The sequence below is a fragment of the Sabethes cyaneus genome, chromosome 3, assembly GCF_943734655.1.
Source record: "Sabethes cyaneus chromosome 3, idSabCyanKW18_F2, whole genome shotgun sequence".
Taxonomy (NCBI): Eukaryota; Metazoa; Arthropoda; class Insecta; order Diptera; family Culicidae; genus Sabethes; species Sabethes cyaneus.
The window spans coordinates 82,152,277-82,224,365 of NC_071355.1; the positions used below are offsets into that span (position 1 = coordinate 82,152,277).

The 72,089-nt window shown below is 39.5% G+C and overlaps 2 protein-coding genes across 3 annotated transcripts in view; both read right to left on the reverse strand.

Moving 5' to 3' along the window:
- Nucleotides 1-7,297: 7,297 nt before the first annotated feature.
- Nucleotides 7,298-55,055, reverse strand: LOC128744593 (fructose-bisphosphate aldolase). Of its 2 annotated transcripts, none has more exons than XM_053841723.1 (6): nt 54,948-55,055; nt 51,958-52,117; nt 44,821-45,064; nt 34,533-34,723; nt 34,022-34,450; nt 7,298-7,994 (listed from the first exon to the last, which is right to left on the reverse strand). In XM_053841723.1, the coding sequence occupies exons 2-6, from the start codon at nt 52,090-52,092 to the stop codon at nt 7,902-7,904; spliced, it is 1,092 nt and encodes a 363-aa protein (XP_053697698.1). In that variant the 5' UTR covers nt 52,093-52,117; nt 54,948-55,055; the 3' UTR covers nt 7,298-7,901. The 2 variants fall into 2 exon arrangements, with proteins under 2 accessions (XP_053697698.1, XP_053697696.1); XM_053841721.1 differs by lacking the exon at nt 7,298-7,994 and adding an exon at nt 31,260-32,134.
- Nucleotides 55,056-69,092: 14,037 nt separating this feature from the next.
- LOC128743876 (ras-like protein family member 10B) overlaps nt 69,093-72,089 on the reverse strand; it is a 5,329-nt gene continuing 2,332 nt past the window's right edge. Inside the window, exons 2-5 of the mRNA XM_053840562.1 lie at nt 69,709-69,945; nt 69,518-69,631; nt 69,270-69,337; nt 69,093-69,213 (exon numbers count right to left, since the gene is read on the reverse strand). Of these exons, the coding sequence (XP_053696537.1) occupies nt 69,093-69,213; nt 69,270-69,337; nt 69,518-69,631; nt 69,709-69,945 (540 nt within the window). The remainder of the gene's footprint in view (nt 69,214-69,269; nt 69,338-69,517; nt 69,632-69,708; nt 69,946-72,089) is intronic.

Sequence of the window (72,089 nt, forward strand, 5' to 3'; positions counted from 1 at the left end):
CTTCAGGCGGTTGGCTCAGTGTGGACCACTCTGTAGTAGCTGTTACGCTGTTAGTGAATTCACGTCGTAACAAGAGCCAATTTTCTCACGTTCTTTTCACCTGTTCCTGTATAATTTCCACGATAGCATCTAATACGCAGGTAGCATGTTGGTAAATGGGAAGAAAATTTTCTTACACCCCAATTCCTATTAGGTGGAAGACCAAGAGAAAACTCGAGCAATGCCGGTAAAACTCGTGAATAACGGCCATGACGTGTATTGCACTTTCAAAATTGTGCTTGCAAATTAGATTTTCATTGAGATTGGTGAAGAATAAATTAGCGAATCTTTTCGCTGTAACGAGAATTTGTAACGATTTGCTGAATGAATCAGATACATAATTTAAGTAGTATAGATATAAGAAGGTTACGAGGTTCTTTTCAGAAATTCCTGCAGATTCAATATTTTTATACCTAATCTGTTATTCACATATTTTGTTTAACTGCTATTTTAAAATTCAGGTACGTTTTTGTTACTTTTAGCTAATAATGATTCTCTGCCATTGCTATCGGTGCCAATTGCATGCATCTGTCTGTCACCTGTCCATCACCTAATTTTAGTTTGGTGCGACCTAGACAAGGCGTCGCGTCACTGACGGCTTGTAGGATTTCAATGAGTAAAACAGTAAGGCAGTGTAAATTGGTTAAAGTCTCGATGGTTGATGGTGGTTTTCTAAGCTGAGACTACAGAAAAGTATTTAGTTCGAAAAGTTTAATTTGGATTGAGCGAAATTCATTATTAGCATATCTGGGGTTTTTAACAGTACGTAGCTGTACATTAGCTCCTTAACTATCTGTTGTATATATGAAGGTTACTGTGCATATCTGTTGTGAATTTGGTTTGCATTTGAATAGCATTGGTAATGTTTATTGGTTACTTGGGTAACCGAGACAAGTCTGATCAAAGAGTAGAATACATGCACATAGATCTGCATTTGACTTTAATGAATAAACAAACGCGTTGTTGCTACTGACATACCCAGCAAACACCAACTCGTATATCAATGTCCGAAAAGGATCGTAAATATAGCCTAATGAGATGCACATAAGTTTATATTCTGTCGTATTGGACGATAGCAAGTGATTGACCTACGACTTCCAGTACAGAATTGTATAGCATTGTAAAACTAATCGCTTTGAGTCGGATCTTATCGCATACAAAGTCTTACAAAGTTGAATTGTTAACGTATATTTTAAAGTACGTATATGGCCTCCAAATTAGTATGCATATGTTTGTTTTGTGCATCAGATACGATTTTTCAGGGTATATATAGGTACATATAACTCATTTATTGCTCTGATATGCATATGAAAATGTTTACTGGGTAACTGGTAAGTGATCAGTTTATCTTGGACTTGGAATGTCAATCTTGTCATGTCAACTATGACTTTTTTACATTCGTTCTCTTTGAACAGACCGGATCCGGAAAGTTTTAGTTCAGTTTCACTCAGTGCGCCTAATCCACTGAGAATCCTGAGGAGAAAAAGCCTATCTCGAATAATTTGAATGTCAAGCCTCTAAGTTACAACCTGGTGCAACTGCCAGAGAACCGGACCGGCGTTAAGAGCGCCTTAGTTACAAGTAGAAATTTTCAAAACCCTCGGCAAAGTGCACTGCGGCCGAAGCGAATGGATTTCGGATGAAACTTGGTAGACGATCGACGAGTGGAGAGAAGCGAAAGTCGGCATTGTGTGAGCGTCACCAGAACGGCTAGGACAGCTGCCTGTCAACGATACGCCCAAATGGATTGAGCTATTAAGTAAGCTTTCGCAATTCTTTCGAGCTTTAAATGTCATAAAATTTTTCGGAAAAGAATAATCGACATACACACTTGAAAAAAGTACCGAGTTCGGTAAATTACCGTAAATTTTACCGAACTCTGAGCAGCAGAACGTTTGGTAAAAAATTTTTATGATGCCAAACATTATTAATGATCCATAAACGTCGATTGGCACCATCGAATTTTACCGATCGTTCGGCTGCTTAGAGTTCGGTAAAAAAAAAATTAAGTGTGTAGGCCTGGGCGAACAAAATAAACAAAAAATTTCAAAACTCGCTAGTTGGAATGTTAGTTCTATACTCAAAACTCAGGTGCAGAAGGTAAATGCGAAGATTACAATCTAATCTTGATTACCGATCAATCGAAGGTGATTTGACCTTGAAAATTACGTACTGTTGAAAAGTATAGAAAATGGAACATTTAAAGAAACATAAAAAACATGACAGACTAGTTGTGAACCCACCAGTCTTGGATGAGATGTAGAAAGCAAGCCGAGAGCACTGCTGTGCAATATATTGAATCACCCTAAGGGTATGTGAGACGAGTAACAGGCAGATTGATCATATACTCTCTTCATAAGAAACCTATCACTTCCCAGTTGACCTCGGTGTACAACACTGGCCCAACAATCCAGTCGCGGTATGTTAGAATTTTGGCTGGGAGAAGCTGTCAGCTTGCAGACGCACCATCTGTTTCAAGGCAGCGTATGATTCAGTCAAGTGAAAAGAGTCCAGTGCGTTGTCTCCGCTGAGACGGACCACGTTTCGCAGGCATACAGTAGTACGCATTTAACGTTTGAGTTAAAAATTCAGGTTTTCGTATGAAGAGTGATCTGTTTTGAACGCCAAATGTTTCACAGACTTGTAAAGGCACCCCTAGCCTTTATGATCTGTGTGGCTATATCAGCCTTGATACCACCATCTGGCGTTATCTGGCTACCAAGATATTGTAAAGCATCTACGTGCTCAACTTGTTGTCCCGCTCCTGTGAAGTTGGTGGAATTGTCAGTGTTCATTACCATAGACTTAGTTTTTGCTACATTGACTGTGAGACCTGCTGCTTGGGAGCGCTCAGAGTGGTCATCTAACTTGCTCTGCATATCGTTTCGGCGTTGTGCGAGCAAGACAATGTCGTCGGTTAAGTCGAGGTCATTTAGCTGCTCCACCGTTAGAGAATTCCGAAGCAATTTTCGATTTGGTTTACTGCCAATCGCTCCAACTAATATCTCATCCATAACAAGAAGAAACAGCAGGTGATGAAATGCAGCCCTGTCTCACGCTAGCAGTAACCCTTATAGGGTCGTACAAGATGCCGTTGTGCTATACCTTGCACGAGTCTTGTACTGAGCCTCGATGAGATGGACTAGCTTATCTGGAACTCCTCTACGCCCAAGTGCGCCTCAGATGTTTTCGTGGTTGAGTCGGTCTAACGCTTTTTCCAAGTCAACGAGTACTGGCAGATGAGAGTCCTGGAATTCGTTGATCTGCTCCAATATAATGCGGAGCGTTGTGATATGGTCTACACATGATCGGCTAGCACGGAATCCAGCTTTCCGCCACCGGAAAGTAGAGTCGATCTCAGTCAGTAGCTGATCAGCTCTGTCCTTTAGCGGCATTTTTGTATTCATCCTGGCACCCCTAAAGGGGCGTTAAATATCGTACAACAAAAGGATATCACCATTGGCGGCGCCGGCGGCAGCTTCCCCTTGTTCGGCTAGAGAGTTAGTCCAGGCTTTCTTGTGCCGCCTACAAGTTCGTTTAACAGCCCTCTCCAGTTTAGCGCACCGCTGACGGGCAGCTGTCTCAGCCGATCTGCATCGTGCTCCCTCAATGCAGACTTTCGCTTTTCTCCGCTCATTGATCTTCTTCCAAGTTTCATCCAAAATCCACTATCTTCGCCCGTTGCGCGCTTTGCCAAGAGTTTCGTCACTGGTCGTGATGAAGGCGTTCTTGATGCCGTTCCATTACTCTTTCACGGTTCCACCAGACGGCAACTCCGAGGCTCGGAACTCAAGTTGTTCGACAAAGGCCTTTTTCACTTCAGGACTGTCCAGATGTTATGGAATGCACATGTTCACCCTTCGCAAGCCACCAAACCCCGTGCCAATAATCACCGACTTGATCGCGAAGGACCACACGGTTAGCATCTCGGTCGGAAACGAAACCCCAGAAACCAAATGGTAGGAGTGTCCAGCAGAATTCGTGAATAAAAGGGAAAGTTAAAGCACAAGGTCTACAGGTGTTTTCTTGACAATAAGTTACGAACGTTGTTTTGGGGGGTCTCGTAAGTGCTAGGCTGTTACGACTCCGTTAGTTACAGTCCAATGCACACAGTGTTAAGTCCGTCACATGAATATGCTTGTTCGTCTAAGGTTTCTGTCAATAAATCAATTGCGGCAGGTGCGGTGTGGCATGTTGCATCGTCTCGTTGAAAATACAGATTCACCACTTTACGGGCACCCAATTTTGGGACGAATCGTCTGTGAGTGACCGTGTCCCGGTAGTGGTCGGCATTATCTATTACGCTTCCACTGGCCCAGAAAGTGTACCAAATAGTGACTTTTTTGAGGATGCAACGTTCTGAGGTTATCTACCAAATGTATGGTGTGTCCAGTGGTAGTGAGTCTTCAATTCTTGCACGAGTTCAATTTTATAAACCTGTTAACCCATTTCTTTTCGCAACAACTTTCACAAAGAGGATAGATACAGCTCCATTTGTTTAGCATGATGTCGAACGGACTCATTTGGGTCTTCCACAATACTATTTGTTGTCAGAAAAAGTTCATTTGTTTACATTATAAGGTCATCGAAAGAGGCGCGCTGTTCGAGACGATATAGTTCGATTCGGTAAACTGTATTTTTCGATAGGTCACTGAACCTAGGATGGATGAAGGGTACTTCGAATTGTTTTTCGTAACAATAGGGATACAGTAAATTGTCGACACAACACTTTTAATATTCGAAACATTAGATTAATCGGAATAATGCAATTTATTCGAAACACTTCTCGGAACAGAAATAACAGATTGGTTTGATTAATTTTGTACTTGTACTTATCTTTGTAATGGTCAAGTTGTAAAAGGAGACTATGACTACCCAACAAACATGTCTGTTGAATAACAGTTAATCAAGCGCTTGTTCCCCGGTAATTAGCTGTACGGTTGAATAATCTCCTATTCCAGAAAAATGTTTGTTGGGTAGATAATGCTTTGGTTTTTATAGAAAAGTTTAACTATAGGTTTTTACACATATTTACACAAATCGTCTCATCTCAATAATTTGCGATGTTTTTACTATGGGTCGTCCATAAATATCGTTGTATTGAATATCGTTGAACTCGATGCTTAACTGCTTTGGCACGAACACGCGCCGTGCACCGATTCTGTGGGAACATTCCCGACTATCCGCTCGTGAGTTGACTGAACTGAAGTCTAACAGTGTCGAATCCGTGATTTGTCCTATTCTAAATTTATGTAGAGGAATGTCCCCGGTTGTGAAACAAATTTTGTTTTTTAACCAGTGCATTTGATCGGATTTTCCAATTTTGAATCCTTTTAAAGCATTTGAAAGATTGGAGACTTACTTATCTTTTTGCTAAAGACAGGATATGTTGCTCATTTGAATAAAACGAACAGATTTTAATCGAGCAAAAAAATATATGGTTTTTTGAAATTTTTACTTGAAGTTTAAACGTGAAAACCAAATATATTCTTGCTTTTAAAATATACGTTATTATTTTCCACGCAAAAATCTACAAAAAGAAAAACAAGAACGAAAGAAAAATTTTTGGCTGATTTTCGGAAATTCCATTGTTTGAATTTCCATTTTTGTTTCGTGCTAGAAACGTTAACTCAACTCGTACACTCATTTTTCGAGTTTTTCAGACTGTAGAGCCCACATACAATTGATTTTGGGCCCTATTCTCACAGTCACCTAACCTAAATTTTTAGGTGAGGTGACAATTTGCGATTCTCGCAGTCACCCGCTGGGTGACTGTACAAATCAAACGGGGAGCCGTTAGGTGAGATGAGGCGGATGACTATGAGAATAGGGCGCGTGAGAGAAATAAGGTGAAGTGAGGTGACTGTGAGAATAGCGCCCTTTATAAATAAAATTTAACTCATATCCTTCAAATGATTTTTTTGTCCCCCATTTTTCCAGCCTATTTCCAGGGGGGGGGGGTGACAAAAACTTTAAAAATAATCTGCAATGGCCTCATTTTACTTAAAATTTTACGTTACGTCTGTCGAAAACTAAGGTTATATGCATTATACTGCCCTTTTATATTCTATTTGTTATACAAAAAAATCAATCCCAAAACACACAAAAACCTTTTTCGGGAATTTTTTTCGAACACATTTCCAACACCACATTTTATACGCTGTATTTTGATTGCTGTTTGCTCAAAAGCCTGAATACAATGAGGCAATAAGTCGTTGGTAGTAACTTGGTAGTGCTAGTTTAATAAACACGTCAAAAATGGTGGATGTTTCACAACCGACGACAATACTCTACTAAAAGGCAAAGGCTTACCATAGCGCATTAAATTTTGTTCGTATCTACTACCATTATGGAACATAAAATGAAAATTTTATTGTTACATATTCTTAGTTAAATCAATCAATAATTTCTGAGCATTGAATCTGATTTTGTTTTTTTTTTTAATATTTCATTCGACTGTAAATGGTCACAAAAATAAGGCGCTTACATAAATTTTATTTTGAGTTATTTCGCTTAAAGTAAATCCAAACACTGGTCTTAAATTAGTCCAATTCAAATCTTTCTCGCTTTACTTTAATTGCCAATCGCAATCGTTGTTGAAAAGCGCTACAGCTGGCACGCACGACATCCTGAGGCATTTTATCCCAAATCTTTTCCAAACGTTGCTTGCAAGTATAGCATGTAACCCTAAGCGTAGAAGGCGAGAGGATTCAAATCAGGCGAAGTGTCAGGTTACTCTTTCGAAGAAATATAATTCAGAAAATTGTCTTCACTTCAAGCTGGTGTAGCTTTTGCCTGGTGAGACAGTGCAGAACCACGTTGAAAGCAGTATGGTGCATTTTAGTAGTGTTTTTGACGCTGGGAAGTAAATGGTAAGTTCTTCAAATCATTATCGATGTAATATTTAGTGTTGATTTTAACACCAGCAACGGAACCTTTAAATTTTTGGATAAACAGCCCCACTTCATCACCCTCGAAACATTCTGGAAAAAGTTCAAAACAAACTTAAAGGCTATGTTGACATTTGAAAACATTCTAAACGAAAAAGATACAGACACATCTGTGTTTAACCCATTTTTAATTAAACACTGACAGTCATACTACTCACCCTGTAAATACTGAAAAGCACTTACCTTGACGCCGCCTTCGATGAAATTGACAGAATTCGGAATCTATCGATCAAATGAAACAAATTTCTTTTATATTCTACATGAAATAATTTCGGATAACCAAAGTTATTAAGCATAACGAGTTGTTTATAACATTATACTTTATTTGTGTTGTTTCCTCATATAGTTATTGACTGTCTGTCTTGTAATAACGGTTGATTTTAAATACATAAAAACTAACGATTATAAAAATTAAAATCTAATAATCATATTTTTTTGACTTCTTCCTTACGTGTTTGTGTGTAGTCTTTGATACAGTTTGCTTGAGACATTCATAAAACAAGGAGTAATTTTTCCGAATATTTCACAAAAACCAAAAGTTATGACACGACTCTGTTGAATTCTAGCGTACGCTGAAAAAGCTATCCATGCAATGGGCTATCAGTATTTGTATTGTATCTGCTACCTGCGTCTTCGCTGCTGGCTAATTATTTGTTTTTGTTTGTGATGATCATCTATGCCAATATTGCATGCACGAGTGTACGATCTCTCAACACAGGTTTTCCTTATTTAACTGTCTCATACGAAGATGCGGTGCAAAACATTGTTTCTAATAGATATTATTCAATATGCTGAGGTTATTAGGTTTGCCATCAGTGCCCGTAGATTGGCAGGACCAAATATCGTTGATTACTCTTACCGTGTCTGTCTGTACTGGCCTGCCGTCTATACTACTGTGCTACTGTAGCGACTTTAATAGGCGTGGTTAGCAACGAATAAGCTGCCAGCTCCGGCGGCTCCGACAATACCACCACCGTACTTGCCTTGGGAAGCATCACCGTTGGCCTGTAACGGAAAATAAGGGTAGAAGGAAGTTTTAATTTTCTTGTCCGTTTTCGTACCATGTTTGTTAATGAATTGGGATGATGAAGGTGTAAAAATTGTAACAAACAAGTGTTTCATGGTCTAACTGAGGTCGAAATTCTAATTACATTTTCCGAATAATGACATAAGACTTAAGACTTTTCAACAATGCTCGCAACAACGAACAGCTCGGCAAGGGAATAGCCTTCTAGAATAATTGTATGGTTCTTCCGTGTCAGGAAGCCGAAACCTTTGCAAATAGCTGTGCATTACTTTCAAATAACAGAAAATCCTATTTCAAACAAAATGCTCGAAATATAATACGCGCTTCTCCCGTTGCGGTAATCCAACAGAAAGGTGAATGAATTTGAACCGACAAGGAAGGTCTTCCTAGCAGAGCACAAACGTCGACAAATCAATGCGGAATTGATTGAAGTGAGAGATTAGAATTTTAATTGCCAATTTGGTATCCTTTGTCTATTTCTGGTGAATCCGACCAATAAGGGCATTGAAATTCGCCATGTAGCAGCGGGAAGAAGGAGCATCCTTTCGCATTGCATGCGCCCACGAGGGTGGTGGTTTGAACTCCGGTGCACAATAATCGAAAATTCAATCTGATAATGCGCTACTGGGGTTTCAGGAAAAATTTTAAATCGAACCGGTCATGAATTATGTCTACTTTTGTGGCTTTGCATTTTGCTATAAATAACGTGTATCGATAAAACATGTTTCATTTGAAATATGTATTCCTCTCTTCGTAGCTGGACCATGTTCGGAGTACATAGTGTGAAAATGTACCCACAAGGCTTTCGCTGATTACTACCGGAAAGCGACAACACTCGAAAAGGACAGAGCCATGCATTGGCCTTTCACTAGCCCGGACATAGAAAACATTGATAGGTAAAGCACGTCGTTCTGGTGGCCAAACACTATTAGCTACGCTTGCTTGCCTCGCAGTCTGATGGTGCCATTCGGATTCGTTGACGATAGGTCCTTCGTATACTTTTGGCGAGTAAAAAAAAATGCTTGTGGTAATTCAATTATATGTAGGAAAGTGACTTTGGGTCGTAAATTTTAGCCGGCAAGTTGGCCGTGTGTTAGCTAAACTTTAGTTGGAACGGTGAAATCTCTCCATTTCGAATTTAATCTATGTTGGGAAAGTTGCCATGTATTCTATAAATTTTAAATGAAAGAAATAAATAAAATTGTGGCTTTACTTTGTAGATAAAACAGCCAAGGTTTCAATAATGCTTTTCCAACTTTGATCTTCATAACAATATTTATGAGACGCGTTATCATCAAGAACATTTCATTTTCTGAACGAATTTTGCTCGACTTCTGAAACGTGCCACTAATCATTAATGTCTTGAGTAATCCAGTAAATTTTCAATTGTTGGCGTCTTTCGCAATCTATGTGAGCTACACATTTTTTCGTAATTTTATCGCACGATAAACTAAAATTGTATGGCTGCTCTTTGGAACCTTTCTGCCATACTCCCATCTCATAACTGCAACATTACAGCTTCAGCATAATATGTCGCATTCGTTCTGCTAGGATCAACCGGGTGACGCAATCCGAGCATTTCGAATGAGGCGCGGAACCGGAGAACATCCGAGCGACCACAATACGCGTAATAATGTGTCACCCTGCTGGTAGCGGCGGAACCCGACGCAAACAGCGCCAGCTGTTGACCTTGAAGATGGCGAATCCAGTTCCTGTGGTTGCTGTTTCAAGCAAGTCCTTTTAATGGCGGAGCCGGATGTGATGTAATTACAAACTTGTGCCATCGTGGTATGCAATCATTGCCTTCTTCTTTCTGCTCACCCACATCGGGGCCCTGTCCCGCTACTTACTCCCGCGACGGAAAGTAATTGCCACTAGTGGCAAACTATCGGCGAATCCAATGGGTTTGTGGGTGTTGAACCCGGACAAGTGGGACAAGAAAACAAGTTTACGACTTGAACCGCGTATACAACAGTTGATGCTCGAAAATAAGACGACTGCACAAACGGCAAGGTCGAAATGCGGAAGAAAAACAAAAACAGTTTAGATTTAGCACTGCATTGTAGGGGTACCTAAAAGGATGACTAGAAAAGTTTTATGGCTTCGCCTCTGCTGGAAGGGTAACAAAATCAGCGAAGCATATGGATGTTAAGATAAATACTGCAGCTAATGGGAAAAAAGTTTTTCAATTTCGTGAATAGGAGAATGCGTTCCGCTTTCCGCTTTGCAACAAGGAGAGGCAAGCATCAAATTAACCACCCGTGCGAGCATGTATGAAAAAATCCTTATACCTCACACCCCAACAATTCGCTCACGAAGTGGTTGAATCGGTAGCTGTTATCGCTCAAGGATCAAAACCGTTGTTGAGAGCGTCAATGGTACCATTAGTGTGTCAATGAAATGAGAAAAAGTTTCCCAAATTAAATCAGCACTAACGTCGTTCGTAAGTGAACGGAATAGTTAGAAGATAAGCTCAATACAAGTAAAACAAGTAACATGTTTCTGTTGCTTTGACGTTCACATTGTTTGATTATCCTTTTCCGTCTCTTGAATTAGAACAAGCAGAACAGTAATTTTTGGTGCCCGATTAGGGGTTGTCTTTCATTTTCTTCAAGATAATTGTCCAGTACGTACAGAAGTAAAATCCACTGCTTTTGGCACAATTTGATTATTTTTTGTTAATTATCATTTCTTTCAAAAACAAATAATTTGGCACCTGAATGAATAACCAATTGACTATTTCAATTATTTAAATCGTACTGAAATCGAACTGTTTCGATATTACTTCTGAGGTGCCTCAAAGCAGCATTTTAGGACCATGCAATTTGTGCCTTCAATAATGGTAGAAAAGTACATGTATCGAAATAACTCGAAGCATAGAAATACAACAATTTTTTTTGCGTGGCTTCCAGTGCATTAAGCAATTCATATAACGAATGAACGGAAGTAAGGTTGAAGTTTGACGATCAGTTTATGTCCCGCTTAGCTCCATTTGACGGAACGCTTCGGATTTCAGTGGCATCTATTTTAAATCTTTAAAAAACCTCGACTGTTTTTTTTAATTTACAACATTCTGGAATATAAAGCACCCCTGCGGGCGTCGTTTTCACGGGACAGATTAATAAATTAAAAGCTTCCAACGTTTTTTCGTTCGCTTTGCTCTGCATCATTTTCCAAAGGCGGGACCCTTTACGCCTCCCAGGTTATATCGAATAAAAGGAACATTTCAGAGATTAATCATTTACAACCTGTTAATGGGAATAATCGAAAGCAGCCTAATTTATTGGAAGAAATTAACATGCATATGCCCTGTCAATTTTTCCGGAATGGATTCATCTGGACTCCAGCTCACCGAACGCAATATGCTCGAAAAAATGTTTAAAATTTGTGCTGTACCATGTAGTAAATGAAGTAAATCATAAAACTCTAAATTTAACTACATACCTATTTTAAGTGAGAATAAGGCTATGGTACCTTGTACCGAAGTTTGCAGAACATTAATTTTTGACTAAAACTAATTTTGCTGTCATTTTCATTGATTTACAATGATTCACATTGCAGAGAACATAAAACTTGCAATTTTAATCTTAGATTTCAAGCGTTAGAAAAGAGAAAGCAGTTCATGTTTTAAACGCATGGGAAGGTATTAAATTTATATAGGTAAGAGTATTTTATTAGTGCAGACCTTTTTTAAACGAGATGAAAATTACAGGTCGTGACTAAACATTTCTCAAATGGATATTGGCCTTCTAATTAGTCCTGTTTTACCATCCCACACCAGTATTGCAATTAGCCCAACTTAAATAGATAGAGTTAGCGATATTAAATGGACAGTAAAAATGAAATCTTCGACAACCTTTCGACAACCGATATAAAACTAACGTTCCCTACGAATGGTTCACTCTCCATCGAGAATAGCGATAAATCTGTTTAAAAACAGCAAGTCAATAAATAATAACAATAACAGCAAATCGATACATGTTTAATTGCTCGAAAGTAACCACGATAAATTGTCAACGAGAAATTAGTGATCATCTTTTAATAATGGTTACGAGGGTATAAAATGGGAAAGGCAAATGAGGAAGCGTCCAACATAACTCCAGCCATCCCAAGCCCCTACCTAGCGCCTCCACGTGGCCTTACCCGGTAATGCTCTATTGAGTAGCCAAGCTGGAGGTGCGATTGAGTGGTAGTAGGATAGTGAGTAGTAGCTCTATTGAGTAGCCATGCGGGTACGATGATGGGTGGTTCCCGGCTGCCTGATCTCAAAACTGCGGATTTGGATGACGCCTGAGCCACACGACCTTGTTTGTAGGTAAGCTTAACATAAGTTATTTTAATTATTTATTGCTTGCTCATGAAGCAAGCACCTCCTACTGTACACTGAAAACTCGGGCCGAAGAAAGTTTAAATAATGCTCATGGATACCAGAAGAAAAAATTAAATTAATAATGGAAGCACTCGTGTAAACTCAAATGATGCAACTCTATTCCATTCGAAGGACTGCTGGTGAGATTGTTCTATTTTTGTCCATATATCTTCATATAATGTATATTCATATAACACCTATTTTATTACATTGCCATATACCATCATTATAGTTAAGGGAAAGGAGTATCAGGGCATCGAATGAATCGAAGACCGGATGCGGGATATGGTAACTAGCCCAAGTCATATAAGGTCGGAGAGGATTCTGACGCGCCCTTCTAGCACATAAATCATCACGCAAGATAAGCTTGCACGGCGAAGTTATGTATCTAGAAACCGAAAGTTTATGCTGGAAGGAGTGTCTTATATTTCCATGGAATCATATAAACGACATTGCTTATAGATCCACCCAACCCCTTTTGGCCCTTCATGAACAGCATTGACATGAAAGTTGCTACATACATACATACATCATTTTTTATAATTATTACGATGATTGCTATTAGTAAGTCCAACTTCATAGCGCTTTAACAGCAATTTTTTAAGTACAGTCAGCAACGTCCACCGCGACCACCGAACTTTCACTGAAAAATTAATGTTTAAGAAGCTTGTGCATGTGTTAATCGATTTCAAAACGACAAAGAGATGAGAAAAAGACAACAAATACGAAAAAAGGTAACAGTGATATGAGAAAGATGGGTAAGGCATAATTTTTCCATTTTTTCCTGTGTGGACTCAACACTGCGACCAGTATTGTTGATCTATTGTGATTTCGCCCGGGCGTTTGCTGTATAACCTGCACTGTATTTCTTTTTGCTATAATCGCTATTGAATGAGCGAAATGCTTATTGAATTTTATAGCCGTGCTTGTGTATATTGGGGTTTACCCTTTCTTCAAAGCTTGATCTACTTTACCCACTTATTCCTCGCTGCCAGTACTGTCCCATATTATAGCCGTCCCTGGCGAGGACTCAATTCGTGCCTCTGACCAGTACACTTAACTATAGGAGGGACTTTTGCACTGTCAAGAGGCTTCAGTGGATGAATATAGAATTCTGCATGAAGGAAGACTTATGAGGAGCCTGAGAATAAACCCATGCTAAAGTCACTTGACATCGAGTGGCTTAATTCTACTAAGATTCAAACCCACGACCACTGGCTTGTCAAGGCAGACTCAGTAGCCTTGCAGCTTGTGTAGTTTAGAATGTTTCTGTAAACTATTGCTCTAACGTTGATTAACAATAACTGTTAATATTCGGCAGGGCAGTCTTCGGATAAATGTATCAAGACTGAAGTTTAACGTTTTCCCGACGTTTCGACACTTTGTTGGTGTCTTTTTCAAGGGGTAATATCATTTAGTCTTTTGTTCTGTTCTTAGGATTGTACATATTACGGTCAAGGAGGGTAGTAGTTGGTACATGGGTTGGAATATTTAAAAATTCAAATTGTTTTTCTTGCTTTGAACTGTACTGCGGAATATTAAACGCTTCTTTTCTGACGCTTGTGATGTGCGTTCAGTTGGCTTATGTTTCCGCGGTCTAATGCAAACTAATCCAGTGCCAAATAAGATTAATCACTTCCTAAATCTGGCACTAACTAACGATGTTGCTGTACAACTTTGCTCAATTGCCGAGGTGACCGCAGGACGGATTTTTCAAGAACCTTTCCTCAGCAATTGCTCAAGTCGAAACGCTATCTCTGCAAGAGTTTTTGCTCTGCACTAATTTCAAGCCAGCAAGCAACTCAATTCGTGCAAATCCTGACTTTAGGTAATTTCGAGCAGAAGATATATTCTACTATTACATGGAAATCTATGCAGGAATCCGAAGAAGTTCTATTCTTTTGTAAGCCAAAAACAAAAAGAAGATGGTTTGCCTAAAGATTTGTTTTCGAATGATCGGTGTGCCTGGTAAATAAAACTTCTTCGCCGTAAACTTCAAGCAGGTCTTCAATCGTGCTTCTGCATTCACGGCACAAGTTGCCTCTGCGGTTAGAAACACAACGACGTCTTCAACATCAATGTTATTTTTTCAAAACGGCTCATCATCTACGAAGCCGACCTGGTTGATTTCGTTTCCTTCTGCCTACGGAACATAAACGTAGGACTGTAAATTGATGCGGTGTTTAATTGTGTTGACCACAGTATTGCCTCCTTGCGAACCCATGCTGCTACGTCTTCGGTGTAGCGCAGAGAAGTAATCTTGGACCGTTACTTTTCTCACTGTTTTGTAAATGGACTGTCAGTTCTTCTGTAATCTGGCTAATCAGCATGGATTTTGACGATATAGTACACCAAAGGCAGACAGACTGATTCAAAAAAAGATGTTCGAGCAACATGCTTAACATCAGTTATATCGTTCGAAGTGCTTCATCACGTCCACCGAAAAAATAAAACCGTCACACAATTGTAACAATATCTAACGCAATTGTAATCTCAGCGTTGTTCTTGTTAGTGTACTAACTTTTCACATATAGTACAACAATTTTATCTTCAGATCCAATAGACAAACTGGATTCGTTTTTAAAACCGCCTAGGAGGAGCGCCCCCTACTATGTTATTTACTGATACGATCTATAGTGGAATTCAGTGCTCGAGATCTGGTGTTCCTATCAACAGTATTGGGTATCAACGCTCGAAGCAGATCAGCAAAAATGCTCACGCCGTGCTCTTTGATAGCTTTTCGTAGAGTGGTGCAACTGGTTGTCATATAAGGCACGTTGCCGTTTGATTATTTTGGTGACACTTTAATTCTTTCTTTGAAATCACCTTGCTGCCCAAACGGTGATGACAATTTCACACACCATTTGGTTTGTCAGGTTTAACCTAGGCCCGTTTCATAAGAAAGAAAGCGAAAGAATGTGTGATTGCTCTTTGACCTGTGAGTTTTGGCCCATAGGTTAACGTAGCATCTAATTTTTTACAGTACCTTTAGATCCTATAGCAGACATTCGCGATGATATCAGGCGTTCTGGAGAGTACAGTGGGATCCAATGGGTAATATTGGATTCACTGGCATTGAGAAGAGGCGAATCAGCCTATAGGCAGAATATTTTTTGCTACTGCCGTCTCAGAGAAAATGAAACCGAATTTTAATACATGTTTTCCATTAAACCCCATTCAAATGTGATTCTTTCCAGATTTGTTGACCAAAAATCGTTCAAAAGGCAACAGAGATCGAGACAATAGGCCGTATGAATAAAACAGTTTACTTTGCTTTTCCTGTTTAAATCGTATGGGAGCATTTGCTCTAAATTTTTTATTCATACGGCCTAATAGCATCTACGGCCTAATCATTTGCTCTAATTTTCGAGGACGGAGGCATAACAAAAAATAATACCTATTACATCGAAGCAAGCCCATCATCAGTCATCAGTCATTTAAGAAGTGTCATCATGTATCGCAAGTCTACACCTTTCAAGCCGGTTCGTAGCAAGGAAGAGCTTGAAGGAAAATACACTTTCAAGCGCCAAATGTCTTCTTGTACTGCCAAAGAGGTAAGCCCTTCGACAGATTGCTCTTTACTGGCTATATTGGTATCATCTTTCCTTTACCCCAGAAGCAGCGCGATGAAACTGTTCGCCCGAAAACTGCCGGTCACAACTGTTACCGTCCATTGAACCAAAATGGCCTGCAAAGACCATGGTCCAGCAGCTCACTGGTGGACCATAAGCGAATGCCTAATTCCAGAGAATTGCCGAAATTTACGTCATTACGTCCACTTGGATTTCGTCCGTCATACTTGACGCAAAATAAAACACGCCAAGTTAAAAAAATAATCGATACGATCGAATCCAACCCAAAAATCGAAGATGAAAAGCCACCATTTCTGGTTGATAGCCAGGTTACTTTATCGGATGAAGGAACGGAAATTGAACGAAGTGAAGTATCGCGACAAACACAGCTGGGACCGAACAGCGAAGAACCTGATTTGGAATCAACTTTGATTTGGAAGCCAAAGTCACTACCGCGGCAGACGGGGCTGTTGGAATTGGGACAGGTAAGTCATGTGCTTTGCTGAAGCATACACTTTCCATAATATTCGACATTTACAGAGTAACGGAAACAACAAACCAATGCAAGCAAGTTCGGAATCTCATCCGATCGGCGTCCATTGCACAGGATGCGAACAATTGAAGGCTGTAGTCGCGCGTCTGCAGCACAACTTAGACAAATACCGTTATGCTCGCGCCAAGCTTCGAGACACGATTAATGGGTTGAATGAGGAGAATCAACGGCTGCGATCGGCGAAGTAAGTTTCAAGTGTTTAGATGACTTTGCTTTCTATTGAATGGATTTCTTTTAGTAAAAGCATCCAAAATAAATATGACGACAAATTGGAACAACCGGACGAGAGCATTGAAAAAGGAGGAGAAGACGCAATGACTGGTCGTGAGAATTTACGAAACCAAAAACGAGCTCGACAGAGGGCGATTGTTGTTAGACGGTACGAAGTGTAAACTAGGTCTACAGAATCTATTTGATACAGTACCTACTAGTGTTCGATACTATTTTAAAAATTTCAAACTATGTTTTTCTCAAAATTAATTCAATGAAATGGCTGCTAACATGCTTATGTCAATAAATGCTGCTTGAAGAAATGGTGTTTGTTTATTGTTATTATTATAGTGTTATTATAGTCGCTTTAACAGCTTGGGTGTCGGTTTTCGGCAGGTGTCGGCAACTGAAGCAAGATTCAAAATCATTTCAAAAAACGACAGAGCAACGGCAAAAGTGACGAATACCTGAGCGATCAGCTCATAGCAGAGGTTGGAAAACTCGCAAAATGAATAGATACGCCGAGCATCGGCAAACGGTTTTTATCATGATAAAACAGCTACGCGAGTGGTTCAATTCGCCTATAACAATGAGCAACATACACTCACGCTTCGTAGCATCGCTGAATATACGAATATCGTGAGCAACGCAAAGCAAAGTGCGATGCTTTTTGCTGCTTGTAAAGCCACTAACACTACTTTAAACTATTCCCTGTACGTGGTAATATTATTTTGAATAATTTCCGACGTCCCCGGGCATTCTGTATCCAAAAAATCGAACACACTCAATGTTCAATATTCAATTTTTGAACGAATTCTGATGTTCACATTGAGGTTCTGTTCGTGATAAAATTCAAAGCTGATGCGTGCATTATCGGCGAGGCAGGCGAATAGTGTATGTTCATGAGGGATGTTCATCGATTCAAATGATCACTTTTTCGCGAATTCTCCAATCACTGGCTCATAGTATTCGTCGGGTGGAGGAGAGTAATACATATTCACCGTTTTCAAATGAGGATTGAGAAGATGAAAGTTCGATTTGATAAACAAACGGTATTTCATAATGCTACTAAGCTCAGTCAAACGGAATAGCGATGCGCCGGTATGGCTGTAGCCCGCTGAAGTTTATTTATCAATTCTGAGGCTCCCAGAACTTTATAAAGGAGATTGCTGCAAAAGAAAAAGTTCAATTCCTGTTGCTTTAAAGGGAAAGTGAAGCTTACGAAGTACATGGGTTTATATTGATGGAAATGGTCTACAATATTCCACCACTTTGGCCTCTCTTTTGTTGAATGACCCAACAAATCTACACCACAAGAACTTTAGAAAGTATACTCGATCATATAACTGCCTTGCACCGGTTGCTTGAATGGGTGCCCAGATTTCCGATCCTCCTAGTAGTGTACCGTACTTGTTTAGAATCTATCGAACGACTCACCTTCATCCATCCGAATGATTATCGAAAAAATCTGCACAACTCTTCCAATTGACAGCATTCAGGCGCTGAAGAAAAGAATGAAGGACCCAACCCTGAAGTGTTTGACGCCATTGATCTTTTTCATCGTAAAAATAGTAGACTTGCCACTTCATGTAGGGGCACCTGGGGTAATAAGCACCGTCGAGGCAAAATGCACCCCCTTTGTTTCTAAGCCAAAACACAATTTAAAAATAAAAAAGTAATTCTGCCAGTTAAATCGATGTTTGCTTTGGCTACTAAGTGAATTTGGCAGTTCTATCTAACAAGGAAAGGTAAATAATAATAAAAATATGTTTTCTATAAACAACCTGTAACCTTTCGCTTCGCTTCACTAGCACTTTTTAACTGATCCGACCAGATTAATCGATTCTAAATATTATAATTCGATTAATTGTGGTATCCGGAAGAACAAAACACAAATTTTCAGCAGTTTCCGTAGTTGTGCTGCATATGCGCAATAAATTTTATCGTGTATATTGGATTAACCTGAGATGTGTAGGGAGGAGGGAGGGAATCTAATCGCAAATGACTGTAAGATGGTCAACGGGTGAAAACAGTTCTTCTCTGAAATGAGCCTTTGGGCAGATAGCTGAAACAATTCCCTACAGATTGGTATACAAACTAATTGCTATTCGATATTCGAATTTTTCATCAGACGGTTTTTAACCTAAAATCCGTTATATCCTATTTATTAATACCGATAAAGCAAAACAGACTTTAGCAAAAATATGCCTCTTTTATGTGCAAAATGTTTTCTAGAACATCAGATTGAGTTATCTGTTGAAATAAACATGTTACAAGTAGAAATATGATTTGAGGGGTCGTTTATAAACAAAGGTCTATTGCTGAAAATGGGTAAAAGGTAGAAGTTTGACAAGTTCAGAAAAAATACTTGAAATTGGTTTATCTTTAATATTTTGAAACCAAAAAAATGAAAACAAATTTACTCAAAAAGTTATTACTTAAATTGTTGTTAAGATAACACCTATATATTGGACGACCTCTTCAAAAGATGCATCATATTTTCATTCAAAAAGTTTCCGAAGACCACATTGAACTGAGACATGCCGGTAAACCGCTAATATTTTTGTCCCGAAATTTTGATTACTGGCCCATAGTGCGCTGGTAAGGACTGCCTACCATGGTCGAGATAAGCTGGCAACGGCTCTACACTGGAATATTTCCAAGATTCGGCTCGACTACTGCAATTAACACGTCATAATGCTAGTAAACGCCGCCTGCAAGCTAATCTCCCAGATCCTGTTACGCCGGCTGTCACCGATAGTACAGAGTTTCCTAGGGAATTACCAGGTGGACTTCATGGTAGCTCGCGCAACTATGGATAAGGTTTTTACCTTCCGACGAGGGGCTCCGTAGCCGCAAGGTTACCGAGTCTGCTTAGAGAAGCGAGTGGTTGTGTATTCGAATCTTAGTAGAACCAAGCTATTCGATGTCAAGTGACTTTAGCATGGGTTTATTCTCCGGCTCCTCACTACTCTTCCTTCGTGCTGAATTCTTTATTTATCCACTGAAGCCTCTTGACAGTGCAAAAGTCCCTCTTATAGTTAAGTGTACTGGTCAGAGGCACGAATTGAGTCCTCGCCAGGGACGGCTATAATATGGGATAGTGCTGGCAGTGAAGAATAAGTGGGTAAAGTAGATCAAGCTTTGAAGGAAGGGTAAACCCCAATACACACAAGCACGCATAAAATTTAATAAGCATATCGCTCACTCAATAGCGATTATAGCAAAAAGAGATGCAGTGCAGGTCATACAGCAAACACCCGGACAACGTGCCTGTCTTTATTAATTTCAAAGCAGTATGCGATACAATCGATTGAGACTAGCTATGGCAGATAGTGCACGAACACGGTTTGCCGGATAAACTGACGCAACTGTTCAGAGCCACAATGGATCAAGTCATGTGTTTCGTGTACATCTCGGGGATACACAAGGTTCTCGGATTGAGACAAGGTGACGGCTTATCCTGCATGCTGTTCAACATCGCTCTTGAGGAGGTCATCCGACAAGCGATCATCGAAACGAGAGGCACGATTTTTACCAAAGGTAACCAACTTCTAAGCTTAGCAGATGACTTAGACAGGAGCTTTGTGATGGCGAAAGCAAGCTATGCGAGGCTGAAAGTGGAGCCTAAGAGTATTGGGCTAAAAATAATTGCGTCGAAGACCAAATAAAGCAAAGCCTAGGTGCTACATTCCGTTACCGAAACTTGACCTTCTTGTCATAAAAATATATGACAGTCTTCGCAGCTAGTTGTTAGAGTACAGGACAATTGCAGAGCCAGTTGCTACGATCTTATGGACTCTATCAGCCTCTCCGGGATTCGAATATACGACGACTGGCTTATTAGGCCAGCATCATACGTCGAGGCCAACTGGGAGGCGAAGACCAAATACATGAAAGAAAGAAGCTCATAGATGTTGAGATGAACCTATAATGGTTAATGAGTTCAAGAATGTGGGATCGCCGGTGGTCTCGGACAATAACACAGGACACAATACAACAAGAGATTCAGTGGCGCATTCAAGTGGAAAATCCGGCCTACTTAGCCTTTCGCAAAATGCAACTATCAAAAAACATACACCGCCGTACGTAGCTGACGATGTACAAAAGCCTTATTACTTCGGTTGTTCTTTATGGACTCGAAGCCGTGACGCTGCTCACGGAGGACATACACGCCCTTGTCGTGTTCGAGTGGACGGTACTGCAGACGATATATTGCGGAGTGCAAACTGAAAGCAGAGAGTTACGGAGGAGTATGAATCACGAGCTAGTGGTACTATCCCGTCATATATCTGGCGAAAGTTGGTAAGCTACGGTTAGCCGGACATGTCGTCAGGATGCCAAACGACAGTTCGACGAAATCAGTTCTCTTTAACTACACCACCGGCATTCGCGACTTCTTCGGGGTTGGGATTTGAACCTGGGTCCTCGGCGTGAGAGGCGTGAATGCTAACCACTCCGCCGCGACTGACCCCTGAAAAATTCTTCATATAGGTCATACACACAAGTATTTTGTTTTATTACCCATCACCGGAAACCGTTGCACATGTTCGGCTAAGAAACAATCAAAATTGTAAAAAATTAACCATGTAAGTAATTTGCAGATTCAGGAGAGACTATTGAAGACTTTTTATTTAACTCCAACCAACTATCTTTGAAAACTTGTAAATGAAATATGAACATATTTCGTTATGAATTATGTGCAAAACGTGCCCCTCTGTTCATATCTCGGAAAACATTTCTAAGAAACATCTGGTGAAACAAAAAGCTTCCTCAATTTGTCAAGCGGTATTTAACTTAAAACTCAATTTCATTAAGCAAACAAATCGCCGAAAACGGTTTTGTGAGTAAACTCAGCCACAGGACGCTCTCGAAGCCCACATGGACGCTTCGCCCAATTAGTGCAAAGCGAGAAAGATCAACATTTGCAAAAAAAAGTACTCCAACAAACAAGCAGCGGCTCGATATGGGACTTGTCAGCTTGTAAGAACGCCTTCAGAGCTTCTGTTCTCCGCAGAATATCTTGTTCGCACCTGAGCACCATCCAGTTCGAAAAGATCTAACGATATTCATCCACACGGTGCAGTGTGTTCGCGTTGTTGAATCGGAACTCACCTATTGGCGAATATAGTCAACAAAGTCATTAACAACTCGACACAGCCGTTCCACCAACGGCGGCCCAGCCGCACCGCTAATTTCCTCTCACCAGCATCAGCCTTTCGCACAAGCTAAACTGTGCTAATCAGCTGACTTGGCGATGTTTGTCCCCGCGTTCACCTCCGCTGATTACGTAAGCTCAATTTTCTCTCGCCCCAAATCGGTATCCGGTTTCCGTCGGCAAACCGAATCCAGCACGGGCGGCTAGCCTTCAGTGGTACCAGATGGAGACCATTTAGGTACCTATAGGTATGCCGAATGTCGGCGTATGAACACACGGTGGAAAAGTAGGTTTCCAAATGAGAGGGAAAACGAACCAGCCCCGACGAGCTTTCCTGGCTCGTGTGTCACCTTTATAAATATAAAAATGAATTGAGCGCAACCAGTCGTATCTGTCTGTATCTAGCCATTTTTTTACAGACAAGTGGCGGGGTTGATTGAATTGATAAAATGTGTTGTACAATCATGTTAGGGCTGGAAAACATGCTTTTTGTTTTCGGTTCCATGGCACTTTTTAGCGAGCAAAATTCACTTAAGTTTCATCATTCAATTTACATTCTTTCAATTTAATTTGGAATTGCTTTCAGTGCTGAACTATTTTCCAACAATGATTTCATTTACTGGCTCAACTTTTCCCCTATAACATCGCTCTCATATTGTGCTCTAACCGACAGCAATTGTCTGTGAAGTTTTGAATTCGGAAAAGTTGATCGTTCGCCCAATGATGGCTGCTCGATTCACTGAAAATGCAAACTTTGTCTGCTCGCTCTCTCACACACCACGGCGTCCACGCAAAATTATTGATGCCATTGCTGATCGAGAAAAGCATTTAATTTTGCACTATTGTTATGGTCGATGGCGGCAGCATGCCTCCAATCATCAACCATTGAGTGGAGTCCAAAAACAGTGTATAAATAAGCAGGGCGGGGAGAGGAGATGGCTTGTTTGGCAATATTATTACCCGAAATAAATGAGCGTATTGATAAAGCGATGACATGATTTGCAAGTGACATTAATTCAAGTTTACGACCTGGCGCCAGATCAAAGCAAATTAATATAAAATCTGTTTTCGATTTATTAATTACTGCTTCGATGAACTACCTCAACTGTATTAGGTAGATAGAAAAAGCTGACCGGAAAGCAGTAGAGCGAGAATTATGGGGGTGAATATCAATTAAAGTGTATTTTAATTGAAATTTACTTAAAATTTGTAAATATTACCGATCACTTTTCGATTTGTATTAAAAATTTGAAATAACTTCTCTACTTTTTCGTTTCGGTACATCCTAAACAAATCAATTCATAATTATGAAAGGGATGTGCGAAAAAGTAGCTTTGATTAGTGATAGTTTTCATCATTGAAGTGGAGAACTGAGGATAGGCTCAAAATCGAAGAGGTTCGAACCAATAAAACTTCGAAATATAATACACATGGACTGAATATAACGTTTCCTTTCGCAATATTTCATCATCATAGTGATTGCTTAGAACGTGGGCAGTATCCGAAAGAATGCCGAATGATTATTGAGCAAATTCCCCCTTTCTCATTACGTTTACGAAATTGCCTCTTCAGATTGTACTTTTTATCGAAATAGTCCTCCACACGTTCATCATCCGAATATGTAAACAACAACGGTGGGTAGGCATCATTGCAGCTGCCCACTAATGCACGGGTGTTGGCGGGCGCGGATAGATACCGTGCGCTGAACTTGAAACCGAGCTGCAGTTAGATTGGCCGGCTATTCAAGTTCAAGCGGAGGCCATCTGTTTTTCGACATAACACGCTGCATTTTGCTTTATTGCCTAGTGATCGGACAGTGTACTTTCAGAACAGAAGGCAATAAAACTAGTTAAGTCATATGCACATATGTGCCTATATCAGCCGATCGACTGCAATGTCTAGCTCGGAAATATTTGCCTAGCGACAAATAGCAGAACACGGTCTAGTTGAAACGAGTTTTTAATAGTTGCAATTAAAAATTGGCAACCTATTTTTCAGCTGTCGACGGCCAAATACCCTTTCCAATAAATAAGGTGATTTAGTAGATTACGACGCCAAATGGATTCAAATGCGTATAACGTGAGCATTCAATGATATTTCGATATTCAATTTTTTGAAAGTTACTTTGAATTTGTACTTCCATAGTACAGTTTCCCTTGAGAAAAAACAGCAAAACCGGCCCAATCGCCAAGCGATTTCCATAAACTGCTGCTTATTGTAGAAGAAAAAACCAACAGAACCTGCAATATTACAGGCTAAACCTTTCAGCCTAGCCAGTCGTCGTTATCGAGGAATCACCTAGTTTACATGCAGTTTGACAGGTTTTACGATACAAATTTGTAAAAATATGTCACCTGTGCTTATATTTGCCAAAAGCAAATTTGCAAAATAGGTGAGGAATTTAATTATTCTGAAGTTCATCTGTTCTCGATGCAAGCAAACCAGAAGTATAAGGAAAAATAAATAACGGCAGTGTCAAACGAAATCATTTCCCGTTAGTAATTGCATTTTTGTTTGTAGATTTATTTTAATTAGGCTTCGTGCACAAATTACGTGACGCTCAGAGGGGAGGGGGGGAGGTCAAGCTAGCGTTACTTTTTGTTACGTAGGGGGGAGGGGGAGTCTTGAGAAGAGTTACGTAAAAAATTTATCAAATTGAAAAATTACGGAATTATTTTTTGCTGAATAAATCTGAGCAGTTGAAAACCGTTTGGCCCAACATGTAACATGGGGTGATGCCTAATTGCTGTTTCAACTGTGTAATTCTATGATTTTAGCCACGATTCTACTTGATCAAATCCATTCAAATCAATTTTTTTGTTCTGAACTCAGACTTGGCTGTGTTAAATCATACAGTTTGATCAGAATTCTGAATTGACATTCTGATCATAGTAGTTTTGATAGGAATGTATAATCGATGCGTTTCTTGAGTTAGCAAAACTAAAAACAATTAAACGGATTGTGCGAGTCTTATTCAATGATAGGGGGGGGGGGGGGTTGGTTTAGTTAACGTTACGTACTTTAAAGGGGGGCTATGCCAAGCGTTACTTATTGTTACATAGGGGAGGGAGGGGGTCAAAAAACTATAATTTTTGCGTTACGTAATTAGTGTACCACGCCTTAACGGGAAACTATCAGTCATCAACTTTTCGTCGTTCAGCCCAATTTCGGAAACAGTTTTTGGGCCCAAAAGCGGGGTTCTGTTTATAAAAATGTAAATACTGCATTCTTCTTGCCAATCTGAACACAGCGAATATATTTTCATGAACAGAATTTTCGTAACGAATGACATACTTTAGATTACCGCGAATGCGTATAAAAGGACTGTAAACCTTCTGGTTCCAATAAGACGCACGCGAGCATTTCCAGCTTAACTAGCAAAACGGTTTGTCTCGACTATTTTTCATTGGAATAAAATTTTGCTGGTATGTTGGATGTCACGCAAGGATTAATTTTTCAGTACATATATATTTTTTCGTCAACAGTAATTTTTCAAAAGCGCGTATTTAGAGTAGAGATTATTTGTTTTTTTAAAAAACCATTTCTCGTAAACTACTTATTTGATCAAAGTGACGTCCAAAGAAAAGTGAAAGGAAATTAAGTGTATTTTTAGAAAGAAACTATACTGAAAGAAAACCTGCAAAATCACAATAAAAACATAAAATGTGAATTATCTCAAAACATGTACCCTCCGATTTACCTCATAATTTTAAAGATAACTTAAATTATACCCTAAAAATGGGCTAAAAGAGCTATGGACATTTTAACAATCGTGGAAAATTTTGTGAAAAACCTTTTTACAACTGATATTTTTCTTAGATTGTTGAAAAAATTTATTACATTTTCATATTTTTGATCTACAGTCACCCATGAAAACGCATTAGTAAAGTGTCAAATCGAAATTGTAGCTGTAATCCGGTTAACAATAGTTGAGCATATTCTTCTATAAATATTGGAAATTGAAAAGTAAGAACATTGATGCTGATAAAATCATCAAATATATAGCAATATGCACAAACAAGAGAAGAAAATCCACGAAGAGGCAAAATGCAAAGCTCGATTAAAAATGACTCAGCTTCTCGTTCCAATCGTCACTTTTTCGAAATTGATGAGCACAAATTAGAAACGGCAAAGAGGTGGCCATTCGTACTGTTTCGGAAGTAATGGTAAATTCAACTAATTAATTTCAAAAGAGTAATTCTTTTCGAAATGGAGCCACTGCTTACACGAGGTCCTTAAATATTGAAAACTTTGCATATGATTGGTTGAAAATGGTTAAAAAATGAGAATATCAGTTCAAATACTTCCAAACAGTGTAACCCTCGTTCACCTGGGGTCAGATAATTTTCAAAAAATGGTTTTTTAGCAATTCTTGAAACCATTTATGCAATATTTCCCAAATTTGCTACTAAACGAGTAACAAACGATACGGTTTTGTAAAGAAAAACGATAGGGTCTTCAAACAGAGAGAAAAATTATTTGGCGCCATCTTGGATTTGGCCGCTATATTGGAATTTTGCAAAAAATCGCCTTGTTCGCTTTGAGGGCAGCAATTAATTTTAGTTACAAGCTCACCATTGGAAAGCTAAAAACTGATAAAACAATCAATTTCCGGGAACAAGGATTACAATTTCTATATAACTGTTAACTTTGCTACACAAAATGGGTTGTTTCATCAAAATATTTTCAATCCATATTTAAATTGATTTATATTTCTAATTGAATTTTGTCTTTTGTCTTTCCAATGGCTTGAAATTAAAATAACTTGTGCGATTATAGTGAAAATGGAGGTTTTCTTGAAAATTCTCCCGACTTCTTGCCAAATTCCCTAATTTCGAAAGAAATTGTTTCCAAAAACAATGTTGAAACTGCACTAGAGGGTAGACTTAGAACTGGTATAGAAATTAGAGCTGAAAATGGACTTGAAATTGTACTTGACAAGACATTAAACTAGACTTAAATTTGGCCAAACCTTCGTGATTTTAGACATGACCTTGAAATGCGGTCAGGCATATATTAATATTTTTTGAAACGATGGTTCTACAATTGATCAAGGGACGGTAAGGGAAAGTAATGAAGAAGGATTTTTTGGGAATGGAGGGGAAACAGTGGAAAGGAAGGGGGGGGGGTAATAGGTAGCTACGCGTAACAAGTTGTCGTTGTGACTCCAACCGTACGTTGTGACTTAAATTTGGACTTATTAGAGGTTGAAGTTTTGCTTCATTTTGAACTGAAAATTGGATCGAAAACTGGATTTAAAATTAGACAAATTTAGAGTAATTGGACTGCAAATTTTATTTGGAATCAGACATAAAATTGGATTTAAAGGGGAATTGAATTGAATTGAAGTTTTCATTTGAAATTGGAATTGAATTAGACTTGAAAATAATTTGAAATAAAAGTTTAAATTGTGCTTGAAATTGGACATAAATTGGATTTAAATTGGGCTTGGGATTAGGTTTAGAATTATATTTGAAATTAGACTTGAAACTAGAATTCAAATTAAACTGGAAATCAGTTGACAAAATTCAAAAAAAAAATAGGAAGTAAATTAGATTGCAAATTAAAATTGCAATTTTACCTCAAACTGGACATGGACCCGAAATAAGACACGAAGTTTTTCTTCAAATTAGTATTGACATTTTGCGTTTTATTATTTCACATGTTTTTCCTCTGTTTCTCCGTTTTTTTTACTGTTCCAGCCCCGTTTTTCCAGTATTTATTCCGTAATTTCCCCTTTTGTGAATCGTTTTCTTGGTTGTTGTTCTATTTTTCTACCGTATTCCTCTACTTCCGCCTCATCCATAGTAACAATTCTAAAGGTTTTACTTGAGTTTTATAAAAGTTTTTTTGCAGTATTAATCGATGCCTCACAATATCTTTTATTATGGTTTACGCAGCACCAATAAGATTCAAGTCAAAACACACTTATAACTGGCTATAAAACCATAATAAAACGGTTAATAAACCAAATTTATTGTGGTTACTTAAATTACCACGATAAAACTAGTTGGTTGCATGTGGCGTAGCAATACAATATGACGCACCAATCAAAATGGTTCTTATTACGATTTCTTTTGAAACCACAATAAATCTGTTAGTTTTTTAGAGATATTAAAACGGTAACACCTTGACCAATCAGATTTATTGCTGCTATTATGAAGAATATTAGAGTTCAACACGGAAATCATTTTTTATGCGAAGCCATATTACCATATTCTAGTATTTTGTTTTAGCTCTCAAACAAAAACTCTTGAAAGCAAAGTGTTTTGCAAAAATAAAGTTATTATCAATAACTACCGATAACAATCGGTTTTCCTGTCACAGGAAGCAGCTAAAATGATCTTGCTGGTAATTATCATATGATTATGCAAGATAAAATTCAATGCACATATGCTGCAAACCATTGAAGACTGCTTAAAAATTCTATGGGATATTTTATGATGGTCACCATAAACCAAATCGGTCAAGATGATCTGTCACTAAAACTTTAACTTCTCTCTCTCTCCCTCTCTCTCTCTCTCTCTCTCTCTCTCTCTCTCTCTCTCTCTCTTTCTAAGCTTCATTTCCATTTTGATTTCTCTTAATTTAGTGTTTTAATTTTGTTTCGTATTCCTGTTCTTATCACGTTTTCCTAGTTTATCTGTCTTGTTTTTCCTTCCTCTGCCCGCTGTTTCGACTTTCTCTTTTCTTCTCCGTTTCTCGCTTTTTTGCACAATCCTGATTTTGCTTCGTTACACATCTAGCTTTTTTTTCGTTTTTTGTCATTTCTATCTCGATTCGACTTTTTGTTTTCTTTTTTACGGTCCCGGCTTCATTTTTTTCGCTTTTAACTCTTTTTCGTTTTTGTCTGTTCTATTTTGTCTCTTAATGTGTCCTACGTTCCCTAGTTTTCTGTCACTAGCTTTTATCCCTTTTGTAATGTTTTTTTTTCTCTCCATTTAATTTTCTTTTCTGTCCCGTTTTTCCTCTGTTTCTCCCCGAGCAGGTGCGAAGAGCAAAATAATATAAAAACAATATCAAACTGAAGTATAATGCAATATTTTGTTATTGAACAGCTATGGAGATACATTGATAACACATTTTGTTATTGAGTAGATATTTAAAACATTGGTTGTAAGTTGAGTTTTATAACTGATTTTGTTATAATATCTTATTATGACCTTAAAATGACATTTGATATATTTAATAAAATAAAAATTTTTGTTGATTAAAGAGATTTTAAATTATAAATATTTTATGAAATGCATTTGTTATTCAATACATTAATAATACTAAAATATGTTATTCCAAACTCTGAATACAGTTATGTTATTGCTTTGTTATTCAAATAACATAAGTAGTTATTCTTTTGGCCTTTAAGGAGCAAAATTTTGATGTTATTTTTTGTTATTTTACCAACTATGTCAGCCAAAAAAAGACCAAATTTTGATACGAGTTATTCGATTTCCATAACACATTGTGATATTATTTTGCTCTTCGCTCCTGCTCGGGTCGTTTCTCCATTTTCCTGTTCCTGTATTTTCACTTTTTCTTTTGCGCTTTTTGTACCCCTTTTTTCTCCTTGATGTCCCATTTTTTCCTCTTTGTTGTCCAGTTTATCCTCAAGTTCTTTCTCATTTTTTATGGTTTCACCTTTTTTCTTTCATTTTTTTCCTTTTCTCTTACGTTTGTCATCCTTTTCTATCTTCTCAGTCTTTTTGGCTTATTCCCTCACGTTTTCTCTCCCGTTTTCTTCTCTTTTCTCTTTATGTTCCATTTTTCCTCCCCCTATGTCAAAGTTTTTCTTTTTTTTATGTCAGTTTTTATTCTCCCTCTTCCGTGTTTTGTTTGTCTATCCCGTTTGTCCAGATTTTTTTAGTGGTTTTAACCCAAAGTGTCCAGATTTGGTCGCATTTTCTTTCCTGCTCTTCTCCTTTTTTTCTCCTCCCGTTTGCGTTTCCGTTTGCGTTTACTAACATTTGCATAAGAAACTGTTTGCTCTACGGTTCATGAGATATGAATTTTTGAATTACGTAAATATTCAGGAAAACTGAGTTTTAACTCAGGAACAACAACAACAACAACAAATATTATCATTTAAAAATTAGAAATTGACAAGCAAGAAAAAAATACTTCAAAAAAATTCAACTTAACAAAAGATATTTCTCCCACTTTTCTTTATAGTTGTTCACCATCACTTTGCATATAATTGGATCCTAAAATTGCAATGGCAATTGGATTTAAATTGGACTTGAAACTAGACTTGGAAATGGATTTGGAAATTGAAATCGGATATTAAATTACACTTGAAGTTGGACTTAAAAACAAGGTTGAAAATAAACTTGGCAATGGACATTAAATCATTAAATTAAACGTAAAGTAGGAATTGAAATTGGATATAAAATGAATTTGAGTTGCTACTTGAAAATGTATTTGGAATTGTACTTGAAATCGGTGTTGAAATTGCATGAAACTAGAATTGAATTTGAATTTTAAAAAAGGCTTGAGTATAAAGAAACGTTTTTAAGACTTGTCCCCCCAAGTAACGATTTGGGTTTTATTACACTCTAATGATGGCATTTAAGACCAAAACTGGTCTTGAAGACAACCATAAGAGTACAATAAAACTCACATTGTTGCTCGGGCCATCTTAATCGATGCAGACTTCACAGTTGGTTATTAGAATACAGAACAATTACGGGGCTAGTGGAACGATCCTCCTACTGACTGCATAAGCACCGTTCAGTCGAGATTCGAACATACGACGACCGGTTTGTTAGACCAGCATCGTACCTCGAAGTTAATCGGGTAATCGTGACTTGAATTTGAAATTGAGCTTAAAATAGTTTTGAAACTAAAACTTAATATAGAACTGAACTTGAAATTGGTCTTCAAATTGGAACTACGCAGTTATTTAAATTTGACAGAGGAGATGAGGCACGTGCCCCAGTGTGGTTTAACCTGGGCACACCAGTGATTTTGTGACATCTATTTCTCATTCCCTACGTTTGCCAGGAACCCAATTATTGAATTTGTTTTCCCGACCAATAACAAATTTCGTCACGAATATGAAAGGGTTTGTACCTGCAAGCTAGGTATATTGGTCGAGCTAAACATTTTCATCGACAGTTTTGGGTTTAGAAGTAGGTAGTGAGAATTTTTTGGTATGTATTAGTTTGAAATTCGATGCTAATTTATCCGTGTATACTTGAAAAGACATGAAGTTTTGGATGAATACTGAGTTTTGTTTTCTTTCCGCATGTCATCAAAGTTAAGCGTTTTATGTGATATATTTTTTCAGTGTATAAAATAGGGTTTGGTTTAGTGTCAGGAGCTTTTTCGAGGGGAAACACAAAAACTTGCTAGAAAATCTATGTACAAAGGGAGAAACATTCAAACAACATAAGCCAATTGCAGTTGGAAGCGTATATTTTTTGTACAAAATCATAAACTTGTTCAAGCTAAAATGCACTCAACCGATACTTTTGTCATCTATTGAACCGTCAACATTAAAGTAATCTATAGTTCTATAACACATATAACGGAAAAGAAAACCTTAAAAAAAGGGGAGAAGATTCAAGCAACGTATTCATACGTATCGGTTGCCAATTGACAGCAAATGGAATGCTTATGCGACCAGCTTCTGCATACTAGAACAGTTGCTTCAATCTCCTTTTGAGGGTATAGTAAGCAAAATTTAGAAGGTTAGGCACACAATACAGCTAACAACAAAAAGTGTTGAAATCATACTAAAAATGTGCAAAAGATCGTATCGTTTCAAGATTTAGTGTAAAAGCAAGGAAATCCTGCAATCTATTCTGTCGCAAATTGCTTGCATGAAGGTGTTAGTCTCATCTATACTTTTTCTATGTCTATCGTTTTGTTGTGAGGGCAGTGCACAGTTGGCTAAACCTGAAAACGATTGTGTGCTTTTGTGCGTTTGCGTGTTTGTGTGCGTGTGTGTTAGTGATATTGATAGAATCTTAGCAATAGAGTAAGTGCTATTAATAACATGTCCGCTCTTTGTTGTGCTTATTGTATTATTGTTGATTTTGCTGCTGCCGCTGCTGATGCCAATCAATGTGAGGTGTGTGAGGTGTAAAGATTTCTTTTGGAAGCTATCTCATAGCAGTCGGATTGATCGAGCACAATCTTGCCATTATTGTTGGCTACGTCTTTTAATAGGCATGCGCTTTCACAAACAGGCTAGCGTTGGCGGCATAGGAAGGAATAGAACCGGCCTCATACTTTGCTTGGCATGCCAGTCCGTTGGCCTAAATTTTGAAGGATTTTATTCGATCGGTTAGAAACAATAGTGTTAACACAAGAAAAAGCTTATTTAAAGTTAATATATGTGGTCGCTGAACCGGAAGAGGACATACGTGAATTGCTATGAACCATGATGTTAGTACAGTTTTACGCTTAAATAATGGGAAAAGACATTAAAAACAACTAAAACGTGTGAATTGATTATCAGATACCTAAATGTCAGAGTCATTGTTGTTGAAAATGGACTTCCAGGTGCGTCATATTGTCAACAAATTTTCAACGACGTCAAAAACACAGTTCCTTTAACTAGGTTTGATCGTTTGGGAAATACCGGTGATGCTGTGAGTCATTAACGTTGCCGAAGATCAGTTTCTGATTTGTTATTATGTCATCGTGTCACGCGAACGGGATCACGAGCTGAAATTCGACATTGACCGAGATTTTCGTGATGTTCTACTAAACTCATTGCAACAGGTAAAGCGGAGCACAGTAACTTGGAGCAAGTACATGGCTTCTCGGGTGCCAGATGCTTTCCTTAACCGTACAACCGGTAGGAGTCGAATGTCACGTCGCGTCACTGCACTGCCGTTGGAGGTTGTGGAGGGTGTAATGATATAATCTTGTCTCGTGCGGTCTCGAAAGGCACTATTATAGATCTGAGCAATATGAAAGGTGCATGCAAAAGGTGTAAAGTGTGGGAAGGAAGGAATCACGCGTCAGACAGCGATATAATGGTAAATGAAATGAAAACAAGACTAAATGGAAGATAAACACTGCAATTATGAGCGTCCAAGGTGTGTAATTTTTCATCCACCTCTCGACTGCAATTCATTGGCGACACCAACTGTAGAGTGCAAGCAGTGAGTGTTTGAAAACCGCAACCATATACAAGTGGATTATGATGATCTTTCACTGGGAGGAACGGTAGTTGAGACGATTAATGCATTCCATAAGAGTGACAACCTAGAGATCGTGATGTTAAGTGGATGAATAATTATTAGCCCCGTACCGCTACTGACAGGCGAAACTGAGGCTGGTATTGTGATCCGACAGCGCGCGGTTTTGAATCGTTGAGAGCTTTAAATTTGTCCATTTTTACAACTACTTATTTTTGCAAATCTATTGTTCATCAAAAGCTCGAATTAAAAAAAAGTTATCTTTATCATCAATTCTTGTCATTTAAAATGCTATTTATAATCTCACTGCGGATGATTTCCAATCGTTTACAGTGTACGACCATTATATCTCGGCTTTTGTTTGCCGAGCTCCGTTTATTGTAATTCAATTTATTTTTCTCCTTTCGAACAATACGCAAACTGACATTGAACCAAATCAACACTGTGCCTTATAGCTGCCGGCGGCGGCGTCGGCGGTGGAAAGCTAAGCGCTCCACATGTAACGAGACCATCTTTTGTGCTTTCTTTTTTTTCCAGCATCCATCAACAATAAGACAATGCCGGCAATCGGGACCATCGTCGTCGCACGCGCCAGGAAATAACGACCAATCTCGGGGAAAACAGTTCCCCGAAGGACAGATCGGATTTCCTAGCAGTTAGTCAATAGTGGAAAAATTCATCTCTCTGGAATATGCCGCTCGTTCTGTTTATATGGAAGGTGGGGGTAGGAAAAGAGTTATTTTCCATTCAGTGATTGCATTCTCATCATCACCCTGTCATAATAAATGCAATCAGACTACAAAGAAAAATGACGCCAGAGTGATTGATTGCGACGCGCTGTCGGATTAAACAATACCGTCAATGTGACACACAATGCGAATCCGCCGCGAGGTCAAAGGGAAATAAAACATAGTTCCGTTCGCAGAGAGAGAATGTGAGGTCATGGTTTGTTACATGTGATGCAAATATACATTTCGCAAAAGAACCAACACTCACCTTGGCGCGCTTGATGAGCTCGTCCTGACCAGCCTTGATGTTCTCCTTCTTACCACCCCAGGCTCGCAGTACCGAAGCTTGCAGGGCACGTCCATACGAGAAGGTAAGAGCCCACGGTCTCAGTAGCGGTACCTGGTTGATGGCGTTCAGATTGACGGAAGCTTCCTCCTCGGACTGTCCTCCCGACAGGAAGGTAACTCCGGGCACGGCAGCCGGAACGGTGCGACGCAGAGCCAACACGGTGGCCAAAGCGATGTCCTGAGCTGATGGCTTGTTCGGGCAGCTCTGGCCAGCGGTAACCATGTTGGGCTTCAGCAGAGTACCCTCCAAGAAGACGTGGTGATCGTTCAGCGCCTTGTACACGGCGGCCAGCACGGTTTCGGTAACCTTCTGGCAACGCTGCAGATCATGGTCACCGTCGGGAAGGATCTATTAAAAGCAAATAAAAAACAAAAATGCACCAATATAAGTCAGTTATTGCTTTTTTGAATTGGCTGGCAAAGTGACAAACCTCAGGCTCGACGATCGGGACAATTCGCTGTGATTGACAGATGGAAGCGTAGCGAGCCAATACGTTAGCATTCTCCAGGATTGACTGATAGCTAGGGGTGTTCTTGCCGATCTTCAGAACGCAACGCCACTTGGCGAAATCACAACCGTCCTTCTTGTACTGAGCACAGCGTGCACCCAGATCGTCCAGACCTGCAGCAAAAAATAAAAAAAATAGACATTTAATTTGCTTAATTATTCGCAAACAGTCACAATTCAATAACGGTTATCAAGTTCGAGAGCTGAGGTATGCCTAGAGAGGATTCACCACTGTATGGCGCATTATTTTTATTTATATTTTCATTGAGTAAACATTAGAAACAGATGGCGCGGTGCGCTTTATGGTGTCCCCTAGAAAATATCTACAACCGATACCAATTTGTTAAATGTTGGAATTGAAGCAGCCGGGACGAGTGGGCGCCTTTGTTGGAGAAAACACAGCGCACTGATGCGGCACATCTGAAGTGACACTCGTGGCAAGTGTCAGTAATGATGGAAGTGGCGCACACCAGTAGTCGTCGTTTCCGAGTTTATCCGTTTGCATATTTATTGTTCCGCCCTCATTGGAGGCGAACCCGCTCATTTGCGGGCCGGTAAAGGATATATGAGGTGTTTAGATGCTGCCTATCAGCAGAACACAGGTACAAGTCGCATAAACTACGGTTATTTATCGATGGTTTGAGCAAACAACACACTTCAATTCGGTTCCGTGGCGTGCGAGATACTTTTTTTTGTGGTGGATGGGTACCGGTAGCGGCATATCCTTAAGCTCAATACGGTTACAAGGCAAATATGATGGCGCGTGGGTGAATGTGTGGATGTCAGTGATCTATGGTGTTATAATTGCAACCGACGATGGCGTTAATGCGATGTAAATTGGTGGGTGCACTAGATTATGACTGCTTCTTGCGGGGTGGTAATTGAGTATACCTTCGCTGTTTATTAAATCAATCAGAAGTAATGAGTTTGCTTTTATGCAGAGAGAGCTGAGACGTCTGAGCTCAAATACAACCTAAATGGCTTGACGATCAAAAGACTCAATAATTAAAGAAGTCTTCATTTAAATAATATTACTCATCCATTGTGCTTGGTGTATCACAGGAATAATTCTAGATAATTTTTCAAACGATAGCCATTCACCTATTCAATTGTGTGGGCTCGTTCATAAGGAGGTTATGAAATATTTATAATGCATTTGAATTTACACTAAATGCATTTTAACCTCTTGCAGTAGAATGTAAGAGGCTTTAAGTTTGACTCTTCATGTAAGAGTAGCAGAATATGACCAATTCATTTTGTCGCGATATGCCTATTTTAACGGTCGTTCTGGTATAATAAGGGGTAGTTCCCCCTACTGGTAAATATATTGACTCTGGACATACTTTCCTAGCAAAGCGGAATATCCACCATTTAGCAACTAGCTGTTTCAAAATATTGACAAAATAAGGTTCCCCGAGTGAATCGTCACGTTTTGACTCGTTAGATGAAAAAAAAACTTCATGGGAGTTCGCGGAGATTGGGACACATGGAACGGCTGCGAAGGTGCATATGAATACGCTATTTGTATGCGGAACATGTTGAGAGCTCATGTACCATATTACCGTAGGCCATAGACGTACCTTTCAGCACCTTTTTCGAAGCGTGTCATGAATTTCTCCACACTTGTCGCAACATACCTTAGTGCAGAACAAAGTGGACAGCAGAGTCCAGCATCTGGATATCCGAATTATTGAATCGGCCAGTGCCAAAGTCTGGACGATCCTTGACGGTCAGACTAGGATCACTGACCGCACCGCCAATCTTCACTATGAGAGCACCAATGCAAACGTGAAACTCTCGCGCTAAAAAGTTACAAACAGCAAACTCGATTGCTGGTTTTAGGTGCGACAAAAATTTTCGTACCTCACATTTAGGCTGAACACTAGCTCCATCTATGATCGATATTCCCAAATATCAAATAGCAACAAAAGTATCCCTCAAACTAGTAAGTATTTTTTACGGGGTATTTCCCTTCTTTCGTTAAAAACCGCCACTTTGCCAAAACGGAGACATTCCCAACTAAGCTCAAATTTGAAATGACGGTTTAATCGGTGCGAAGAATGGAAAACGAGTGAATGAATGAACTTTGATATTTTCAGTCACAGCTGAATATTACTTGGTCAGATTTCTAAACAGTTGCGCTAACGACGCTGATATTCCTTACTAATGCATATTTTCGTCATTGATGCATTTTCAATACAACAATTATGATATTATTGGTAGTTAGACTACGTCATTTAAAACTAAGGCTTGGTTTGCTAAAGCAGCAATTTTCTAAAATCTAACACCACTTTAGGCCCAGCTGGAAGACGCTTGTTTTTGTAGTTGCGCTACCTCGTTTTTAAAGCTTTTTATAGACGGTGGGTTTGTTGAATAGAACAGGGGCCCTATTCTTACAGTCACCTCACCTAAATTTTTTAGGTGAGAGCACAATTTGCGATTCTCAGAGTCACCTAGGTGATATACGATGGAAATCTCACCAAGTAGTGCGATGGGTATAATGGACGCTAGGCATAATTTACAAAATTTCGCTTTCCTACAAAAACGCACTTGAGTCAATCATCGCTGCATCACAATACAATGAGAACCAAGGCCGCCCATTTAATATAAATTCATTTGGCTTAATGCTGCTGGATTACCTACGAATGGCCGAAACACAAATGGCCGGTCGTTTGTCATAAAAACGTCGGCATAAATATTAGGAATCATTTGGCAGAAAAACATGGCATAACGACCGACTTTTTGGTATAATTCCGTGAAAAATGCATTATGTCTTTTCACAGACGATTCCTTGCGAGACGTGCGTAAACCATGAGGATTGCCGACGACCCGCCATCAGAAGTGCCAGCCACTACCAGGGCAGCCCCCTCACAGAAATCACATCTGTCTAGGTTTATTCGCTTTTCAAAGTCTACCGACTATTGTTAATTTGCCCCCCTACAGAAATCACCTCTATTTAGGTGCACGTATTTTCCTAGATTTACTGGGTAGTAGGGGCTATCTGTTAGTTGAGCAGAACGAGCTGTAGCGAGTAAGGACAGTATACACCCAATATTTGAGCAGGTCGAAGGCAGCAAATATTTTCGGTGATATTCGTTCAGTCGTGATGTTTCGGCCAATCGAATGCAATCTGATTCAGACTATATGCAAAGTACTTTTAAACTGAGTTGGATAGACCGCTTGCAAGGTAACGACAGATTTTCTATCGTCCCAATACATCTACAGTACATCGCAGTGGTCTTGCTATTAAAAACAAAAAGATTGTTCATTATGCTAACCATCCATTTTACCTAACATTCATTATGCCTAGCTCTTATTGTAGCTTTCGACTGAGTATCTTTGCAGAGTTATGTTTTCAGCTTTGCAGTCAAATTGCTGATAAAAACGAAGGTTTTTCTTCTACTTCCAACGTTTCGATTTGTAGTAAATTTATCGTTTTCGTCTAGTGGCTCTATTCAGTTGAGCATTAACGGCCACTTTTTTAAACCACAGTTAGTTTTGGGTAAAGGTAGCGCATAGTACCAAATTTCAGATTTAAAAAAGTTTTTTTAACTTTTTAAAGAAGTGACCGTTAATGCTCAACTGAACTGAATAGAGTCACTAGACGAAAAACGATAATTTTCTAATCCTTGAAAAAGATGTAATACAAATCGAAACGTCGGAAGTAGAAGAAAAACGTTCGTTTTTATCAGCAATTTGACTGCAAAGCCGAAAAACATAACTCATCATGCCTAACGTTAGTTTGCCTAACGTTAGTATGCCTAACGTCCTTATGCCTAATGCGGTACACTCGGTTCATACGCCTATGCCGCTCTCCGCTTTCTGCTTGAACTCCTTCAAAATAGTCCGCAATACCTTTTGTTCAAATACGGCATGTACATGTATGTCTTTCGTAAGCAAAGTTATAGTCTCAACTGCGGCGACGTATGCTCCTTGATCGGAGCATTTCCAGTTAATCGCCGTCAATAATCACTGTCCGTGCGAGGCGAATGTTGTTTGCTCTGGAGTTTCTACTTAAAATATATTTTATTTTTGACGCATTGATTTGTAACTCAATCCTCCTATAGCGTAAGTTTTTAGTCTGGTGAAAATTACCTCCACCGTCCTTAGGTTTACCAAGTAATGGCAAGTAATTCCAAGTAAAGTACCAAGTTGGCTGCTTTAGACGAAGATCGTTCTCATTTTGATGCCCGCTGGCCAGATCACTGCGGGCCTTCGATTGCGATGTTAAATAACATACAAGACCATCTACCCGCTTGCCGCAACCCACTGCGCGATTTAAAAGCACTCAACAGTTCCTCCGAAATACACAATCAGTGCAACATCAGTCGCTCCAGGGTAGCTATGCCCAGCCGCACCAGTTTCTCTGGAAAACTTGTCGCGGGCATTATCTGCCATAACTTTTCACGTTCGACTGTATGTTGCCGTGAAATCTACGACAATAGCTGGTTCTAGCAGTAAGTGCTAGTCGATTTCGAAACATCCAAAATATCGTGAACTAAACTTAGACATCAATGTAAACAAACGTTTATAAAGTTTTTGTCCCCCCTCCTGGAAATTGGCTTGAAAAATCGGGGGGCAAAAAAATAATTTGAAGGATATGAATCAAATTTTTTTTATAAAATCAATTGTCTGTGGGCTCTATAGTCTGAAAAACTTGAAAAATGAGTGTACGAGTTGAGTTAACGCTTCTAACACGAAACAGAAATGGAAATTCGAACAATGAAATTTCCGAAAATCGTCCAAAAAATTTTCTTTCATTTTTGTCTTTTTCCCGTAGATTTTTGCATAGAAAATAATAACGTATACCTATATTATAAGCACAGAGAACAAATATCCATTGAGGAACAAATTTTTCGGGAATTCTTGGATAAAATTTCAAATTAAAATCACCTAATATGCTAGCGACACCACCACTACAGTTTCCCAACTAAATGATTCATTTGATTTGCACACTGACAATCTTTGGCTCCTCTGGCGCTAGTATATATGGACTATATGCGGTATGCTAGCGCCAGAAGCTAGCTGTTGTGAGTTTAGTGTAGAATTTCATGCGCCTTTAGCGACACCATCACTATAGTCTCCCAACTAATTTGACATAAGTTTTATCTAAGTGGGGACCTTTCGCTGGGATGTCTGTTCTCTGTATTATAAGCAAGAATAGATTCGGTTTTCACGTTTAAACTTTAAATAAAAACGCTTAAAACCCATGTTTTTTTTGCTCGATTAAAAAATTCAGTTTGTTTTTTTTCGCCCCCCCTCCCCCCCCCCTATTCAGTGGCCGAACACCGGAAGGACAAAAACTTTATAAAATATTTGTAATGGCCTAAGATGATACAATAACTACTCAGTGATCAGTTGGACATCGGCGCTCGTCTTGATGGTAGGCATATGATGCCTGAAACCGGTCGACGTATAAGTTAGCAGTAATTTGTTTTATTTTAACATTTTGTAAGAGTTAGAAGTGTCTTATCCGCGATTGCGTCTAGTGGTTCTTAGATATTATTTAAATATTATATTTTCATATAAAATAAACCTAATTTCGGTCTCCTGGGATAGCATTTCTTTTCCACATGGGGCATATTAAATAACCTGGAATTTAGACGTAGTTGATAAATTATTCCTAACACTTTCATTCTACAATACTAACTGTTCGAAAACAAATTTATTCTTCGTTTGGTTTGGCAATCAGTGACAACTGTCAAAGGTTTCTCGTTGGTTTTGCATTTTGATTTATGGCTGTTCAGGAATAAACGAACTGGGGCGCATTGCCCTATTGCCCAGCTGGGGCACATTATACACAAGTCCCCTACCAAGCGCTGGCAATGATTGCGTAACGAACGATTCATGACCACGGTATTTGGGATTGTTATGGTTTGAATCCAGAGGATGTTAAACTGTTTAACATGGCGACTCGTCCGCATGTTCAACCTATTCATAGGACAGGTAACAAAATTCAGTCGGATAAAAATATTTTAGTCACTCGTTCAGGATTTCGATTGCACCGACACACACGCAATACGAATTTTATGTAGTCATGTTTTTTTATCAGAATGCTCGTTATGTCATTGTCGCACCCGGTATGAAATTTCTCATTAGCTGGCTGGTTCAGGGATTTGACTGAACAACTTACAATGTCATATTCCTATGGTCTGCGCTTCGATTCCATTTTATTTGGCTACGAAGTTATCAATTGTTATTTAAAAATCCGTGCGCTACTGATCCAGGTGCCAAAATAGAACCGCATCGTAACGGATGATGAACACTGGATTAATTATAGCAATAGAGTAAGGAGGGGTAAAAGTGCGATGCGGGTTAAAGTGCGATTCAGTGATTTATCGGTGCAGATTCCAAGTAAATTTTCTACATTGGCATGGATGGGTGACTACTTTGACAGCTTGAGTCTAACGTAAACTTTGGTTGCTTACGAAGCATAGTTGCTGAGTTATGTGCAAATGTTATTTTAAGGCGGTTTTGATGTAATTTTTCGTAATACGGCAAATACGTGCAAATGTTATTTTAAGGCGGTTTTGATGTAATTTTTCGTTATACGGCAAATACGATATCAACAGGAGGATATTACTTGTTGAAAATTTGTAGCAGCGTTTTACATCACTCACATATCTGTTTTAAAAATACGGCGAAAATAATTTACAAAATATATTTCGCTTTTCCGTAATTTAATCTAACCCCGTCAAGCGCGTAGCGGGGTAAAAGTTCGATTCACGGACGGGGCAAAAGTGCGATTCATGGACGAGGCAAAAATGTATAGCTAATTATATACAGCTTTAGGCACTATATTACAGATACTAGAAATGAAAGATCTGCAGAAAACTGTGTGCTCTACAGATGTTGGCCGAAGAAAAACAATGTGTTTCCGCTGATGAAACAAAAACCAAACGTTTGGAAAAGTTTCGATTTAACGGAGGCTGCAATACAGCAGCGCAAAATAAAAAAAGGTGCAAATTGAGAATATTCCTTACCGAAACAAACAACGCAGATTGAAAATAATATGGTTTTGTTAGCTACTGCTGGGCTAATTTCATGGATTCTAGTTTCGAACTTTTGCCCCACGGTATTCGCACTTTTGTCCCGCTAGTGGGGTAAAGTGCGAATCTGCACTTGATCAGAAGAAAGAAGAATTTATTTTGCATAACACTATTACCGCAGATGATTTGTAGTTGAATGTGAAGGCATTGAGTTACTGCATCACTATAAAATATATTATGTTGTTGTCCTTCTTTATATCATAATTATAATAGACCGTTGTGTTTGTATTAAAAGATGTGGCTTTTCGGTCTCGGGTTTCTTACGAAAACTTTATTTTACGTTTTCGGCTGACGTTTCGAAGGTCTATGCCTTCATCCTCGGAGCAACTATTGTTATAAAACATTACAATTATTTAAACAATCTTCGTCATTACACATACAATTACTTACAACGTTAACAAATGTTTTCTTAGTAAAGTGTTTCTTTATATCTCACGAAAATTGATGACAACTTCAAACATCGCACTTATGCCCCGCCCTACTCTACAATGAAAGGAAAGTCATGGGGACGGGACTGGCCCGGTACTGGTAGCACACATCAGAATCAAACTTGAAACTAATGAAAAAAAGAGATCGACTTGATGGAAGGATACTCGCAAGTTTTCAGGAACGTCAGCAGCCGGGTCATCAACTACAAGTAGAAGCCACGAAAACTACTTTCGGCGTGCGGGTTCTTGTAAGCCTGTGTTTACGAACGTTAGTTCTCCCTCCGTTAAATGTTCAGTGCAATTTTGCCCGGTGAAGAAAAACTGACACAAAGAGGCTCCCTGATTTCTTCATAGCGAAAAGTGCAATGGAGTATGAGACACATTCCAGCGTTACGGGACCCAGTAAACATTTTCGTACGTATATCAAAGTAACAAATATGTTATATGTATCGATATATATCTAGAAAAATCGCATTCGATGCACGAAACCAGCATATGCGTACTGTTTTGGAGGCGATATACGTACTACAAATTATATAAAAAACAATTCACATTCATAAGTATTTGTATACGATGAAATCCGACTCAACATGATTAGTTCCATAATGCTATACAATTCTGTGACGAAAATCGTATGTGAATCTGTTATATCATTTTGTACGAATAAATGTAAACTAGGGTGAGTTTTATTAAGCTTTATGTACGATTTCGAGTTTGTTTAGCTATATTTAAGATGATTTTCATACATTATTATACGATTTGTGGTTTGCTGGGGACACCATGCCCACCCCGCCAATCAGTTCCTATTGAACCAAATCCCTGGCATAGAACTGAAAAGCAAAGTTATTTTTAGTCACCAATTTTACAAGCTATTTGCCAAAAATTTGGTTAGACAAGAGCCTATTTACACAATTAAAATGATTGCTAATTGTGTCCCGTAACGCTGGAATGTGTCATAAGCAACTTCGAATCAGGCCCCAAGCATCTACAATAAAAATGCAGTGTAATTTAGTGCAACAGAGTTTCTCACGGAATAAAATCCCATTTTAGGTTGTTTAAAATTAGTCTCAAGTTTGAGAACACGGTGACAACAAATGAGAGGTAATAATAAAACAAGCGTTAATGAGAAAGATACAGGCTAAACTTATACGGCAAATTCGTTTGAAATATTGCCGTGGGTGTTATTTAAAGACAATGCTACCTACATGAAAACGAAATTCGTTTTTGCCAACGCTAAATGTTAAGAACCCTTGTGATCAGAACACTTTGATGCAAGGGAAATCATTGAATGGAAATCATACACGATCACAATTTTTTAATCTTCACACATTCTCGTATGTAACTTTGAATATGCTGAGTTAACTTAAACTGAGTTAACTTAAACTGAGTTAACTTAGGATTGTGTACTCAATTTCACAGATTATTCAGAAGAAATTCAACAAACTAAATAGAATTATATAATAATCATTTTTGAACCACACGTCCAGGTTTGTCTACTTCAGCTGTTCGAATAAATATGAAACAAAACTTATGATTAAGCTGAGGAACACGAGCCAACCGAGTCAATTTAAAATTTTACAATTTAATTACTGTGCTGTGCTGTGCCAATGGCATCGGAAACGAGTAAACGGACTGTCCATTCCAGTGGGTTCTATGCATAGTTCCAATATAGCACAAAGTGATAAATAACTTTCACTTTGTTTTATGTATGACCCCTGCTTAGTTGTCAATAAATTAGACAACTTTGCCAGTAATGGTCTTTTCAAACGATCGGAAACCAATTCAGATAGTTTGGTTCTATTATCTCGCCAGGAGAGCCACATAAAAGTAATCGGCATCCTCTAAAAACCCGTGTTTCCCTGCTGCAGCTATACCACGTTCTGCAAAGTGCATTCCAAGGACGGTAAAATCTTTTTGTGAGAAGATTAAAAGTTCGATTTCTATGCTTCTGTTTGTTCGCTGCCGCACAGTTCCGATCCATTTCGATGAATTTTATTGCATGTTCTGCCAAGGTGCCCGATGAAAGCGAGGACAATAAAGAACTCTACTCAAAGCTATGCAAGCAGAAAGCTTTTGTTGCTCATCTCTTTTGTGATGAATAGTTTTGTCTGTTTTCTGATATATAAGACGGCCAACAAAGGAGCACATTGAACCGACTTTTCAACGATAACGTTAAATGGCCCCACTAATTGATTTGTGCTCAGAATGATAGTCGATACTGCAAGGCTAATCATTTATACCATATTTCTCCTAGACAGTATAAATGGTTTTCCACTGCTATCTTTATTTCAACAAGCTTTCATATTTGGATCAACTGGCAAAACTATGGTATAAATTGATGAGCACCGACTGATCTAAAATTACGAATATCTTACTTCAGACTGTTGCTTGCGTGCTGCGAATCTATTTTATCCAACTGACCTGGATTTGAGAACAATAATTCCTGCTCTATTCCCGGTTGCTCTACAATTGAAAACAGAACAGGAAGTGGCTACTATTGGCCGCATTGGTTGATATTAATGTCGTGACTGACGTGGTAACTGACTGGAAAGCATTTCCCTCGATTCTGCTTTATTCAGTTCAGTGAATCACACTTTACGTAACCCAATTAAATTTTCCTCTTCAGTCCAACGCCCCAGCACTATTAATTAGAGTGAATCCTTGCATTTCCTCGCCCAACAGAAAGCTTAATATAGAAGTCATATGATAGAGTTCGATATACTGCCGGACTTACCCTGAGTGGTGCATTCGCCTTCCGAGCCGTACAGATCGACGACACCCTTGTCGACTTTGATACCGGCCAGGATTCCCTTCTTCTTCAACAGCTCGGCCAGCGGGGTACCGTCGTCGGCCTTCTGGTACAGTGTCTCGTGGAACAGGATGACACCGGAGATGTTGTTCGAGATTTGATTGTCGGCGGTGAACAGCAGCTGACGGTACTGGCGGCGGTTGTCCTCGTTGTTCTCTACGCCGATATCCTACAGTGAAAAGAAACGAATGAAAAACGGCAAACCAGAGTTTAGTGCAGTGATTGGATTATAATCTGATTTTGATTTATCGCAACACGATAAACGGTTCATCGTATTCTTATGTCGGATAAGAAGAAGCGAGATGTACGAACATCGGATGTAAACATGTGTATAAACAAGCTTTAATATTAAAGCTGGGAGATAGAAAATGTTGTGCTTGGATTGAAAAAATCGTATTTGTTTTTTGTTTTGTCTGGAAACATTTCCCTCTGTATGCAAATTTTATGGAAAAGAAACACAAACTGGAACGCAAAGTGTTTCTTGTCGGAAAATGCGATTGTTGAATAGAAAACAAAATATACTTTAATTGGCAAAAGCTGGATCGATTAAACCTGTCATTGGACCAGAACCATTCTGTGGGGCCTCAACGTGTACCCTCAGAATGGAATTGAGTAACTGGGCAAAATCAATGATAAATGACATATGGAAAAATAATTTAACAGCTCGCCAATCAAAGCGATTTATATCACCTGACAAAACAGTAACTCAGAGACTTCTTAGTCTATCTAAAAAGATTTACGTACTTTCTGTGGCCTGGTAACGGGCCACTGCTCAAGTAACTATCACTTAAAACAGCTAGGCAAATTGGAAGATGACTCTTGTCGTTTTTGTAACCTAGATAGCGAAGATGCGGAACATCTGCTTTGTAACTGCGTAGCACTTTATCATAGAAGGAGCAAATTCTTTGGGGAGGGTTTAATACAACCCTCTGATGTGTGGGCAAGTTTCCCAAATTAAGCAATTAACTTTATTCGTTATATTATACCTTATTGGGACAATGCCATTAGTCAACAAGTGGAAACCACTCCTATTAATAGTGATACGACACCTTGGCGTGGCTTACAGTAAATAGGGGCCCGCCACAGTAGATCAAACTACTGGTCGCATTGGAGAATGTACCCAAAAAAAAAAAAATTGGCGCTCAGACTTTTATAAAGGGCTTTTTCGTGTAATCATTTTTTTTTACTACGTCTTCAGTAAAATACTGTACAGACTGATCTATGCTAAGTATCTTATGCTAGTTTTAAAATTTACTATATGTATTCAACAGATTCCTTCAATACAAATAATATTGCCCCATTGTATTAGAATAAACAATCAGCCGCCGTCCTTAGTCGCTAGTTTTTGGTCGTTTCGAACTAAACTCGTAATTTTTTTTCTGTTTTACTTGTCTCTGATTCTTTCGCGGTCCAACGCAAACTTTTTTGTAAAGTTAAAATTTCGATGCGTAGGCCAAAAATATATTGGGTCATTCAATGGCAGATGCGACTTCAACCTACAATCTTTTCGTTGATACCCAACGGTTTTTGCAATTAAACTACTGCCACACTCTTATATTAGATAGTCTCATATCTAATTATGTCCCTCCAGCAAGGCTGCTGATATTCGCTTCGTTGCATTCATATTCATGCATCGTATGCGAATCGTACTAAGAATGAGCAACAGCGCTTATGTTAATCGGATGAGTCAATAGCGTCGATACGCTGACACGTTCATGATGCTTCATGTAAGGGGGAAATACACACGAGCGAAAACAAGCTAGCTTCGGTTTTTCATCGCATCAGGCACGATTCATTCAAATCTTGAGGTAGATGATGTGGATTCGAAGGCGAACACATCGCATAGTATCGCATCGAATCGATCGAGTATTCGCCGTGAATGGAACAACTTGGATCCCGAACCTCGGAGTTGCCACCTGGTGGAACCGTCGAAGAGCAATGGACCGGCATCAAGAACGCCTTCATCACGACCAGGGACGAAACCCTCGGCAAAGTGCGCAGCGGGCGGAGGGAGTGGATATAGGATGAAACTTGGAAGAAGATGGACGAGCGCAGAGAGGCGCGGACCAGATCGGCTAAGACAGCTGCCCGTCAACGACACGCCGAACTGGAGAGAGTTGCTAAACAAGCTTGTAGGCGGGACAGGAGAGCCTGGACTAACATCCTAGCCGTACAAGGGGAAACCACCGCTGTCAATGGTGATATCCGTTTGTTGTACGAAATTTCTCGTTGCCTTAGTGGTGCCAGGTTAAATACAAAGATGCCGCTAAAAGACAGAGCTGGTCAGCTGCTGACTGACCGCAAAGAACAACTTAGGCGATGAACATTATGAACATTATAAACATTATGAACAACTCTTTCGAGTTTCAAATGTCATAGACCAACAAAACCCGCAGCTTATGACGCCAACAGTTCATCGAATTAATCGCGTCAACTCGAAGGTGCCATCGCTGGGTGAAATTGAAGCAGTATGTAATGTATGTATGAGTATGAAATTCAATAGAGGGCCAGGGATAGACTGTATTTCAGCCAAAATGCTCAAAACAGACCGATCTTTGTCAGCGCAGATGATGCATCAGCTTTTCAGCAATATATGGGAGACGGCAACTCTTCCGGAGGACTGAATACAGGACATATTGGACGAAGTCCGTAAAAAAGGAGGCGTGAAAAAAAGGCGTGACATTACATCCCAAGCAACAATGTAAGTTTTATTGTACTTTTATGGCGGTTTTCATGACCAATTTTGGTCTTAAATGTCATCATAAGAGTGCAATAAAACCCAAGTTGTTACTTGGGATTGCTCTGTATTACTCTCAAAGTGCTCTGTAGGGCAATCCTCAACCGGATCCAGGAGAAAATTGGCGCTACTCACCGGCGGCAGCAATCTGGATTCGGTGCTGGCAGATCATGTGTAGACCATATCACAACGCTCCGCATTATATTGGAGCATACCAAGAGAATTTCAGGACTTCTGCTGGTGTTCGTTGACTTCAAAAAGGGCTTCGACCGACTCAACCACGAAACCACCTGGTTCGCACTTAGGCGTAGAGAGTTCCAGGTAAGCTAGACCATCTCAGCGAGGCTCAGTACGAGGCGTTCTCGTGCAAGGTTTTGCACAACGGTGTTCGACCCTATAGGGGTTACTGTTGGCGTGAGACAGGACTGCATTTTATTACCGCTATTTCTCATCGTTATGGATGAGATATTAGTTAGAGCAATTGACAGTAGACCAAATCGAGGATTGCCTTGGAATCCTCTAACGATGAAGCAGCTAAATGGCCTCGACCTAGCCGGCGCCATTGTCTTGCTCGCATAACGCCGAAACGATATGCGGAGCAAGTTAGATGAGCTCTCCGAGAGCTCCCAGACAGCAGGTCTGACAGTCAATCTAGCAAAAACTAAGTCCATGGTAATGAACATTAACATTCCCACCAACTTCACAGTAGCGAGACAAACAATGAGCAGGCAGATGACTTTCATTATCCTGGTAGCCAGGCAATGCCCGATGGTGGTACCAAGCTTAATAGAGCCACACGAATCAGGAAGGCCATGTATATCTGCGAAATATTTAGCGCTCAAACCAGATCACTCTACATACGAAAACCTGAATTTTCTATTCAAACGTTAAATCCGTACTGCTGTATACCTGCACAACGTAATGCGTCTTAGTGAAGACAATGCAAAAAGTGCAGGTAGTTATTAATCGCTGCCTGCGATATATCATTCGTGCCTGGTGACCTGACAACTGGATATTCAATGAGGAACTCCATCGTCGATGTCATCAACGGCCGATAGCAAAGAAATTCGTGAACGTAGGTGTAAATGGATCGGTACCACTTTGAGGAAAGGAACGAACGAGATCTGCAGAGAAGCACTCGACTGGAATTCGCAAGAGGCAGACCCAGATGCTCATGGCGACGCAGCTTAGCCAACGGCATTCAGACTGTAGACCAGAATCTGTCCTGGCGATAGGTAAAAGCCATGGCCGGTAACCGTCAACAGTGGAGATCTCTGATTTCATCCTTTTATTCTGCCGAACCGGCGGACATGGACACATAAGTAAGTAAGTAAGAAAGTATTCGAACTCTTTCAGAGAGATGAAAAAAGTTGTAGCTACCGCTGCAGTAACATTTTGAATGATTCCTTTCTTACAGCTATTTCACAATTAATACGCATTTGTATTTGAGGAACAGTGTTGCTTGCATAATTTGGAGACTCTGGAAAGACGACGTGCCAACGGTCAAACCATGTTCCTAGCTAGAATGATTTTTGGACATATTGACTACCCTGCCATTCTGAGCAGTCAACTGAACTGGTATGCCCCTGAATGACTCTTCAGAACTAGGAAGTTTCTAGGAACGGAATGCAAATTATGGACTTTACGACCCTATCCGATTTAGGGCAATCCGGTTAAATGATGTTTACGATTGATTCACCTGAGCAAGGTTTTAGAGCAAATTGAAAACAAAATTTGATACCTTGATGTAACTGAGTTTGATTACTCAGTGTGCTTTCATTTTGGTCGACTTGGTGGTTAAAATATCAAAATTGATTACAAAAATTCCACGCCGTGAAATTAAATTGAACTTTTGCTATCAAAAATTTCAAACTGTACACTAATCTTGTTGTTAAACAATGTTAATAGAAAAGCTGAATTAGTTGTCATTTTGCTATCAGGGGTGACATTGTGATTCTCGTTTCGAGTGATTTTGGTTCGTTTCGCCCATTTGTTTAACGTGGTCGAAACGAACCAAAATCACTCGAAACGAGAATCGCAATGTCATCCCAGATCATCCTTATATCGAACATATAATTTGAATAAAAACTACTGAGGCTTATACAAATTTGAAAAAAAGTTTATGTCCTGGTCTCAAAATATTGTTGAAGGGGGGGGGGGGGGGGCAAGAAAAAAATAATAACATAAAACCTTCAATAACCAAACAAAAGAGAAGAAATTAGCGTTTATTTTTCCATATTATTAAAATTTTAATACAAATATTTTGTACAGTAGTAAAATTTTAGTTCAAGCCTTTCAAACTTCAAAATTTTTTGACCCAAGCACATGAAGTAAGCATCCTGGTAGAGATGAACCAGTTTGATAATAGTGGAGTGCCACAGGATCACCTTAGAGAGCCACAAACGTATAACTTGACTTTCATTTGAATTTTGTTTTGAACTTCCGTGTCACTCGGTTAGTTACCTTGCTTTTTTTAATAATCGAAATCCGTGTCACTAGTTCAGAACTCGGTAACCACGACATAGTAGCGTAATCTAAACATATTGTGAAAATGGCAGTTTAGGTCCCTGCCACTTTATTACTTGGAACGCTTATGCTGTGCTAGTTCAGTGACATCCTGCATGCTGCTTGCATCCAATGAATGGTAAAAACTGTATCATTGAGTTTTACGTCCCCAACCTCCAAAATTAGGGTAGTTACTTGGACATTACGGAGTAAAACGATCAATTTTGAGCCCCGAAAACCCGAAAAATTATGTTTCCATTTTCATCTTATCTAGTACCTTTGACAGAAAAAAATAATCCCGCTGCAATTCAATAATCGGAATATCTCCGTCAAAAGCGGTACCAAATTTCAAAAATATATTGTTTAATTGATTGTTGCCTCCATCTAATTCGGTTATTTTAACTCTTAAATGCCTTTGGACACTTTACTTTTTTGTTCTTACAAAGTATAAAAATTACCTTTTTGCCGACCGGTTTCGGGTAAGTAGTTATCCATCTACTGGTCCGAGTCCAACTAATTATGTTGATGAGAGCTGCTACAGACTTAACTTTGTTAAGCCGAAGAGCGGCGATACTATTGGAGCATCATCCTAGTTCATCGGCCCCGTAGATGGGTAACTACTTACCCGAAACCGGTCGGCAAAAAGGTAATTTTTATACTTTTTAAGAACAAAAAAGTTCTAGTTCTTACGTTAGCACGACTACGTAATTGAAGTCGGTTATTGTAAAACAAGGTAAATTAAAATGGAATCAAGCCGAAAGTCTGATTGCAAGCACCCCAATTTTCGACGTCGGGAACTTAAAGATTAAGCACAATAGTTGCCTGTGACTTGCAGCAGAATCAGAAAACTTAGTTGGTGAAAGAAAGTTGATCGAGACTAACGAGATAATTACTATAACTTTGCACATATTGGATAATTTAGAGATGTAAACTCATTGAAGTGTGAAAAAATCTGCACGTCACTAAAAAATGCAACAGACTAATATGACACTTTATTTTTTTGCCCCTTCACATTTCGAAAATTTATAAAGGGGGGGGGGGGGTGACATAAACTTTTTTTCAAATTTGTATAAGCCTAACTTGCTGAAAAAAACTTATGTCAAAATAGACTAATTTAAATATAGGTGGTGTATAAATAGAATACGTCAATACTTTTTCTTTCAATAAAATTGAAAACAAAATGAGAGCAAAGTCTGATACATCATCAGTGCTATTTGAACTCGGTACCAATTTATGATTTCTAGTTGATATCAACAGTAGAATATGTAATAATTTTGACATATTTTTATTGTCAAACCTTACTCGGGTCGACTTGATGGCTAGTAACAAGCAAAGTGAAATTTCGTTGTAAAAACTTGCTACAAATGTATTGAGAAATGGATGAATGGTCCCTGTGTTGCCCCGTTCTTAATAATCGAAAAAACAAACCGTGTAAAAAAAGTACTTGAGTGTAATTAGAATTTATCCTGATATAAATTGATTTTACTCTGATCGTGTTAGTAACTTTTTAACTAAACATTCGATCAAGATATACCCATAAAACACTGATCAACAGTGTTGTTTGTTGTACATCTTTCAAGCGACAAGATAAAGTCAAAATTGATTCAACCGCTGATTCAAAAATCTAATTATTTCATCGGTAGACAAACACTAGTATAGTTTGTTAAACACTATTCTGTGTGCCTAAGTTGAACTGCTTGCTTTAGATGTGAAATTTGTAAACTGGAATATTCGCAATTTACAGATTTAAATTTAAAATACTGTACAATTATGATCATAACGTCTTGAGTTCCTTACATAAACTGGGTATTTGTACTTACAGCGAAACGCTTGCCGCAGGTGGCGGTCGACTCATCGGCAGCCAAAATACCCTTGCCGGGAGCAACAATAGCCTTGGCGATGCGGGCCAGCTCCTCCTGGACATCCTTTGGTGGGTAGTTGAAGTAGGTAGTCATGTTGATTAGTTTGAGAGTTAACGATCTAAAAGGTATAAAAACAATATTAATTTTCCTTTAGTATTGATGATATTCTTAGTCGACAAGGGAAGTTTACGGTGATTTGCTAGCAGAGGGCATCATCCGTTATGCGATGGATGTCGCAAGTTACTGTTTAGTTGCGTATTAGTCGCCCCACTGTAGTAACGCTGCCAGCGAGTGACGAAGAGCCGCGTGCCGATACACTGACCCCGTTCACCGCGTGACACGCCGCATGTGCATTACTGCGCATGCGATGTGGCAGCGACAGCGTCATCGCTGCCTGCTATTGAAACATTTCAACGAAATATGATGCCGTCTGTTGTGAAATTATTCGTCTGCGAGCACTGATTACGCTATTGGAGGCGCGGTAGAATGACGACAGCATGCCGTGGTATTCAGAAATTAGATTTTTGTGCATAGCATAGGAAGCATAGGAAAATTACCGAGAGCAAAACGAGAAGAACCGGTTTTATGAATTGAATTTGAAAAAGACAAGAATTTCTTGCTCAATGCTATAAACCTGTTTGCTAGAGCATGAAACAACTTTCATCTTTTTGAATCTTATCACTTGGTTGTTTTTAGGTGATAAGATTCTAAGCTTTTCGTGTGTTGCCGACTGCAGTTCCTGTTCTTAATATTATCAAGCAAACAACCAGAAGCGATAACGTATTGAATAATCAATGTTTTGTTTCATTATTCAGTCGAGTTGGTCGTCGAAGAGGTAATTTAAATATTTGTAAACGAGATAATACATACTTCTGAAATTGAGAAAGCCATCTTGTCAGAACTTTACCTTATCAAGTTTAAGCAAACGAAAGAAATTCTTCTTTGACGCAATTTTTACGCTATCATGGTGTATTACTGATTCGGAAATTACTATTCCATAAAGATTCACATTTACATCAGTTTTTAAATCGAATAATCATTCAAATAAATATTGAAAATTCTTCAACCTTAATAATCATTTGATAAAATAAATGAGCTTCACGTTCATACCTTTATTCGTGGATAAATGAAATAAAAATAAATATTTCATGTGTCATAAACAAAGTATCATTGTTTTTCAGTGATCGAATATAAAAGTACATATAAATAAAATGAGTGATGCTCTTCATTGTGGTACATGAAAGCGAAAGTGAAAAAATCTTGGCAACGAAACAACGAAAAACTTTTGAAGGTTAAAACTTTTACTATTTCATTCACAAATTCAATTGCCGGTATAACTTTCGCACTCCGATTATGTAATAGTCCTATGCCCCTTAAAATAGAAAAACATCTACCGGCTACGCTATGTTTTACTAGAAAACAAAACACCGCTGTACGGACACCTCACAGGAGTTGTGAAAAATAGAGCTAAAAATAAAATTCTGCTGCGATATCCCTAGAAACAGAATAAAAAACCCGTCATTCAAGAAATTGAAACTCGATCTTCTTGTCTGACATTCATAAACGAAACAGGTCAGCACTCGGTGACCGCAGTTGGGCCTGAAGATATGGGAAAAATTGAAAGCAAAAACCGGCATCTGCGCAGTTGACAAGTCAGCATTTTTTAAGGTAAAAAGACGAACCAGAAACTAATAACTTGAGAACTGTTGTCCCAAAATCTATCCTAGTTAGTTAATAGTAAAACAGAACAAAATTCCGATTTTATGATGAAAATTGAATACAAAAATATACACAATACGACGGTATTAGGAGTAAGTACCCTACCTGCAAGTTGCAAGTGATGATAAAAAATATCACATCAAAACAAGTTGCGAAAACTAGCATGACCTTAAACAACCGGCTGCCGATAAAGCTCAGACAGGAAAATTGTGCTCAAAGTTCTTCCATGTGCTTGACACGGAACCGAAATTGATGACGTAGATTGCAGCCGACAGAGCCACGATGCTGAACTTGACCTGAACAACAACGATAAGGTCAATTGAACGTACCGACTGCAAACTGATAGGCGTGATGTAACTAAAAATATATTTTGGTTTTGCAAATCTCTGCGCGAAAACTCCTGTTTCCAACCTTTAACACTGTTATACGCTTATTTTGTTTGGAGAAGTTATTGATAAGCATTGCTATACTTTTTGGTCGGCTGTTTAATCATCACAACCATTTGTAAAAAGAATTTAAAACGCCATATCTTTCATGCAAGTAAAAAGGTCACTTCCATTACAGATGAACAGCATGAATAAGACCCTTTTCGATGCGCAGAATCCAATCGCTGTACAATTCGGAGAGATATTAGCTGATAAATTCCAAAACCCATCTTTTTGGAGTGGATAAACAACCACTTCAACTATCTTTTTAATATATCGTAATTGTAAGCATGTTTTAAATAAAATAACAGATCTATTCGTTCATCCAATTGTAAAAGGTCAATTGAAAGATGTAAGAGCGTTGACACCTTCGGCCTGGAGGAGGAAGGTGGAGCTATTTTCATCTCCCCGCCTTCCAAATCATTTTGAAAAGGAAAGTGCTTTCGCTCGTGTTCTGAAGGTTATAGCAATGTCACAATTCCCAAAACTGTAAAATCTAAATTCGTTCATAATATCAGTTCAAATTACAGAATGTGTAAGGAAAAGCCTCTCTGGAAACCACTACAGAGTGCACAGCACGGTGCGATGGTGGAATTCACACACCGACAGCAGAAAAAAAAGTGCAAACGATAGACAGATTACGACATCACCGATCAAGTTGCGAATATTGCTTCGGTTGGGTAATCCCTGCTAAAATCGAAACCACACGTGTCTTTTACCGCCACCCGTTTATTCTTCGAATAAAACTTCACTTAATGCAAATCACCGTAAAAGAATGTCATAGACTTCAATTATTGAACTCACTTAAAATTCACCAGGAAAACACACGAGCTTCAAGCGACCTTTACTGGAAGGCGTACACACTCAGTTTGAACGATGAGTTAGATTGCAAGCAGAATTATGAGTACGAGTACGGGCGAGAGACGTCAAAAGGTTGAATGAAGGTCGCCGCTGACAAAGCGAACCGGGTGTATGGTAACTCTGGTGAGCTCTGTCGGCAAAAGCTTGCAGCTTAGAGCGCGGATGTAACGCTTCAAACCACCGTGAGTGAGTGTAAGGTACCCCTCGAAGAGTAGTGTGCTAAAGTAACTTTATAAAATGTATTGTGAATAATGGAGAACAAATATCTATTTGCTCAGTTTCTGAAAATCTTCTATTTTCATATATATGTTCTATCAAGTACACAAAGTTTATTGTAAATAAAACATTATTTTCTTTCATAATAAATTAAATTAAAAGAAGGTTTTATAATATTTATTATATGCGGTTTTCATTAAAGATTAATACATCACATCAAATGATTACCAAGAGTTTTTTATTGTACCTATGATGGTATTAATAAGAATAAGAATCTCCACCAGCACAGAAAATTTTGAAAATTTTTCTACACATAATATTTTTTCTGAATTACTGAAAGATTTGTTTCCTTTCATATCAAAGTATTTATTCTACGATCATGAGATATAATTTACACAATTAAAATTATTTTATATACAGCAATGATTCGCTAATTGAGTGTTCGTTAATTGGGTGTTCGTTGGTTTGGCCATGCTGCAACTTCAAGGTTAAGATATATAGAATTTTTGAGTTTAGAAATTTCTCACAAATATCAGTTGGCCCAAGTAGCGAATTAGCTGGAGTGCAGCTGTGACCCAATTATAATTGGTATACCGACTTCAGGCTGTAGATTGTTTGTTTCAAACGTAAGGCAACTGTAGGAGAAGGGAGTTGGTGTTTTATAAAATCATAAAACCCATTCTGGCAAATTTCATCACTGATCGATTGTTTTGATCTGGCCACTAATGAGACACAGTTTGAGATTTCGTTGTGGAAGAAAAAAATTACATACGAAATACCGGTTATGATATTTTCAATCGTCAATATTTCTAGAATATTTCAACATTTTTTACTACTATTGAAATTCAAATGGATTCCTGTCTATCCGGGCACGGAGCTGTTTGCCCCACAACTTCAAGCGTACAACGTTTTATTGCAAACTGAAATCAGAAATTGTCATAGATAAGCCAATTGCAAATTATTTTTCAAGTTTTTGTCACCTCTTCCCGTTTCAAATTGGCTTGAAAGATCGGCAAGTAAAAAATGTGGGATACTAGTCGTATATTATCGTGTAGAATGAATTATTAATGAAATTGTGGATATTTGAAAATAAATTGTAAATTATTATCCTATTTTAACTTTGGCCTGGACTAAAAATATAAATTTTCTTTTTTTCTTCATAGCATACGTCATACAAAAAAGTGTATCCTTCAGCGCAGACTTCGAACGAAGAGTGTCAGAAAAATAGATTAAGCCCTGTGCTTCAAGTTTTAATGAAAAAGATAGTTTCGAGAAAAACTTCGGACTACTTTGACCATTCGTTCTGTAATCCCGACCAGTATTAGTTATCAGAGCGTTTTTAGTTGTTAAAAACTAATCTGAGGCCATATTCTCACCTTACTTCACTCACGGACTTTTTTTTCACATTGCATTGAGTGTCTCGAAACTCGCAACTGAGCTTCGATCTGATCGAGCCATATAACACTTTGGGCCCCTCTATTCCTGATGTCGGTAATGTCTTTGTAGAAAACAGATTGCAAAACAGATCGTAGTTTATTCACCTACGCCACTCTTCCTTTTCTGTTAGTACTCCAACCAAAATATTTTGTAACATCTTTCGTTCGAGTACGGTTAGCGCACGTACTTATTTCTTCTTACAGTAGCATCAAGAATTCTTATCCACTGTATACGGTGCTGGACAATGTGTCGCGAATTCGTAGAGCGTCGCGACTCACACAAGTCGGCTTCAATCTGGTCGATACATCTAGCACGTTAAGCTCCTCTAGGGGGCTCCGTAGCCGCAAGGTTACCGAGTCTGCTATGACAAGCGAGTGGTCGTTGATTCGAATCTTAGTAGAATCAAGCCATTCGATGTCAAGTGACTTTAGCATGGGTTTATTCTCAGGCCCCTCATTTACCCTTCCTTCATACAGAATTCTATATATTTACCCTCTGAATGTCCCTCCAATAGTCAAGTGTACTGGTCAGAAGTACGAATGAGTCCTCGCCAGGGGGAATATGGGATAGTACTGACAGCGAGGAATAAGTGGGTAAAGTAGATCAAACTTTAAGGGAAGGGTAAACACCAACACACACAAGCACGCATAAAATTTAATAAGCATATCGCTCACTCAATAGCGATTATAGCAAAAAGAAATGTAGTGCAGGTCATACAGCAAACACCCGGGCGATATCACAATAGATCAACTATACTGGTCGCAGTGATGAGTGCACACATGGAAAAAATGCTCCTCTACGCCTGGCGGCAGAGGCGCTCTGGGGTTCTTGAAGAGAACAGATTTCACTGCACAGTCCCCCGGCACTTCAGCGACGTAGCCGGCCCACCGTAGTCTGCCATCTTTTGCTAGATGTACGATGGGAAGCTCTCCAGGTAGTGCCTGCAGCTTGTACATCATACGGCAGCACCTCTCTCCATTATTCGCTTATCCTGTATGTATGAATATATGGGGGGAATCCATTATCAGTTCAAGGTCCTGCCAGTGTATGTTGGCAGACTTACAGTAGATCCAAATTTGATTGTCAAATGAATTTCACACTAAAGCTGTTGTTTGCTGATATTTGCTTGCTGCACCGACTTGCGTTTGTTCACCACGATAACCTCCGTTTTATGATGCGCTTGCTCCAGTTGCCTGGATCGCAGCCAATCTTCAACAATGCTTATAGAGTGGGCAGCCGTCTACTCAACCTCACTGATAGATTCACCGAAGATTTCCAGGATGATGTCATACATGACACCTCGTCATACATGACGTTCCACAACACCGGGCCCAGTATGGAACCTTGCGGAACCCCTGCGGTGATTGGAACGCACTTCTGACCCTCCTCCGTGTTGTAGCATAGCACACGATTCTGGAACTAATTTTCCAGAATTCTGTACAGCGACACCGGCACTTGGACGTTCCGAAGCGAGTTGGCTATGGAGTCTCAGCTGGCGCCATTAAATGCATTTCTCGCGTCGAGCGTAACAACTGCGCAATAACGGATACCTGTGCTCTTGAGCTGGATTGCCACCTCTGGTCGGTCTTAGTGACCGACAAGATGGCATCCACCGTAGATTTGCCTTTTCGGAAGCCGAATTAGTTCCTTGACAGACCGTTTGTACCCTCAGTGTACTGTACGAATCTGTTAAAGATAACCCTCTCCAACACCTTGCCGGCCGTATCGAGCAGACAGATCGGCCTATATGACGAGGGGACACCCGGAGGTTTTCCCGGCTTCGGCAATAGGAACAAGTTCTGTCGCTTCCATCTGCCCGGAAAGTGGCTAGCTTCCAGGCATCTACTCATTACTGCCCCGAATATTTTGGGAGCCTCTAGAATAACCGCTTTAATGACCATATTCGGGATTCCGTCTGGCCCGGTGCCTTTCTCACCTTTAGGGATTTAGCGATCTCAATGAGTTCCTCGTTCGTAACCGTCGCTTCCTTCCCGACCTCTAAACCGCCGTCGCTCACGTTACATTGGATGTTCGGCTGAGAAGCCGACCATCTTACGCTATGGTCTGAGATACTGGAACGTCGGTCTTGGGACGACTTAGCGGCCGTGGCACGGAAAGAGGCCCTCGATGATCCGCTCCAGCATCTCTGGCAATCACTCTGCGGGCGCCATTACGCCCTTGGTCTTTGCCATTACGACCCTGTAGGCATTACCCACGGATTCGCATTGGCACTAGTACATAACCTTTCAACGCAGGCTCGTTTACTAGCCTTTATCCCACTCTTAAGCGCTGCGCGTGCAGCAACAAGTGCTACTCGACATTTAGCCCAGCCTTCGTCCGAACGAGCTCTTTGCATAACTCTCCTGTCACGAAAGCACGCTCCGTGGAGTTCCGCAATTTCATCTGTCCACCAGTAAGCCGGTGACTTCCCATACCTAGGTCAACTTTTGCTAGGCATGGTAGCATCACACGATCGTGACAGTACCTCAACCAAATGATCAGCGTTCGGATCGGGCATACCGCGATCACCGCACTCTCTCCGGATCGCTTCCATTCACGGGTGGTTGGAGTGTCGGCTCTACTCGCCGCCTGCCGCCTCGTTATCTGACCGATACTATAGCGGACCGCCTGATGGTCACTGTGAGTGTAGCCATTGTCTACACTCCAGTTTCCTATCAGACCAGGACTGCCGAATGCCACGTCAATGATAGACTCCGCACCGTTCTTACTGAAGGTACTTATGGTGCCGACTTTGGCCAAATCTACGTTGAGCTTTGCCAGAGCCTTAAGCAGAATCCGACCCCTATGGTTCGTGCGACGACTTCCCCCCTCGTCTGCGGTTGACACAACCTCTTGAACCGGGAACCTGCTTGTCGTCCATATAGCCGCCGTCCCGAACCTATCCGAGACCCAGTTGCCGTTTCCGGCAGGGACGCGATATGGGTCCGAGATGATGGCAATGTCCGTTGCCGACTCGGAAACTGCTTGGTGTAGCAGCTGCTGAGCCGTGCTGCAGTGGTTCAGGTTGAGTTGTGTCACTTGCACTATGATCGTGGCTTGGTCGCCGGCACACCTGTCGGGCACCTTGGACCTCCCATTACGTGCTTTGCGTCCCGTCTTGGTGCTTCCCACTGGTTGATCGATTGGCTCCGCTAACCCGCTCGCTAGGGGGCTTTTGCCGATTAGGCGTTTTTTTGGTCCACTAGGGGTGCCTTCCCCCCGGGACTGACTCATACGCTTGGCGTACGCCTTACCGCTGTTGGTAGCGCTCTTCGTAGCTTTCTCAGCCGTGTTGCGACACCCTGTCAACGGGCAGGCATCCGTCTGTACTGACTTCGACGCCTTCGCGGTTCCCTTCTTCACCTCTCCAGCACGCGCCACGGGGTCATTGTGTGTTTTGGTCGCTGCACACAAGGTTCTCCGAAGCATGAACAAGCTCTGCTTCAGGTCCTTGGAGAAATTACCTGATGTGAACTCGATAATTATATCGAGCTGCTGTGACGCTGCTTCCACTTTAGGTAGTGCGTCCCTATTCTTTCCCATCGCCCTGAATAGCGCTGGGTCGTTCATCTCTGTACCCGGCGTGGTAGGCATATCGCTGCCTTTGCCACCCACACTAGCGCTTCTAGGTGCATCCGTCTCCACCCTTGGTGGAGAACGCGGGATGCCTCCTCCGTAGATGCATGGTAGATGCAGTTGGAGCGACAGGTGTGCCGCATACGCTTGCGCTTCCACTTGTATCCATCGGCGGAGATCTTTGGATTCCGCCTCTCGCGAACGGATGATCTAATCCGTCCACGCTCACTGAAGTTAAATTTATTATGTGTTTATCCATATAAAGTCCCACAAGTTGAGGGTAAAGAAGAGTCCGCCGCATCAGAGACCCTCATGATGCGGTAAGGACAGATAACTGTGGGGGGCGCCCTGGTACTCCACAGGCTCCGTTTGCGGGCTGAGTATTTATATTTATCCCTGATATTGATGTTCCGCGGTGAACAGCTATCGTACGTTACCTCGAGCTGCATGTAGAACGTCCTTCCTTCTTACCGTCTGATCTACTTTCGTACGAATAGTACACTTTTATGATGGTGCCATTGAAGAAAGAACCTGTATTCCTCGGTATACACGTTTTCTCGTTGATCACCTTCCAATCCATCATTCTGCTCATTCAGAACTGACATTCTGCTCGGCGGCGTACAGGAGAACGGAGTATGGAGGCGGAGGGTGGACCATGAACTCGCGCAGCTCTATGGCGAACCCAGCATCCAGCAGGTGGCTAAAGCTGGACGGATACGATAGGCAGGGCATGTTGCAAGAATGCCGGACAACTACTCTGCAAAGATGGTGTTCGCCTCAAATCCGGTAGAAACAAGACGACCAGGAACGCAGCGAGCAAGATGGTTAGACCAGGTGGAGCGAGCTCTGGCGGAGAGTACTCGGTGTCCGATGAATTGGAGAGCGGTAGCCCTCAACCGAGTTACATGGAGAAACTTTGTTCAACAGGCTTTGTCTTAGGATGGCAAGCCACTTAAGTAAGTAAGTAAGTAAGTAGTAGTTAAGGGAATGTGATATTCTATAGGGGTACCCTAAGTTTTGATCTTATTTGTTGATATATTTTGTTGACCTAAAACATTGCTCTGTTTTAATAATCACTACTAAATATTGAATCACCAACTCGTTGCTTATCAAATAAGTCGTAGGTATGAGAATGAACATTTTTTCAACTGACGATTTTTAATAAAGCACATTGCACATACCAAGCGAAATCATCCCACCGTACCAATTTATGGACAGTTCAGTTTCCGGAATTGGATACAACAGACTAGACTGTTTGATTATTAACAATTTTACACCGGACCCCTTATCTTGGCTCTGTTTGATACCTAATGAAGATGAATATTGATACATTAAACTATCGGTAACGAGTACATCGAAGCGTTAAGATAGGTAATATCGGATATGGGACGACTAGTTTGAAGCTTTAGTGACTTCAAATGAAAGGCATCTGTAGTATCATCAATCTTTTTCGATTCCGTTTGGTCCTTGATGAGCTGTTGTGCTTCAGTTAGAGACCAGATTGCTTCTCACGTTTTATTAGAAATATTATACTTTTTAAACTGGCCTTGTTTGGTGAAACGATTTCGCTCGGCAAAAATTTAAAACACCAGCTGCGTACGGTTATCGAAAGCAAGAATACATTGAGCAGCTACTAACAACCTATCTATCAAATATTTTAGGCGCTTTTAAAGCAACAACTTTGCGTTTAACTTTTCACAAAATAGTTTGTTTTCATTTCTGTGCTTCTGTTGTATCTGCCGCTGGCATTCACTTAACAATATTTGTTCTTATCATTTTGCAGTGTGTTTTTTTTTTCAACAACTACCGACAAATGCTTGACATTGAGGTTCACTAACACATCTATTTTGCGATTTTTTTTCTCGCAAACTGTGACGAGAGGCTCTCTGATCTCGGTTGCATTTTTAATCAAAAAACTGACGGCTAACAGATGAAGCTGATTAGTTTTGTTGCACGATATCTTTTGTTATAATGTAACTTGTGTTAAAGCACCATTGAGCAGTGACAGAAATGTGCGTAAATTTCACGAATTCAGTTAGACTGATCGAGGTTGACGGAATGATTTACTAAAACGGGTTGTTTCGTTAAAAGTACAGGAAAACATTGTAATTGAGATTTTGAATAATAAAATTTAAATTGGCAATGAATAAATCAGATTAACAGGAACGTAAATCAGTTTTCGGTTCTTTTATTCACAATCGGTTATTGTCTAGAGTTTCTACATTTTAAATGTTTCAATTTTCAAACGGTTATTTGATTTCCATCTACCTGTTTTGTGCTAGATTTGTTTATTTGTTGATACACTGAGGTTTATGTGCTCGACAGCACTCAGGAGAAATATCTGAATAAGCTAGCTGGATCAAATATAATTCCCGTAATATAATCTGGACCAAGATCCTTCGTCAAACACTTTTTTATCTATTGTAGTATTCGCCAAACACTACCAGTTTCTGACGCGCTTAGGTTCCAATTGACGATCCAACGACCAATTCTGGAGTATTCCGTCTTGAACTTCCTATGTGGTGAATCGTGTGTTCACAAGACAATAAACCGCCCTACCTACAACCTCCCTGTGGAATCACATTCTCATCCTACATATGCACATTACATTTATTCAACTTTAACGTTTAATAAGCTGTTATACAACAAAAATGTTTCTTGGGTGGACTGACTTAATCGACTAACGTAATCTATAGGAGCAATATGACTGAAGAAAAAAGAAGAGGAATGGTATTTTGGTAAAACATTAACTAGAGTCAGAAATATCTTCTGCTACACTGGGCCGCAACTACTACTGAACGTCATTAAACTCTAATATTGGTGATAAGGATGAACGAATGTTGGAAGTAACATATTATAAAATAAAGCCTAGGTTTTCCGTTCCGTTTTTGAAACTTGCTGTTCTGTTTCTATTCGACAGACTTTGCAACCAGAGTTCAGGACAATTGCAGCTCAAATGCTACGGTCCCATTGGTTCTTATAGCTATGTTTGTTAGACCAGTAAATAATGTAATTCACCGTTGTATAAACGCTTAGAGACAACATGCATCACGAATTTCTGTCCAAGGAACTGACAAAAAATGGATGCAGTAGCGCACCGCATTTTGGAGGCCTATGGGTGGCAATGCTTGGATCTGCCAAAAAAATTGGATTGGATAAAACTCAAATTTCCCAGTAGACATAAATATTTTATTGCATTGGGTGGAAGCATGTTTGAACCCAACGAGCTGCATCTTTGTTAGGAGAATCCCTAATTAGGAATATGTACTACCAAGTTGCAGGTTCAAATCCGGTTATAATCTCTGATTACAGCTTGGTTCGACCCATGCACCTTCCAGCATTGGACAAAAGATAGGAGTCAGAACGACAACTTGTTAAGCATAGCTACCTATTCCCCCCCCCCCTTCCTTTCCACCCTTCCCCTTCATTCCCGAAAAAATCCTTCTTCATTACTTTCCCTTACCGTCCCTTCATCAATTGTAGAATCATCGTTTCAAAACAAAAATATTAATATATGCCTGACCGCATTTCAAGGTCATGACTAAAGTCACGAGTTTGGTCAATTACCAAGAATAAACCAAACAACTAACTAAATCGTTGACAGCTAATGGAACGAAAATTATTGGTGACGTTAGGAGGTCAATTAGTCGTCATGCAAGCTGATAATCAATCTTCTATCCGGTATAAAATGGTTCATTTGAAATCATCCTGAGGATGACGGCACTATAAAGGTAATTGGCTTCCACTTCATTATCGCCCAAGACTTCTCTATTGAACGGAACTGGCGACAGTTTAGTGGATTCAGCTTTTTTGGGTTGTACTGAATTTTGTTGCCTGCTGACAGTGGCAGTTTTGTGGCAGCTGACTGGATCTAACCAAACGTCATTGAATCATCATTGTACATAATGAAGGGAATGAATCCGTTTGTACAAACACTCCCTTTTGAATATTGCGAAAAAATTTCTGGTAACTCAACTTGTTAGAAAGAGATTGTCAACATAAACAAAATGGCGTTTATTGCATCCGAAGTACATTTTAATTGTTCGATAAACATGACTGTGAAGGATTTTTAAAACAATTATAACTTTTGAGGATACAAACAGATACAGTCAATTGACATTTGATTTTAAAGGTTTTTTGTTGTACTTTTAAGTAGGAGTTGTTTGGTCTGCCACCATTTGCCACCTTAGCAATTATTTAAGCTCAAAGTAGTACTATTTTTCACCAAAAATGCTCAAAATCTCCGAAACTGCAGAAAATTACTTATAGTAATGTTCTACAAAAACGTTGATTTTAGCAAGATAAACAATTTTTTAGAACACTATGAACACGTAAAAGTTGACCAGAATAAGTTAGGGCTTAAAAACTGTTTTGAAGGGTTTGTCGAATAACGTTTCATAGACAATTTCCATGAAGAGATACAAGTATAGTGTCTTTGACAAAGTTGTTTGCATTGATATTTACTACAACTTTGCCGAAAGTACCAAACCTGTATCTCGAATGTACGAGAAAATAAATTTCTTATCTCACTTTTAAGGGAATTAATCACCTAAAGAATTCTCTCACAAGAAGGGGATTGTTATACCAAGAAATGTTCCTAAAGATACTATATGCGAAAAACCTCACGTTTAGGCGCAATATCACACGATCACGAATTTCGCTGATTGGACCACTGTGCGTTGGCTTGAACCACCACCTAGTAATGGTTAAGATGCGCCAAAAACTCTCCGTTGTGAACAACATTCGGTACCGGTGCCAGCCCCGGTTAAATCTCGCTGAAGCGCCGAGACAGCCGGACGGCACCGCAAACTACGCGCACTCACTCGAAGCTGCGCTGCCGGAAGAGGGTGAGCTGGACGAAGCCCCTCTCGAGGACTGTTTGAACACCATCAAAATAGCTATTGGCCGTGTGGCGAACAGCTCAATCGGCCATGTGGCACGAAATCAACGGAACGATTGGTTAGACGATGATTGTAGGAGGGTGATGGATGAAGAGAACGCTACGCAGTACCACACATCAGAACGTGGAAACCCAAGAAACAATGAGTTTTATCGTACTCTTTTTGAGGTTTTCATGACCAATTTTGGTCATGAAAGCAATCATAGGTGTGTGATTATACCCAGATTGTTGTCTGGGAAGACACAAACAAAAGAAGAAGAAGGTGACCGAAAGGTAGAAGCAGTACTTCGATGAACATCTGAATGGCGCCCAGGTGAAGAACCATGGAAAGCGATTTCGACGGTGTAACAAACGGAGAAGAGATGTTAGTCCTAACGATAGGCGAAGTTAAGGAGGCCATCATGCAGCAAAAAAAACTAAATCGGCTGGGAAAGATGTCATCCGAGCGGAGCTTATTAAAATGAGACCCAACATAACAGGCCTTCTTTATGCATCGGGTAATTGTTAGATTTTGGACAACGGAACAGCTGCCGGAGGAGTGGGAACTTATCAAGCCGGCTTCGTCGAAGGACGGTCTACAACAGATCAAATATTTACACTGCGACAGATCCTCCAAAAGGGCCGTGAATACAGAGTTCCCACGCATCATTTATTCGTTGACTTCAAAGCCGCATATGATACCACCGACCGGGTAGAGCTGTGGAGAGTCATGAACGAGAACGGTTTTCCCAGGAAGCTCATCAAACTGATTCAATTTACGATGGATGGTACTCAGTGCCTTGCTCGGAATTCGGATGAATTGTCAACTTCATTCGAATCACCCAAAAAGCTTCGTCAAGCTTATGGTCTCTCATGCCTGCTATAAGGTTTTGCATGCTGACGTCACGAATGAATGCGGTTCATCCGTTTGACATCCTTTCGTGGCTTGTTTACTATCTGTTAGTCGAATTTTGGAAACGCGATATTCATACATTAGCGTTAAACGTCTCAAAAGCGACAGTGTTCTCCTCCAAACTACTTGGAATGGCAGTTTTTGTGCTTTTCTGCCCTGCCGTAGACACCTTTAACAATATTCACTTTTATCATTTTAACCCGCATTCTAAGTCGATGTAAACAAACCACTGATAGACGTCAAAAAAGCGAGGTTATGTTCGCCCGTGCAAAACTCTGTTGAATAGCGCTACAAGGTGTTATGAACTGAGCGGATATCAACACGCGGGCACGATCTTCAACAAATCCAGTCGATTCATGTGGCGGTGGCTGAACAGTACACCAAAATAAAACGTGAAGCAGAAACTATTGGGTTAAAGGTGAATGCGTCTAAAACGAAGTACATGCTGGCCTACGGAACCGAGACCGCATGAATGCATGAAGACGAATATAAAATGCATTCAGCGCATATAGTTTTACCACTGGTAGTATTCTTTTATCTGCCAACCCATGGACATGACAACTGAACTGCTGACAATGCTTGTCTTTCTCAGTTTTCTACCCTTCAAAACAACTGATGCATAAATTGCAATGCTGAATGATTGCTCGACCGACGTGTCAGTCAATTTTTTTTTGTTCTTGACTATTGATATTTTAGATTTCATAGTTTAGTTTTCTTAAACTGCCCGCTTTTTGAAATTAACCAAACTTTGGCTGAAAGAAAAATAAATAAAACTTCGGAGCAATGTATACGTGTATTGTAATTTCGTTTCATTCACTATTGTCAAGAATGGATGAACAATGAATGAATGTAGAAAACAACACGAACATAAACGCAAGTGATTCCCCCGAATCGTTGGTTTCAGGTCGGCAATGCTGAGTTCATTTCATCTGTACTAGAAACAGCAAAGAAGGAGCAATATATTGTACTAATTCAGGTGTATTGCATAAAATGATATGAGATTTCTAAGCACTGGACAGTAACATTGCAGTTTTTGTTTAATATTTGTTCATATCCAGCTGGTTTAAAGTGAGTTCCCAACTCAATTGAATAGTTTTTTTGCATGCCAGGAGGGCATTGGGTTAAAAGGCCTCTGCGACAGTCTTAATGATCGTCTTTTGTGGCAGGCCCCGATTGCTGTACACAGTTTACCGACCGCTCATACCCATTGATGGAGTTGAGCCGGATAATTGTCCTGTGCCCCAATTCGGTACTACATGGTTAATAAAGCCAATGACCATTTTAGGATTTAGGCTCCATACCTGATATGGTGTAAGAAGGAAACTTCCGAAAAAGTTGTTCCTTGATAAAGCAAGAGCCCCGCAATTGCAGAGCAGATACGCTGAACTTTCAGGTTCAGAGTTACAAAAGCGGCAGGTGTCAGATGATGCCTTGCCGACAGTCTTTAAATGATAAACAGCAGGGCTGTGTCCTGTTACAAGTTCTGTGATTGTGCGTAATTCACTAGGAGTTAAATGGAGTAGTAGCTAGCTACTGCAGGGTTTGAGTAGATGAACTGTTTAGCTATTTCTAGCTTTTCCCATGACATCAATTCCCCTTTCACGGCAGATGTGGAGGTGCTCAGAAACGGTTCAGGGCCAATAAATAGCTGAGCCGATCCTTGTTTTGCTAGGTTGTCAGCAAATTCATTGCCCTCGATTCCGCTGTGACCGGGCACCCAAAGTAATAAAACTTTGTTTTGGCGGGAGAGCTCCCTCAATGCTGTGCTGCAATCCCAAACTAACTTGGACACGCATTTGGTGGACTTGAGTGCCAGTAGTGCTGCATTCTGTAACGCTAATCGATGCTATCGAAAGGTCCTACACATTTCTACGGTTTTTAAAGCATAAATTGTTTGCATAAATAAAATATAACCAAACACTTTTCGTGACCGAATTCTATATCCTTTGGGGTATGAAGCAATATAATACCTAACTTGCAAAGAATTTAATTCCCGAGTTAGAATTTAATTAAACCGCATGCTTCGTTAATATAATTTTCCTTTTCTTCGTGAATATGATTGATTACCCAAGGACTCGTACATCACAAAAGACCGTGCTTCCCCATCATTTCGTTTTTCTTTTCTCGCGTAGGTATTTCGTGACATGAGTTGTTGCAACAAAATGTTGACTGTATATTGCTACAGTTTCGATTTCGTATTCGAAGCAAAGCCCTTACAATATTTCTCCCAAATGCTGTCGGTATACTGTGTATGTGTATGTATTGGTTGTTTAAGTAATATATGAATTCATTATTCCAGTATGTCTTTTTAGCAATTGCGAACCAGGACGCGAATTGTGTGCATTGTAAACATACACATTGAGCCTAACGGTCATCTGAACGTCGATGTTCGCCTGAGGGCATTTTACTTTGGGTATACTGATATTTACTTCTTATTTTTTTTTTTGACCGTGTAACGAGGTAAAATTAATAATATTGGCACTCATTATCCGGTTCGAAGCCAAACTCGATACTTTTTACAATGGAAACAGTTTACCTCACAGCACGGTAGTTGCTCTTAACATATTGTTTGAACTTATCTACAAACACTCAAACACACACATATATATGGCCACTTAGTGCGATACTTTTCCCCTTTGGTAACGAAATGCGTTCCTCTTATCTTTACAACTTCTTTGTGCCATAATGGGCAATTTGCCGCTCAAGTCACATCCTTTCTGCTGTCTTACGCTGCAATGTTATTCTATACACACAGTCCAGTGAACGACACGTAAAATTGTGTCAATTGGTTTTGCGATAAACTGCTAGGTATCAATAGTCAACGTGATTGGATTTTGTAATGTTTCCTTAAATCTACATTTCAATAACTGCTGCTGTTATACACCTAATATGATTAGATTCCACTTGATTTGAAATGGCATTAGTTGGCCATTTTTCGCAGATCTGCTTACCAGACCTTTTTTTCTCACTCAAAATCACAACTTTGAAGCTGGCTGCTTCGAAAAACTTTGCCAATGCCAGTGAATTATTTACGGACCACACACTCAGCCAGCTCGCATAGTTACTACTAGAGAATTGTGCATTTGTTTTTGCTTCTAATCGACTGGGAAAATTCTAGCTTAGCAGCTGTTCCACCCACCGGATAACCCATCAGTTCTTTGAAAATGTCACCGATTTTGTAGTTGTACCTGCAAAAGAAGAAGTCGTTTGTTGCAGTGGGCGTAAGCAATAATGAAAAACTTACTTCGCGGAACATTCGACATAGCCACAGCGCCAGTGTTTCCTAACCAAAGTGGAAATGTCCTTTAATTCCTAGGGAAAAATAACCGTATTATAAAAATAATATCCTGTTCTGCGGGAGGCGCATGGTGCAAAAAGACAATGTATAACAACCATTCGTCTCCATTGAATCAACAATATTAACAATATTAAATTCTCGATTGATAGTTAGTAAGCATGAAACAGCCATCGGTAATAAACCGAACCGCTTACCTGAGTGTGTGGAATAGTTTCCGATACCAGATCGACTTTGTTGCCCACAACCATAATTTTGAAATCACGATGACAGAAGCTCTCTAGTATTTGATCACGCATGCTGCGACAGTACTGAAATGGAACAGGAAATCACGTAGACTCATAACTTTTTCACCTGCTCTTTAACCCCATGGAATCAACCAACCAACCTGGAACGTTTCGAGATTGCCCATGTCGTACACCAGCACGTAGGTGTGCACAGTTCGCAGCCCCAGCGGGTGCCCGTTGTTCCACTCGGCGAGATTGTCGACCGGAAAGCGCCTCTGCGGCGGCACATCGATCACCATCAGCTCACGGATGCAGGTGTCGCACACCAGACAGCTGCGGTACACCGTGCGCCGGCTGGTGCGGACGTGACTTTTCGGGAAGTCATGCTTGAAAAATTGCTGCAAGTAAAAGTTTGTTCAGGTACATTAATTTTGCGATGCAACGCTTGCCCGTCGATATTTCGGCTGTGGTGATTGAAAAAGCATTGGGAATTATCAATTGCATCTGCCGATTGATTCATTAAATATTTATCTGCAGATAAAGTCTTCACGCTATGATTACCCGGAAACAAACGACAGCATAATGACAATCAAACACAATGCATGATTAAGAACCTGCGTTTATATATGCTTTTGAATTATTTTAAATCGATGCAATTTTCGTTTCTGGTATAATAATGAGTGTTAATTGCAAATTTATACAGCTGAGACTTCGAAAATTGGTATGAGAATTGATTGAAACTTTGGTCGAAGAAATGGTAAAAGAATTTCCAGAGAATTCTTTGAAATCTTTTCGTCCACAAAAGTGTATTCCATTCACAAATCTCCATCAAACCACTGCTATACTGTAGACTGATGATCTATAGACCTACTCTCCCCTACTAAAATGTAAAAACCACATAAATTTAACGCGAATAAAAGTATGAAAATAATAAACCATCAAAATTTACTCCTCGATAATTAAATTTTAAAAATCAAAGATTATAACTCGAAAGTCAAAAGTTAAAAGTGAAGGGTGAAAAAACAAAAGTCAAAATTCACAAGTATGAAGTCAAAAGTCAGAAGTCAAAAGTCAAAAATCAAAACAAAAACAAAAATCAAAAGTCAAGAGTCAAGACTCAAGAATCAACAGTCAACAGTCAACAGTCAGTAGTCAACAGTCAACAGTCAAAAGTCAACAGTCAACAGTCAACAGTCAACAGTCAGCAGTCAACAGTCAACAGTAAAAAAATCAAAAGTCAAAAACCATGAATAAAAAAAACTTACCTATTTAAAAATTAAAAGTCACAGGTTAATTCAAAAGAAAAAAGTAATTAAAGGAAAACTAAAAGTAATTCAAGGAAAATGAAATCAATATTCAAAATTTATTTATTTACTATTTGATGGGGCTTTCAACCGTTGGTTGGTTCGCCCCAACAATATTCAAAAAATACAACTGGAAAATTCAGACATTTAACATAAAAATCCCAAACTGGAAACCCAATATCAAAAATAAAAGAATTCAAAAATCTTAAAATTAAAACTCACATATCGAACATTAAATATTAAAAATCAAGAAGGCCATTGCAAATTATTTTTAACGTTTTTGTTACCCCGCCCCCTCCGCCCTTTTAAATTGGCTGGAAAAATCGGATGGCATAAAAATAATTCGTGGGTTGCCAATAGTTACGCTACTATTCATTATTAATGCATATTTTCGTCTTCGTAGCATTTTAGATAAAACAATTACATTCATTATATAAATCAGGTTTTTAGAAGTATTGGTAGTTAGACTACACCATTTAAAATTAAAGCATTATTTGCTAAAATGCCAATTTTCCAAAATCTAACGCGCAGTTGGAGCGCACAACTATAGGCGCTCATCTATAGTTTTGCTACGATGTTTTTTCACTTAGCAACCTAGCAATGTATATGGAATAACACAATTAAAGGAACATCAAACTTAATTAAGGAAATATTAGCGCAACTGTTGGTACAATATAATTGAATCGGAAAATTCTTTTTTACTTTATAATGCTTCTCGTACAACGAAAGCAATTGTCTTGCCTTGTGACAAATACCTTGTATTTAATAAATTTATATCCCACAAGCATTAATTGAAGCATACACCTCAGTAAACAAGCAAAATGAAGTTATATTGTGCTTAGTGGCGCAACTAATGGATCATTTACCCTATTTTTTTTGCTCGTTTAAAAAAATCTTTTAAATTTTTTCACCCACCCTCCTTTCAGTTTCCCTACACCGGAAGGACAAAAACGTAACCTTTCGTTACTCGCGTCAACTTCGATTTATAGGCATGCTAAAACCTAATAGAATTCACTCGAATACTAATGCCACTTGCTGAAAAGCTTATGAAACTTTTTCCACCGTTTGAAAGATCTTGGTCTGCGGATCAATTTTGCTGAAAACAGTAATTTTCTTTATTGCTGGAATCCCGAGATATACCGAGATAAAGTTAACGGTTTACAGGCGACGTACAAAATACAACAGCGCGAGTAACGGAGGGTTAATAAAATATTTGTAATGGCAACAAACAAAAAGAG

Excerpts from the sequence above, each read along its gene's own strand:
- LOC128744593 (XM_053841721.1), bottom strand. The coding sequence starts at position 52,092 with ATGACTACCTACTTCAACTACCCACCAAAGGATGTCCAGGAGGAGCTG. Across the intron at positions 34,724-44,820 it reads AGGCGAATGCACCACTCAGG|GTCTGGACGATCTGGGTGCA; the intron begins GTAAGTCCGGCA and ends TTTTTGCTGCAG. Across the intron at positions 32,135-34,021 it reads AGCTCATCAAGCGCGCCAAG|GCCAACGGACTGGCATGCCA; the intron begins GTGAGTGTTGGT and ends TTCAAAATTTAG.